Here is a 72,089-nt window from a genome sequence, read left to right as displayed (position 1 = left end):
CTCTAATCATGAATATAGACTTTTTAAGAGTGTTCTTTTTTTCCCTGCCTATTTCTAATAGTCAAGTACTTCCAAACAAAAGTTACTTCTTGACATTGTTGTATATGAAAAAAGGTTTTTGGCCAGAGGAGGTGCTATTTGAAACAGCCAGAAGATTAAGTTGGCACTAACTACAAACAAATGACTATGCCTTAATATTAAACTAAAATTTCCCTGGTTCAGTGGTACAAGGCTAATTTTATCCAGAATGATAAAGTGATAGGTTAAAAAAAAAAAAAAAAAAAGAACAAGAACACGCTTTCATTAAGCACCATACAACTATCTGGCAACACTCCACAACAGTTGATTATTGAATAACTTTAGTAACAGGTATATATATTTTTTTTACCTATTCCTTTAAATTTTTTGCCTGGGCACGCCTGGGTGGCTCAGTCAGTTAAGCATCCGACTTCTGCTCAGGTCGCAGTCCGGTCCGAGGGTTTGAGCCCCCAGTTGGACTCTCTGCTGACAGCTCAGAGTCTAGATCCTGTTTCAGATTCTATGTCTCCCTCTCTCTCTGCCCCTCCCCCACTTGCACTCTGTCTCTGTCTCTCTCTGTCTCTCTCTCTCTCTCTCTCTCAAAAATAAATAAACATTAAAAAAATTGTTTTTAATAATAAGTTGTTTTGTCAGAGGCTGTCATGTGTATTGAGGAGGAGATAATTGGAGGGTGGGTATGGAAAGGGAAGAAGATGAAAAGATACACTGATGAAGAGGACAAGAGAACAGGAAGTTATGCAAGGAACAGACTGTGGAAACGCCACTATCCACAGGGAGAATGGGTCGCACAGGACACTGGAGATCTTTCCAAATTTCTCAGTAATCCTTGCTGACAGTAAGCAAGTTTAGGAAGAGATGCTTAAGCTATTACCTGGCTGTGCCATTAACAAGTCTATGGGCTTCTCTATTAAGGTCACCTAAAACTTGAAAAGCTATTCAGCTGCTGGAGTGTCAAAAATTATCAAACCTTACAACCCTAAGAATATAAAAAAGTCCCAAATCTCCATTTCTCCAGCTATAATTATTCAAACTGTTCTGTCCCTTCTGAGGGAATAGCAGTTGGCTGCAAGATAGACAGGGCCTGGTAGTTGCTTCTTGTTGGTCTCTTGATGAGGTATATGTATCCCTCAAGAAATACCGGCATTATATTGAAAATCTGTAACTAATCACTGATAATGGGTTCTTCTGAAAACTTTACAGACCGAACAAGTATCCTCAAGCTTAATTTCAAAAAACCCTGGAGTTTCTGACAAATTGGTATTACAATTCTGAGATTAATCTTAAGCGTAAGTGTGTAAGTGGACAGCTGGAACTTAATTTTTCCATTCACATGAAGAACTGCTTCAGCAATGTCCTATCCAATGGTTCTCAGCCTGAGAAAGGAGAGGAAAGGTGATTTTGGCCCCCAGGGGACATTTGGCAACATCTGGAAATGTTTTGGTTTGTCACCACTGGGGAGTGCTACTGGCAACCAGTGGGCAGAGGGCAGGGATGCTGCTAAACACCCTGCAATGCACAAGACAGCGCCTCACAGCAAAGAATGATCTGACCCAAAATGTCAGTAAGTGCTGAGGTCAGAAAACTGGTCTACTCCAAATGCTTTATTAAACATTATTAAACCATAATACCATAATGGTGAAATTAAGAAGTCATTATCATTTTCATTAATGATTAATTTGCACTTGGCAGATTGAAAAAATAGACCCTGCCTAAAGTTTTATGCTAGCTATAAAGCTATACAGAGGGGAAAAAAGACACATTTGTGAGAGGAAAGGAAAGGAAAGGAAAGGAAAGGAAAGGAAAGGAAAGGAAAGGAAAGGAGAAGGGTAGAGGGAGGGAGGAAGGAAAGGAAGAAAGAAGGGAGGGAGGGAGGGAAAGGGAAGGAAAGGAACAAAGGGGAAGAGGAGAGAAAGAAGGAAGGGAAAAATTACTTATTTTTCTTCATAAAAGCATTCACGATTTTCAATGAACCAAAAAAATAATCTTTCTCAGACAATACACTGAGAAAAGTGAGGAAAAAAATAATTATAAACTATCCTACTCATAAATACTCATCTATTATCAAGTTATTATTCTTCAAATATATTAATATACCATCTGAAAAGCAACCCTCTTATCAGAAGCTGTGATAACAACTAAAAGATGAATGCATTAGTAAATTGTTTAGTTCTCTTAGTTATAGGGCAATTTAAAAAAAAATTAGAGAAAGCTATTGAAGAGAAATCCTGTGGTTTGGGAGATACTACAGTGTGCTCAGCCATTTAGCTCCAACCCACTTCCTATCTTATCCTTTTCCTGGCAGATTTCCCTTCCAGTTAGTAGGGACCATTTGCTGTGGCAATCATTGGTTTAAACTCCTTAAGAACAACAGTAGCTAACATTTTCTAGGCATCTACTAATAAGATAAGCAAAATCATTTTTATAGTGTCTCTAAAAAGAATCTTTGGTATTAAAATGGTGAAATGAACAAGAATTTCATCAAAATAAGAACCTTACACAGATCAACCCACCATGGTGGAGGTGCTCAAGAAAAAATTGATAGTAAATGTATGAATGAATCCTCCCTCCTTTTTTAAGCACTATGCGAAATACAACAAGCCTTCTTTTAACTTCAGTTTTGGAGTTACATTTTCATAAATACCTATCATTTTACAAATGAATCTATAATCTAAACTGTCCCATTAAGACAATGTTAATTTCTTCTGCTTTTTGGCCTCCTGGCCCTGCTGCCTGAAAAATGAGTCAATTATTTGTGGTAACTATTGCAAATGTCTTACTAATCCCACTGGAAATGTAAATGTGATCAGAGGAAAGAAAGGAAAGAAGCCCTAATGCCAGATTTTCAGCCACTGCTTAAGCTCACTCTAGCACTATGGGAATGACTTTCTTCTTCAGGAACATCTTAAAATCTGGGATTATTTTAAGGAAAACAAAATTTTACAAAATGTTATTTAGCTGTAAACTCAATTCTTTTCCATTTCCTGGTAAATGGTATTATGAATTTTCTTAAGGATTAATGTCTTCTATTCACTTTGATAAACAGTTTCGGACAAGTACTCTAGAAAAGCCCCAACTCTCAGTCATCTGCTTCAGTGAAAAGAGGAAGTAGAGAAGCAAAATGTCTAAGTCATCACTTTGGATTGAACTAAACATGAACAAAATTGGGACAGAAAAGAAAGAAAAGAAGGGGCAAGCTGGACCACCTCTGGGAGAGGAGGGGCACCATGGCAGGCTTGAGACTCAACCACGGTATTACAACACTGCCATTCTTACAGGCTAGTAGCAGTAAACTCAGCATTTAACTTAGAAATACTATGTTTGGGCTCCAAAATATTTTTCCTATTCTGATCCTGCTCTTTGTGTATAATTTTTACTGTTTCAAAAACTTTTTTTTCCCCATCAGAAGTAATTCTTCAAATCCAGTTCACACCTCAGGATTTAATACATGCAGCAAGTTCCAAATGCTGTGTATTTCAGCAAATAGTTGACTGCCTTCCTACTATGCCTTAGGCACAGAGCAAGCCTCAGGCACCCCAAGTCTGAGACACATTATTTTGCTTTTGGCAAATTTTCACTGAGTACCTTCCTCCCCCAAACAAGTACCTAAGTCCACCAGACTTTTAACCCTTTATACCCCTTTAACCTTTAATCCTTCCCTCTGAAAGCTTTTGAGTAGTCAGCAGTCTGGGTCTTCTACTGCAGTGTGGCTTTACCGCAGGGGTTTGTTTACAAGTTTCCTACAAGATAGTTGTGGATGTGACTGCATCTCAGAGATAACTGAAATCTTTCAAGACTTGATTCAGAAGAAAACTAAGCGTTTTAATTTAGAAGGAAAAAGAGATACCTCCTCTCTGCTCTGAGGGAGCAAATCCCTAGGGGTAGTGAGCTCACCAAACCAACTCCATTTCCTCACCTTGCCTCCAACAGGCTCACACATTCTGTGGGCGCCGGGATAGATGCATAGCTGATGCACTTGCTGGATCCTCTAGCACTTGTGGGATTGCCTGGCAATCAGGAGTGTCATAACTGTGTGTTAGAGACCACGTAAGAGTTTGACGGGAATTTAATTCTCAGTAACTCTGTGAAGCAGCAACGACTCCTCCCATTTCACAAGGAGGTAGCTGAGGTCCCGAGCACACATGGTAAATGGTAGAGCAGGGAGAAGACAGATCTTGTGCTTCTATACCGGCGCTCCTAACCACCTAGCTGTCTCCCAGCAGTAAGTGCACCATCCCAGAATAACCTGCCAGCTCTTAAGGATCACAGTTCTAGGCATCAAGCGATGAGACCCGGGAGCCCTCCGGCCCCTCTGTGGCGGGAATACGGGTCCTGGTGCCCGGAGCACGCTTCTCCCGCCTGTGCAGGGCCGGAATGTGCCTGTTGGGATGGCGCCGGGCCGGGGACAGACGGGGACCTGGCCAGAAAGTGGCGGCGGGAGTCGCGGGGCGGGAACCACCTCTCCGGCTGCGTCCGGTTCCCGCCCCTCGGGCCCGGCCGCAGGGCGGGGCTCGGGTCGGGTCCCGGCCGGGAGCGGTAGCCGGCAGCGGGAAGCGGCCGCCGCCCGGGCCGCGCCGGGAGAGGCGAGGCGAGGCGAGGCGAGGCAGGGCGGGGCGGGGCGCGACGGGAAGGGGAGGCCGCGCCGGGCCGGCTGCAGCCGCCGCGCACCGAGCGCCACGATGGGGCTGGAGACGGAGAAAGCAGACGTCCAGCTCTTCATGGACGACGACTCCTACAGCCGCCACAGCGGCGTCGACTACGCTGACCCGGATAAGTTCGCGGACTCGGGCTCCGACCGGGATCCCCACCGTCTCAACTCGAACCTCAAGGTGAAAAACAGGGGCGGGCCGTAACCTGGGCCGCGCCACGGCCTGGGGGCGCTGGTGCTCCCCCTTTACGCTAGCCCGGATCCCACCCTCCACCCTCGCCACTGGGTCAGCCCTGCGGGGTCCGGGACCCAGAATCCACATGCCTCGGGGTCGCTTGTGTAACCAGGAATTCTTAGCCAAATTCCTGTTCGCCCAACTTGACCCTGAGAAGATAGGCAGCCCAGCCCGCTTCTCGCACCCGAGCACCCCTGGTTCCCCGGGGGGAGGAGGGGGGGCGCAGGTTGGTGACAGTTCGGGATCCCTGTGTCTTGCCTCTGCAGGTGGGCTTCGAGGATGTGATTGCAGAGCCGGTGTCTACGCACTCCTTTGACAAAGTGTGGATCTGCAGCCATGCCCTCTTTGAAATCAGCAAATACGTGATATACAAGTTCCTGACACTGTTCCTGGCTATCCCCCTGGCCTTCGCTGCAGGAATTCTCTTTGCCACCCTCAGCTGTCTACACATCTGGTGAGAAAGGGCACACAGGGGTGGACCAACTTTCTGAAAGTAGGAATGTTCTTTGCCACCTGCCCCCTGCACTCCCCTTCTCCCAGGCCAGCTTGCAAGAAGGTTCATCAGTTCACCCACACAGTAGCAAGAACTGGGAGATCTGGTAGGGCGTATGCTTTCTTTAGAATCACAGGTTGGTTGGGTTAGGAGTTTAAACAGAAGTAATGTTCCTCTGTCCTCGGGTGTGATTTTCCTTCCGATGTTAATAAAGGCCCAGCTGACTGGAGGTGGAGACCTGGAGGCCATGCTTCCTGCCACAAGTTGTTCTCTTATAGGGCTGAGTTAGGACTTGTGCCAGTGGTTCTGGGCTAGGCTCTTATTTCTTTCATCACCTTTTATTCAGTCACCACCTGTGCTTGGGGTAAAACAAAAGTGATCTCTGAGCAGAATGCCAGTGACAGTATAACTGAACAGGGATATCAGACCTGGCTAAGCAGTGCTATGGAGGGCTGCTCCAATCCTGCCACTAGCAAATGGCAAGGATGAGACCAGAGGAGGTGCCATGTGTGTGCAATTGTGAGGGGCCCTCAGCACAAATGAATGAAAACTCAAGCTGCATAGGATAATGAAATGAGAAGTCCTCCAAATTACTTTTCTGCCTATGAGACATGGAGAGTGGCATCAACTTCAAGGGAAAGTAAGTATAGAAACCTGCTGGGCATTGGTAAGATGTTTTGAGTAAATTTATTCACACTCAAAATGCATCATAAAACCTTGAAGAATATTTTAAGCGTTAAAATTTTTTTGAAGGAAACTTTTATATTTACCAAGAAGTTGTGTTGTTATTATATTAAAAGGTATTCACTTTATCCTGAGAGAAAGAACACTCTGGTCACCCTGGAGTATTGCCACAGTTGTCAAGCTTGTGCTTTAGGGCAATCCTGGTGACATGTATAATCCTAAAATGCCTTGGTGTCTTTCTTAATCACTTCATATGGTATTGCCACACCCTAACACTTGTTGTGTCCATTGTTAAAAGTTAAGAAATTATTCTCAATTCCCTTTTACCTTGTAAATCAATATCCTTTAGTCACTTAGCTAGCTAGTTAGCTCAACCAAATAAATTTACTAAATGCTTGGTTTGTGCTGGGCACTGGGCCCAGGATGAGTAAGACAGATGTAGTATCTGCCCTCAATTTACTCCTAGCATATCAGGGCAACTGGCTAAGTATAGAAGTAGATGCTGAGGAAAACTCTGGTAAATCTGTTGAGGAAGGGGGAGGCACTAGGAAGTGTATGTAGAGAGAAACGAGTCTAAAAAGAGGGGTTTTTCTTAAGTTTATTTTATTATTCATTTTGAGAGAAAGAGAGAGAGTTTGTGCAAGCAGGGGAGACGCAGAGGGAGAAGGAGAGAGAGAATCCCAAGCAGGTTCCTTGCTGTGAGCAGGGAGCCCAAAGTAGGCTTGGACCCATAAACCATGAGATCATAACCTGAGCCAAAATCAAGAGTCAGACACTCAACCAACTGAGCCACCCAGGTGCATCTAAAAAGTCTTTTAAAGGGTACATAAAAATTCACCAAATAAGTAAAGGACAAAAAACAACTATTTAATTTGATCACTAAAGATTGACAACAACTAAAATATATTGAGAGTGCCACAAGACTGGAAGAGGATGAAAATCTTTGCCTTTATACATAAGCAGATTCACAAAGGCCAGATGTATAGTTAGCTCATATTCTGACATTAGCATATGGATTTTTAAAAAGAGGCCTCAGCCAGCACATAAACTCTGGATTCCTAATGAACTGAAGCCAGTCATCTAACCTCTTTCAAAAATGTGACACACTGAGTAACCACATAGCATATTGTGAAATGTTGGCTATGAAGCTATTTGGAAGTATAGAGTGCCATATTTATAATCAACAGAGCTGGGCTTTCCTAAAGCACTTGCTGAGGAATTGAAAACAAAATGGTTTTCATTTACTAAATAGTGGAAAGCTATAAGTAAAGCTATAATTACCCAACAATGCTTCTCTTCAGCTGGCTCTCCTGAAAATGGAAGGTGTTTTTTGTATGTGGTGCTTCCAATGATGAATCATCAAATCATTTCTTTTTCAGTCACATAAAATGTATTCTTTAACCTCAGCTTGCTTTTCAAATTACATTCATGTGGAACATTAATATTTAGCCATCACCCATTCATCATCAGGCAGCTGTGATTGCAAGTAGAGGAGTAACTTCAAACAAAAATGGTTAAAAAGTTAGTTTATAAAACTAACTTGATAAAATAGATTTATCATTAATAGATTACATTCCCATGACATGATAAGACCAGACCAAGGAGAGGTCTTACAGAACAAATCTATTTGAGTAAGCCTTTCTTCTGTTTCACTTCCTTTTCTTTCTTTTTTCTTTTGGCAGGGAATAGGGGTTGTTTATTATAAAGAGATTGGTGGCCAAAGCGATGAAAGTATGCAGCAATAGATATTCAAACCACATCACTTCCTCACCGTGGATCTGATTTTAGATTCTTTAAACAAACAAATAACAAGAAAAACACCTGGAGCTCAATCTGGTGATATCGGATCCTAGGTCAGAAGTACAGGTCATTAGGGACCAGTGGATTGTATTGATACCATACCACATTCAGATTGAGATAGCCACCTTTAAGCAACAGCAGATTATTGGTCATAAGGGGATCATATCAAAGAAATGTGCCTGGAGCTCCCTTACCCCTTGTTTTTGTTGGGATGCAATTCAGATAGATTGTCCAACTTATAGAAATATAGTGGTAGCACTTTCACTTTTAGAAGAAGTATTTAATATAGCAAATTGCTAATGACAATGCAATCTGCATGATACTATAGTTAATACAAAGCTAAATAAAAGTCTCTGTCCTAAACGCTTTGTTATTCAATGGAGGAATGTATAATCTTATAAATTATAAGATTTCTTTACGAAGTGTTTGGATCATTGTATCTTCTGACCCACAGTGAGAGAACAACAACTTAAAGAAAATTAAAATGAAATTAAAATAAATTTAAATAAAATAGATTTAAATAAAATTAAATTAAAATGAGTTCACCACATCCTATCAACTTAAGTCTCAAATGTGAGCAACTATACTTTGCTGAACTAGAAAGTCCACTTTGTCCGCTTAATTCCCTTTTAGGACATGGAGATCTAAGAAGTTATGGGGAAAGAAAATGTCTTAGCCTAAGGAAGAGTGGAAAGTATATTGTACTCTCAGTGAAGTAGATTTGGTTAGGAAACTTTCTGATTTAAAGTTTAGTCTTAGAGTACATCAATTTGAGATTGTTTTAATTGTTTTCACTATATATTCTGATTTCAGATTGTTCTATTTATACATGATGGCATCATATATACATTATAATAGTAGCATCATAAAGACATTCCAAGGGTATATAATAAATGTTAATCCCTATAGCCAATCATAAGAGCTCCTGTTCATACTTTAATTTGTAGTGATATGCCCAGGGCCACAAATCAAGTGAGAAACATAATGGGATAAGAAGTCAAAAGTTGTCATCATTCTGGTTTCCATTCAACTGTTTAGCTTTGAAACACCCAGTAATTAATTTTCTTTAAAAATTTCTTTAAGTCTTTAGCACTTAGAACAAAACACGAGATAAATATAAGTGTATAGACAGTCAGTATGAATAATTCAGTATTCTAAAAATATCTCAATCACACATTTGCCTGGTCTTCCTTTCACTTTTGACTAAGCACAACAGACCTTTATTTAAGTCACATTTTAATAGCAAATCAAGAAAATCAACCTTACTTCCTTGTGCCCATCCAGATAATAATAAAAATTCCATTGAGGCTCCCAGCAATTCCTGAGTGTTCAAAGATACTTTTGTGCTCAAATAGCACTACTACAACAGAGAGCATTATTCAGAGGATTACATAGAAAATTAATCAGCATGAAGAATATGCACGTTTGCAGTTATCTTAAGAAAAGACATAGAAAAAATAATTTCAGGATAGTCTAGGTTGTTTGTTTTGTTTTGTCTAAGAGTTTTGACAGGGTTCTGTCAAAGTATTTGCAGGGTTCTTTTAACTCTACCACACAGCTCTTTGTAATGACTATGAAAAATTAGTAATATTAAGTGTGACAGAATGCTAAATTCACTTCAGCTCAAACGTTTAATAAAGGTCAAGGATGTCCTCACTTAAGGAGCTCCGATTCTAGTAGGAAAGACAGAAATATAGCCATCTACTTATGATATCCTTTGGTAAATTTGAGGATTAAGAAATTTTATTTTAGTACTTTAGAAGCACAAAAAAGGAGTCTCCAACCCAGCCTGGATGAAGGGGTAGGGAAGTGGAGTGAGGAAACAGGAAAGGCTACCAGGAAATAGAACCTCAGGGAAAAATGAAGAATTAAGCAGGTTAATGTTTAGGGGCAGCGATCAGGTAGATATATTTACCGTTTTATTTATTTTTTGTTTTACTGATTCAGACAGCATGCCACCAATAGAAAGAGTACTGGTATTTGTCATCTACATGCCTGTTTATTTTTTTAAACAACATATGTCTGTGCATTCTATCACTATGTGGGTCACTATTCATTTACCTGTTTTAAATGTTCGACCAAATTTAGGTAAATTAGGCCATTATTGTATCTTTCAAAGCATGTGCAAGAGTCAGTGGCCTTATTTGGTAACATCAATAATCCTTACACAAATCTTTTCCTCCATTCCAGGATTATAATGCCTTTTGTAAAGACCTGCCTAATGGTCCTGCCTTCAGTGCAGACAATATGGAAGAGCATAACAGATGTTGTCATTGCCCCATTGTGCACAAGTGTAGGACGCAGCTTCTCTTCTGTCAGCTTGCAACTAAGCCACGACTGAACACTTGGACCCCAGGTCTAGAGATTTGGATACTGTAATACTTCTGTGTTGTTTTAATGTAAAAGCACTACTGTTCTGTTCATTTCCCAATTGTTCTAATCGAGCAAATTTTTAAGATAAGCAACCACTTTCAGAAATGTTTATTGGCAGATCTTTTCAAATAATCCTTTTCTAATTAATAGCCAAGGATTTCATAACAAACTTTATAGCCCGAATTAAACAGTAGGTTGGCAACACTTAATGTTAAAGGCAGACAGTTTTTGCTTTAGTAAAAAAGTATACATTTCATAATGATGAATTTATAAAGATCAAGGGACACTTCTTAAACACTATAATAGTTTTGTCACAACTGCTCATAAATAATATGCGATTTCTTATTTTTTTACTCTGAGAGTAATACTTTTAAAATTACCTTTGCAGAAAAAATCATGGCAATATTTACGGGAAAAATATGTACAGAAAAAAAAAAGGTCCTAGGAATTATAATAACAAAACCATGCAGTGGTAATAGATATCAAATATAATAAAACAAATAAATGTGAAAATAGATTCATGAACATCTGTTCCTTTAAATAAGATATTGTTAACCTGCAGGTCTATTTAATAAGATGTTGCATTTTACTGTATATTTTGTACTTACTGTAAATGTTGCTCTAATCGGATTGCTTTCAAGTACTTTTATTATATTATCTTATTGAACTAATATATAGAATGATTAAATGTATCTTTCCTGGGGAACTTCATTGGTGAGATTGCACTGTCTTGATTATGTAAGCATAAATATCTTCTTTGGGAATAGAATATAAAAGAGCGATATATAAGATTTTTCTTTTTAAATTTTCTAACCAAAATCCTGAAAGGTTTTCTGACTTAGGTTTTTCTGGCTGTGACCTTAAAAATAATCCAGATCTAAATGGTATTTCATCTAGGAGATGCTTTCTCTCTTATAGTTAGAAATTAAACCTGTATTCTGCATTCCTGTTAATATCTCATTTTACCTTCAAGTAATACTGGTGCTATTTAATAACACTCCACATAAAGACTATTTTTGACACTTAAGTACTATTTCAACTACAGTGATTCATGGAGAAAGACTTATAGGAAAGTTGTCAGTTGTTGGGCCCATGCTATTGAGTTCCATATATATAAGTTAAAGAGTAACAGATACAGACTTTGAAGATGTTATCTGATATGGATTTTGTTAGTATAAAATTATTCTTATCATTTTTGAACTGTAAAGTCCTATTCAATGTTATGTCACTATTCTTTTAAAAATCTCATTATCCAAAATGATAGGCATGTACAACATATGTTTATGATATAAGTGGTTACTATAATTTACATATCATAAAAGTCTATAAATGCTCAAATTTCAGAATTATTATCAGAACCTGAATTAACATTCCTCTGAACATCTTCATAGATGATAAATCTTCATTCAGTGAATATTAATTTTACTTTTCCAAATTACTAGGACTAGTGAATATAAAGGATGACTGAACTGGAATACTATTGGGGCCAAAGTAAACAAATGATTAAATTATAAAATTCCTATCCTTTTGAAGATAGCTACAAAAGAGACTTCAAAATTAGAAAAGATTCTCATGATCATTACCTTAAAACATTACCACTCTTTTGACTATATAGATTTTATTATGTTAGTTAAAAAGGTCAGTCTCATGACTACAGTTATACTATAAACAATACAACTATGTATTTGAAGTGTTGTTTTTTTTTTTTTTAATATTTGGATCTGTTGATTGGCTAAAAGTATTTGATTAATAAAATATGTATTTAAATAAATCATAAGCTTAAATAAATCATATCTTTCCAAATAGCTATTGACAAGTTTTAAAGCCAAAATAAATACAAATAGTCATATAACAAAACCTATTAACTTTTAACAAGTGAGATATATGACTTCCTTATTTCTGAATAGCATTGATTACTGTCAAAATGAATTTTTACTGAGACTTGCCATTAGCTATTTTATTTCATAGACTGAAATTCTGTACCAAGTGATCCAGGTTTCATGTGCAAACATGTTAGTTCTTTTCTTCAGGGGTGGGGCAAGTAGGCGATGAGTCTCTATAATAAACTTTCTAAAAACCCATAATGTGTTCATTGTTTTTATTATATTAAATACAAAATTAATCAATAAAGAACCTTTTTAAACCTTGTTAAAACCCCATAATAGAAAAAAAAAATGAGTTATTGCTTATTCAGGAACATATTTGTGAAAAATTATGGGATTGGTAATTTGTTTTCTCAGCACTTAAACTGGTTCCCTATAAATTTTTCTATCATTTGATGAACAGTATACACAATGAATTGTTCACAAACCTGTCATACTTCATCTTCCTCATGAAATGAAAGTCTCTTGCTAATCCTAAATAAACTGATAGTTCTGTTTTCAATTTTTTAAATAAGAAAGTAAAACAACATAAATCACATGTACTTGGATACTGGTGCCATGAAGCCAGACTAGAGTCCAAAATTATTTTTGGAAAGTGAGTATGTGAAGAGTAGCTGCTGATATTGGCATGGATTTTCCCATCAGTTAATCTGGAAAAATGACCAGCTTCTAATAATAAAGCAGGTGTTTGGCTTTTTAAAATGCTTTTTATAGTTTTGAAAAATTTTCCTCTTTTCAATAGTCATCCACATCCCATTGATTTATTTAGATGCCTTTCTTGGGAAGCTCTTACAGTGCAGTGAAAAGGGCCCTGCCTTCCAGGTTAGGCATCTGGATTCCAGTCTCAGCACTGCCATTACTGAGGTGTGTCGCCTCCTGCAAAAGGTTTCACCTTGGGCTCTCAGTTTTCTTATCTTTAATGAAAGAATTGAACAAAAGGAGGTTTCAGGAACTTCCTATCTCATTGCTTTCTGTGACATCAGTAGGATAAAGCCTTGGCACTGTATGCAAACGAATCTAGCTGTTCAGGAATTTTTTAAAAATTAAAAATTTTCTGTCAGAGGGCTGATGTGCTATAAATACAATAACAAATACATTCACTTTTCACTCTTCAGTTGACTGTGAAGATGAGTGTGTGGCTTTGATTCTCTATGACAAGGATTCCTAGATTTTTAACAATTCTGAGGATTATTGTTACATTTTCTCTGAAAATAATGTGTTACTCTATTTTTTTTAGTTAATTAAAGTGTATTGTATTTGAAGATGTTTCTGCCAAAATCACTGCTATTGCCTTCTTCATCTTTTGCCTGGCTAGTTGCCACAGCTGCCTAGCCTTCAATATTATCTTCTCTAGCCTTCAATATTATCTCCAGCCTTCAATATTATCTTCTCTAATCCATCTTCCCCTTCAAAAAATAGTGATCTTATCAAGACTCCCATGACATTCTCCTGTGTTAAACTATCAATTGTATGTGGTTGCCCTTAGACTAAAATCCAAACTCTTGAGCTATTTAGACAAGGCCTTCACTACCAACCCATTGCTGTCTACTGTAGCCCTTACTGAAGTGCCATACTGCTCTTAAGTGCCCAACTCTCTTCTGTCCCCATGCCCACATCACTCCTCTCCTCATGGCCTGTCCCATTCCCGCTTCTAAAACTCCCCCACATCGAGTGCCTCTTCTGTGTCTTCAGATAAAATCTTATGCAAACCCCTATTGTTACTTCCCACATGGTAAAACTAACCCTGTTAATCCCCTCTAGACTGCTAGATAGGTCGTTGAGAACCAAAAACATGACTTCCTCTTTGTTTCCTGGGATTATGAAATGGTGCCCAGCACATAGTGAGCTCAATCAATATTTTCTGAATGAATGACTATGTGAATAAATAGTTGAAAAAAACTTGGAATGACTGCAGAGCTGGAATGGGGATCACATTTCAACTTCATAATTTTCTTTATAAAGAAAGAACCAAATTTTCTTTATTTGCAAGAGAGGTTTGAAATGCACTGATTCTAACGAGATTTCCTTTCTCACCATTTTCTCATTCATGAATCATCAAGGTGGGAAAACAAAAATGTATGTAAAACAGATATATTTCATCCTTGTCTTGTGATGCTTGTCTTTACTCTTAATTCTCTTATCTAAAATGTATTCTCATTTCTGAAGTGTAGGAAATACTAGCACTTAAAAACTCATTTGGAAACATGCTTCCTGGTATTCTAATATATGCTATTTCCTTTACTAGCCTATTTCCCATTTTGAAATGTATAATGCTAAAAGATAGTTTTATGGAGTTTTACATTTTAGAAAACCCAGTCCCATATGTTGTCTCATTTGAATCCCAGGACAAATTAAACAGCATGGCAGAGAAATCATATACATAATGGCTCAGTTTTTTTAGCTTGCAGCTTTGTCATTTTAGGATGTTTATTTGAGATAACATGAGCTTAAAGGATTTTTACAAGGCTACACATTAAGAAACTAAAAAAAAAAAAAAAAATGTAGGTACTGCTACAGTGAAAAATTACCACCACAATGCAACTTATCATAAACCAGGATTTGGTATATTTCCTTCCTTCAAGGTATATATGTGGGGAGGACAAGGGAAAGAATTATAGGAGAAAAAAATCAGAGGATAAAGATATACTAGATATTCAGGCAATAATTTGTAGGAATCAGAATAATTTGGGCTTCCACAATTTAATCATCACAATCTCCTTTCCTATTCACCCCCAAACAGCAAATGAGCAAAAGAAGGCACTCTTTGTTGTACTTTACAACATTTTTGTACCCACTCCTTAGCCTTTTTCTTTGGACTATATCTGAACTGTCACCAATAGAACATTACACTTTGATGCTTGCTTAAGTAAAAAGTACCCTTGGGTAGGGTAACATTTACATCCATAAACAGTCATCTATTACTTTCATGTGAATAAGAAGGGCATATTGAAAATTACATGAGGGACCTGAGCATGAGGGCCTTGACCTGAGTTCCATATGTGACTACCATATCCATATACTGATTAAAAGACACAGCACCAAAGAGAAAATTGGGACAGGAAAAGGGAAAATAGAAGGCTCCCATGATACAATCATCACCCATCACAGTTTTGCTTTTGGACAGCCCTGCCCCAAACCTCTAGTGAAGGGGGATGATGGAAAATGAGCAGGGATAGAGGGAGTTGAAATCATCTAAAGACTTTCCTTTCCTTCATAAAGAAATGTTATTTATGTCTTATTGAATGAAAAGGGCTAGAAGGGGTTGTGAGGGCTTTGCTACCTCCATGGGCCCTAAAGGCAATGCAGAAAAGCAAAAGCTAAAGTATAAAGAACACTACAAAGTCTGACTATCTGTCTCTCTTCCACCTTGCCTCTCTGTGCTGTTGACTGTTGCCATGTGTCCGTAGCAAAGAAAGAAGACCATGCAGCAGTCAGAGAAATCAGAGGACACCACTTCAACAATTATCCAAAAATAGGACAGAGACACCTATCTGCCTGCACTTGGACGTGTTAGGTCACTCAGCTTGGCTGCACGGCTGGAGAAGTGGTTTTTGCCATTATAGGAAAAGGTAGGGGTGGAAAATGATGAGAGAAAGGAAGAGACATGACTCAGAGTGGGAAACAGCACGTAAGCAGGGGAAATATTTCTCCCAGACATAAATGCATCAGGAAGAGATTGGAGCAAAAGGTCATCTTTGGAGCATTCTTTTCTTTCCCTGCCTCCTAGTAGCTTGTCATCCAGCACCTGCCAGTAACAAAAGGGGAGGGAAGGGCAGTAAGCAGGACCTGCTTCTCTAGCTGAATGGCATACCAGTTCCAGCCAACTGCTGGCTCAGCTAACTGGGACAGTGAAACAAGGAGTCATTTGGAAAGTTGCAGGGATAAACACACAGTTTCCCAGTGAGGCAAGTAGCAAGGATTAACCTGCTTCTTTTACTGAGGGGGAAGCTGGTTGGAATCCTTCATGCCTTATATCAGCAGATGAATTCTGATCTCCGATACAAACAATAACATTTACATTTGGTGGGCATTTATTGCCTACTAGGGTTTTATTTAACCTGCACAACAACCCAATGATATAGGTTTTATCATCATCCCCATTTTTCAGGAGAGTAAACTCATGCTCTGAGGTTGAGGGATTTTCACAATGGGAGTCAGAATTTGAGCCAAGACAATCTGACACCAAAGTCTAGGCTCTTAATCACTACAGAGATGATTTGCTATTTCTAGCATGTGTCATAGCTGTTCTAATGATTTGTTCTCCCTTCCAGCCAAATTCTTCTTTTTCATTCATCATTCAGTCATGTCACCTTCCCTGCCCTGAGAAGCACCTTTTTTTTTTTCCTTTCTCCCATCAATGGAGTCAGTTCCAAGTCCTCAGTGGTAAGAGCTCCCCTCAGGCTGGTAACTGAGTTCCCTGTACCCTCTTCACTCTGCCCCCTTATGATCCCTGAGCCCTCCCCTAGCCTTAGAGCATGCTCTCCTGAGCACACCTTTTCCTTCCCTTTATGACCTGTGCTCTAGGCCCTACACTCTAGCTTAGGTCAGAAAAATATTTTTCAAATATCACTATTCTTACCTTTTTTAAATTTCATAAAATTTCACTATCTTTAACAAAGACATGCTTAATATGTATCAAAAGCACAATGATGATATTTCTTCTCAATACCTGACAGCTTGACACATAAAATATTAATAATTACAGTAATAATTTCTATTTAGACTAAGCATATATTTTTCTCTTTTTTTTGATATTTTTTTATTTATTTTTGAGACAGAGAGAGGCAGAGCATGAGCAGGGGAGGGGAAGAGAAAGAGGGAGACACAGAATCCAAAGCAGGCTCCAGGCTCTGTGCTGTCAGCACAGAGCCCGACACGGGGCTCGAACTCACGGACTGTGAGATCAGGACCCGAGCCGAAGCCAGACGCTTAACCGAGTGAGCCACCCAGGCGCCCCTAAGCATATATTTTTCTAAACAGAGGGCACATTTTGTATCTTTTCTTATTTGGTTGGAAATTTCTTGTCAGTTTGTACATCTTTTAATATGTTATCCAATCTTATTGGCAGTTGTTTAATCTTGGAAATCCCAAAGAAAACCAGATATAAATTTGTTTCCTCTTCTAGCGTAATTTGCTCATGATAAATTTTCAAAAGAAGAAAAACTGGATTAATGTATACAACCATATTAATGGTGTAGTTGTATATTGTCTAACTGCTTTACAATAGGTTTGTACAAATTAAAATTGCAATAGCAGTATGTGCTAGTCAGCATTTGTATATATATATATATATATATATATATATATATATATATGTAAAAAGTTATACATGTATATGTAATTTTTACTAAGGTATTCAGTGTTATTGTAGAACAAAACTGTAGTATTCCATCGTACCCAAATAAAAATTTAGTAAACTTTTTTTTCTATAGTGATAACAAGTATTGTGACCCTGATTCTCATTTATCCCCCTAAGTTTTCACTCATATCTAAAATAGTAATGCTGTCTGTGCTTTGCAATAATGGTTATCCTAGAGCCTACCACAGGGCATGGACTTTATATTTCCCAGTATTGGCAATGGCTAGAACAGATCTGCCCACTCTTCTCTTCCTTTTCTCTTTCTTCTCTTCCCCTTTCCTGTCCAGTCCAATGAATTGAACACTTTAGATGGTTCACAAAGTTTTGCTATGAGACAAAGAAAAACTAAATGGACCATACAATATGATCTTGATGTTTTTAGAACTTTGTCTTAAATTATTTAATTCAACAAAATTTAATATTCTTTCTGATTAAAACTTTGTAAACTACAATGCACCCAAGTAAAGAAATCACCAAATGAACATGTCTGTAATGGCAAATATTTTTTACATTCATATTTTCTCACAAAGTAACAGCCATAAACTAATCTATATTAAAATAGGGAGCAATATTGAAGATGAGAAGTCGTAACACTGGAATATATAAAATGAAGCATAAGATAAACTGAACCTTCCTCTCCAGTTTAGATATGATCTAGCTGAGGCAGTCACAGGAATAGGACACATCATTTGGGGTTAAATAATATAAACAAATAAAAAAAATATGGGGAAATCTCCAAAGAGTATTTAGCATACTCAACCAATTTCATGGGCTCCTTGTGTAGGGGCCATGCAGGGGGTGGAAACGGTATGAAAAGGGCATAATCAAAGCATCAAAAATAAAAGACCAAAAAATAATTTGCTATCATGCAAAAGAAACAAGTGAGCAATCAACGTAATTATTTATGTACTTTTTTTTTAATGTTTATTTACTTTTGAGAGACAGAGCATGAGTGGGAGAGGGGCAAAGAGAGAGAGAGAGAGAGAGAGAGAGAGAGAGAGAATCCAAAGCAGACTCCAGGCTCTGAGCTGTTCAGCCCAGAGCCCAATGTGGGTCCGAACTCATGAACCATGGGATTGTGTTCTGAACCGAAGTCAGTAGCTCAACTGACTGAGCCACCCAGGCGCCCCTTTTCTATTGAAATTTTATTTAAAAAATACTCCTTTAGAAAAACTACCACAAACTCGTAGTTTATAAGCCAGTGATTCTAGGATATATCTGTGATGATTTGCCAGCTTTTACTTCAGAGACTGGAATACTTAGGGTATAAAAGTCAATTGTAATTATTATTACTTTTTAATTTTTTAATGTTTATTTATTTTTGAGAGAAAGAGAGACAGCACAAGCAGGGGAGGGGGAGTGAGAGAGGGAGACACAGAATCTGAAGCAGATTCCAGGCTCTGAGCTGTCAGCACAGACAGAGCCCAACCTGGAGCTCAAACCCACAAACTGTGAGATCATGACTTGAGCCGAAGTTGGATGCTTAACCGACTGAGCCACCCAGGCACCCTACATTTTATTTAGATGAGAGGAAGATCCTATCATAATTAAAAATTTGAAATAGACCACTGAAAAAGAGCCAGTTATTGGTACTATTTACTGTAAAAGTGATTAAAGGGCCACATGAAACATGAAAGATAACGATTCTATTAAAATTATTTTTTTTTCTGAGAGAGAGAAAGCCTAAGTGGAATTCTCTTAATGAAAATTCTATTACAGTAGATATATACACACAATAAGATTGTGATCATAAATATATTCAAACAAAGGGAAATGGTAAAAAGAATATTGTAAAATATTTTTCCTGCAAGAACTTTGGGGATGATGAGCATTAATCTATCTGGGACAGATTAAATGTAGGCAGGTTCAATGCTGCATATTCATTTAACTAGGGATTAAATAAATGAGCCAGGAATTCTGAGGTTTGCCCAGCATGAAACACTTCATGGTTCAAGACGAGGTTGGGCTACTTTAAAGCAGTCCCTAAGAAACTGCTCTGTCTTCTTATAAAGTTAACAGGCTAGTTCTGCCTCAACTCTTATTACTGGCCAATACTTTTTGGGTGTGGCTAACAGGATAGTTTAATATAGCTCAAGACCTTCATAGCAAAAAAAAAAAAAAAAAAAAAAAAAATCATGTTGGCTGCTACCCAGTTTTTAATTCTTGATTTCACAATCCAAGAAGACTTCAGTTTATAGAAATGAAAAGAACTGCCAGTTCTCTGCAAGCAACTTGGCCAACTAAGCCTGTAGGGTTCCCCCTTAAATGATGCTTCCTTCAACATGTTTACAAATATTTCTTTAACAGTATGTTTGTTACTTCCTCTTCTGGAGTTGGGATTCCCTGTTAAGTCATCTAGGCTTCAGTTCTACTGTTCTTCCCATCACATAAAGGTTATTTTTGCATGTAATTGTGGTGGTGGTGGTGGTGGGGGTCTTCAATTATAGTTCTTATATTGGAAAGTAGTATTTGCTGTCATAACTCTTGCTTTTAAAATGCCCTCAGAGGAGTGTGCATTTTCAAGTTTCCCCTAGATCACAGCTTCTCATAGTTTAAAGTGCATACAAATAACCTGGAGACCTTGTGAAAGTCAAGATTTGGATTCAATAAATCAGGAACTGGGCCTGAGATTCTGAATTCTAACAAGTTTTCAGGCCATGCTGATGCCAATGCTGTGGCTCCCTGGACCGCACTTTGAGTAATATAGTCCTAGTAAAGCTTGAGTAAGACATGGAGAGAGAAGACCATGAAGCAGCTGCAGACAGAAAAGAAGAAACTGACAGAGATATTTGTTGGGCCCTATCAAAGGATTCTACAATCTGTCCATAACTATAATCCCCCACACCTGCTTTTAAAACACATTCACATTTCCTCTGAAGTAAGCTGAATTGATTGAAGGCAAAGCCAGCAGTGCAGAATTAATCCCTTCCTCCAGTATGTGATTTGCAATCACAAATTGTCTCTGAAATTAGTAAAAAAACCTAATGGTCAAATTAACTTGTGTGTGTGTGTGTGTGCATACACACACACACACACACACACACACACACACACACACACACACACACATTTTTTTAAGAGTGAAATGTTTTATGATTAAGCATCATTGCTTCAAAGGGAGTGGCTGTAGAGATAAATTTCCCCAGGTAAAAGCAACTCCTGGTAAATACTTTATTTACTAGGGAAAGGGCCAAAAGGAAAGAGAGTTTCCTTTGTTATATAATGGAGCTCTGACTTAAAGCCAGATGATTACAAAACAAAGGGCTTTTGTGGAGGCATCCTCCCAAATATTTACATTAACTTAAGAAAAATACAGCATCTGTATCTCCTTATAATTTTTAGTAGTATTCAGGGGATAATGTTATTTTATTCTTTATCATTTCATTATAGTTAAAATGGAATTTTTAAATTATTTGTAAAAATAAAATATGTGATATTCTAATATGCTGTTTAAACACTCTAGCAGTATATTATAAAATGGTAAATATTGCACATATATGTTATATTACTTTATATCATATTATATTTCATTATCCTACTAGGTTTTTCTATGAGTTAGTCGTAAGTTGGATAAGACTTATAGAGTTTCCATATTTCTAAAGGGTGCTCATAATTTTGTTTTGCTTGAATAGAAGGAAATGTAGTCATTGTCCACATCTCTAAATATTCTACCTCTCTCAGTTAGATGTAATGTAGTAATCTTGTTCACCACTTGACCCCAATTTTTCTGAAAATTGCTATATCCAAGCATTACATTAAATATTTTCAGTCTTGGATTAGATAAGACTGGAATTACTACTTTTATTATTGATATAAATCTATCTAGATGAAAAAATGAGCCAAATATTTATTTACCTCTTATTTCATGCTTTCAAATGCATTATGCCTAGGTTATATTACCATTTCGCTCTAAGTTTGGACTAAGATTTTCCCTATTTAAAGAATACTAGACCAGTTATTTTCTTAGGGCTATTATAATCTGGTTATTAAAATAGTCAAGGTAGGTAGATAGCTCAATTTCACAGCAGTTATTTTGATTTCTTATGTCATCATAATGAGATCCTAAATTGAACCTGGAATTTTGCATGGATCTAAGCACAAATTAAAAAGAACTCAATGTGATTTGTGTTTGCTTATAATTTATCATTTTCTCAATATTTAAATTTACTTTGAAGATGAAAAACCAGATTGTTCTATGATTTTGTTTTTAATATAATTTGTTAAAAACAATGTCTCAAAGAAAAAATTTTACAGGTAAAAGAAAATTTAAGGCTGTAGGTTTTGAACACCTACTTTTAGAGATATTTTGCTGCATTTTCAAAGAAAACCACAAGTTTCATCAGAACAATAATAATAAAAATAATCCAGAACAATTAATCCAGAATAATAATTATGGCAATGGCAATGATAACAAGAGATAGCCTAATGTTTTGAAACTGTCAACTATCTGGAAAATCATATTCTGCTTTAAGGCAAGGGAATGCATCCTGTGACTGGTCTAGGCTCCTCTCTGAGGCCTTCTGTCAAGCATCACATGTGAGAATCTTCGTATAGAAGTTTGCATTTGAGACTAAGAGATATTTTTTTGTTACCAACTGCTTAATGGGAAGATTTTTAATATATAAAGCTTTATGAAAATTAAATAAAAGATAGCAAAAGGTTATAGCTCAGAAACTAGATTAAAACATGGAAAATTGAAAACCAAAAACCAGTCCCTAATGACTAATACATTTAACGTAGATTTGTGCTCTTCACACCTTCCTGTATTCACATCCTTGCTATGACCTCATCATTGATGAAAGTCGCTTGACTTTAGGGGAGGTCATGTGACTTGCCTTGGTCCACAGAATGGGGCAGAAGACACAATGTGTTATTTCCAGCTCTAGGCTTCTAGGAACCTGTTCATATTTTTCCTTCTCCCTTTTTGTAGCTGTGTTAAAAATAAGCCCATTGACACAATCAAAGGAGGGACACGGAGACTGGGAGCACAATGAAGGGAGGCTCTCATCAACGTTCTTGCAAGAGCAGGTATCTGAAGGACAGGCATACTCTGGGCAGTTAGGGCTGAAAATTTATCTCCTAGTGTGCAAGTCCCTCCCCTGGTTCCTCATTGGCTGAGTACTACAGAGGTTACAGCCTTACCAGGAAGTTGCCTATGCCAATCTAAGGCAAGAAGTAGTCTGATTGGAATAAATGTACATTCTCTAAGGTGACACAGAGATTTTCAGTCCCTCCTCCCTCTGTTCTTTGGCGCATGCTCATCGCAATGAATATAAGCCCTGAAAATGGAGAAGGTAAGAAGAACCAGAAAGTGAAGTGTCCAAGGGTTTGGAACTCCATTTGAGGTCGGGGCAGTTTGTACATATTTACAATAGGTTGCAAACCTATTGCTAATTAGACCAGACAGCTTTTATTTGGTATTTCTGACAATGAATCATCTCCCTTACTTCTCATAGCTGCTACTTCTTGATCATGAGAAGAATCTTATCCAATAGCTTGCTGGTCCAAGGAGGACAGAGACATGGAACAGAGACAGCACAGACTTGGAATGAAAAGCAGAGTTGCCCCAGAGCCACCTTACTACTTCAACTGAGCCCCAGACCACCCAACCCGTAGAATTACATAAATAAATGGTTGTTCTTGAGCTACTCAGTTTTATAGTTTATTTATGTCCAATTATTGTAGCAATAGTTGATTGAAACACCCTAAAATTCAGTTTTAAAATATGCATTGGATATATGATGACAAAAAAAGTGTTGGTTGAGGGGCACATGGGTGGCTGTCAGTTAAGTGTCCGACCACAGTTTGTCAGTTATGATCTCACATTCTTGAGTTCAAGCCCTGTATCCTCTGTCTCTGCCTCTCCGTCCCCCCAAAATAAATCAAATTAAAAAATAAACAAAATCTTAAAAATTCTTAATTTTTAAAAAAGTTTTAAAAAGTATTCGTTCTCATCATCTTTCATTTTTAATCAGCTATTGTGATATCACTCAGACATAGCCATAAAGCTTCACCTGCACTGATTTAGTGGTACAATACAACTATACCTTTACCAATTTTAGTTAGGACACAAAAAAGAATTGTATTTTTCTACACAGGATTTGCTACCCAAAAGTTTTCCCAAGAATTAATCTTCTTTCAATCATATTACATAACCAGCCAGATTGATTTGGTCTTGAATAACAAAATACTTGATACAAAAATTATAAAGTAAACAGACATGATAGCTAAAGGCCAGATATATAATTCTACCATCAATATTTTTAGTTAGTTAGAAGGATAAAAGCCTTAATGCAACGCTATCAATAAAATATAAATATTGGCAGAAGTTCTACTATATTTAAATTTTGAGTTTTAGGGTTTGTTATAATTCAGAAATACCAGATAGAACTTAAGAGTAATGTTACTGGCAAAATCTTGGCAGGATTTGGTTGAAGGGAAAAAAGAAAACTGAATGATGACACTTTTGAAATTTTAACTTAGGTTCTTTTCTGGATGCCCCTGGAGCCCTCCCCTGTCCCCACCCACCCCATGCCTAGGGAAGGATCTTACAGCAGAAAAGCAGAGATAAAGCTTTTCATGATTCCAAAAGCCTTGGTGAATGCCCTGGGGGAATTCAGGGCATGTAAAAAAAAAAAAAAGAAAAGAAAAAAAAGTTGGGTGTTGATGTAAGAAACAAAGACAGAAGGAAATGGCAGATAAAATTAAATTTCCTTATAACCTGCAGCCTACTGACAAATACTTGGGGCAGGTGGAGTATAATATTTCTCCAGGAACTCCCTACTGTCTTAATGTTAATGCTTTGCTAGAGGGTGAAACAACCTTTAGCTTGACAATAGGTAGGCCTCCAGGATCCTGCGAGTCTTCTTTAGCATATGAAAATCCTTTTGGAAGCTTCCTCTTGACTTTACCTCCCCCAACTCCCAAGTATATAACCAGTTTCTCCTCAAGGTCCCAGAGTAGGTCTTCCTGCCCCTGGGTCCTGTCCCTTTCCTTTAATAAAATCACCTTTTTTGCATCAAAGACATCTCAAGAATTCTTTCTTGGCCATCAGCTCTGAACCCCTGTCACTCCAAAATCCCATCAGGTGATATGTGAGTATGCCTTCCTGTGCAAGGGAGAGGAAAAATAAGCAAAATGATTTTTGACACATGTGTGTCTTTAGCCCAGGCGCTCAGAGCCTGTGAGACAGCAACCCACTAGTTTCTCTGCACCAAGGCAGGGCATTTCTTCTCTACACCACACTCACCAGGGGAGGCTCCATGCTGCTACATAGCCTGCCCACCCAAATTCATTAGATATAAGTAGAGCCCAAGAAAAAAACAAAAGTAGCAAAAAGTGTCTTTAGTCCTAACAGGTGTATTGAATGACCATGAAGGACAGGGTAGCAGTACCCTGAGTGGACCAATGATTGGGGACAGATAGGATGATGTACCTATCAGCAGATCTAAGATGCACAGCTAAGGAAGAGACTCCTCCATAGATTCACTCTGAGATGCGTTGGCAATTCATATACCCCTGGAATTTAGGCGCAATCCTAACAAAATGACAGAAACCAGAAATGGACTGAGCTGAAGTTTCTGCCATCTGAAGGAATGGGGGTTTGTGAAAGAAATTAAATTCAGTTATGTTGTAGGTTTTTTTTTTTTCTTTACCACAATACCCACGATTCATTATCTCACCACTTCAAAGAATGAGAGGTGGACACAAAATGAGCAGTAGGCAAAAGTTTATTAGAGTATAAGATTAGAAAGGAAGAATAGTAGGAAAGTTCTCTTTACCTTCGAAAGTGAAAGCCTCCCGACAATAGGCAAGGGTCCTTGTTTTATAAGGTTCTGGTCGCCCTTCCCCTGTCCTTCCCCTTTGTTTCTTCTCAGGTTTTATCCTTCTTGGCTGCATAACTCTAGGTGCTGGGTTGTCCATTCCTGATTGGCTCATTTCCATTGTATGAGGGGTGGTCTATGGCCATACCAGTTCTTTGTGGGTCATAGGTTTTACTTACTTTTAGTCAGGTCTTTTGTCAAATTCCTGAAGGAAACCTGAGGGGGAGTCACCTGAAGGGTTTTGTTGTGGGCAGACACTCCCAGCATTGTTCCAAAATATGTCTTTCTCCACCCAGGGACCTCAGGTCCTAATCATTTCCCTCTCTGCCTATTTTATCCTATTTTTTTTACTATCATAGTTACAAAAAACAGAGAAAGTTACATCCCACAAAGGAATTCAGTAGTATCCATATTTTCCATTTTAAAACAATCTGAAGCAAATAAAGCAAAATGATATTATTTGATCAAACTTGATAGTGGGTGTTCATTACACTATTTGCTGTATCTTGGGTGGATAAACTATTTTACAATAAAAATACTTTAAAGTAAAATACATTTATTTTAATTCTGAATCTGTAGGCTGATATGTGTCCTTATCCCTAGCATCTGGAATGATTCAGGCATTATCCTCAGCACTTTATTTTTTTTTTATTTTTTTTATTTTTTAAACGTTTATTTACTTTTGAGACAGAGAGAGACAAGAGCATGGACGGAGGAGGGTCAGAGAGAGGGAGACACAGATTCTGAAACAGGCTCCAGGCTCTGAGCTGTCAGCACTGGGCCCGACGCGGGGCTCGAACTCACAAACCGCGAGATCATGACCTGAGCTGAAGTCGGCCGCTTAACCGACTGAGCCACCCAGGTGCCCCTATCCTCAGCACTTTAAATGCATCTACCTCATTAAATGTTCATAGCACTGCTATTGGATAGATATCAATATGTTTTCCATTTTACAAATAGGCAGAATGAAGTTAATTTAAATAAATAGTATGAAAAGAATATTTTCTCATCCATTGTGATCAGAAAGGTCTTTAAATGTAAAAATAGTTGTTTATTTTTTAAGAAAATAAATTAAAAAAAATCATTTAAAATACTCAAAATGGAAAGGCCCAAGACAACCCGCCAATGTCAAGAGGTGCCCGAAATATCTCTGAGAGAAGATAGGCAAGAAACACACAAAGTGAGTGTGTGTCTTCTCCAAATTAGTCCTTCCCTTCCCCCTTTTTCCTCTCTTGTGCATGAAAGTTGTCCCTTAGTGGGAAGAAATGGGTAGAAAGCAGAGTAAACTGATTCCCCTAGAGTGTATGTTGAGGAATTTCAAAAGGGATATTCAGGAGGTTGTGGTATGAAATTAACTCCTGAAAAGCTCCAGACATTTTGTGAAATTGATTGGCCATCATTCAGGGTGGGCTGGCCCTCCAAAGATTCACTTGATAAGGGCCAACACTAGTTGGCCCTAGTGTTCAGGGTCATTGTGGGGGGTCCAGGCCACCCCAACCAATTTCCTTACATTGACTGTTGGCAAGACCTGGTCCTATCCAGGCTGCCTTGGCTAAAAGTCTGTTTTGAAGAGAACTGTAAAGTTATGACGGCTCGTGTCATGGCTTCTTCCAAATGGTAGCCCAAAACTGAAAAACCCATACCACTGGGAGAGCCTGCGGAAACCTCACTGCCATATGCCCCACTGTACCCCTCACTGCCACCTGCGCCTCCAGCCACCTCTGCTGCTGAAAACCCACCAGAGCCTGCCTCTAGTCCGAAGGCCTTGCCATCTCTAGCACCACTGGCCTCTCCCGATGTGACTGGCTCTCCCGGACCACCAGTCCTAACCTCATCTACCACTCCCAGAAGGCAATTAGAAGATCAGTCCAATGGAGACAGTCCCTCCTTGCAGCAACACCAGGGAGCCCTACAGATGCCACTGAGGGAAACTAAGGGACCCATCTATTATGATTAGGAAGGCCATATCCGAGGAGGCCAGAGTGTTTTTGTGGACCCTTTACCACTTTGCCCTTTACCTTTATGGACCTTTACCACTTTACTACTTTGGACCTCCTAAATTGGAAGCACCATACTCCCTCCTATATGGAGAAGCTGCAGGCCATGATTGAACCAATGCAGTCCATATTTCAAACCCATAAACGTACCTGGACGGACTGCCACCAACTCTTCCTGACCCCCTTTGACATGGAGGAGCATTGCTGAATTACCCAAGTGGCCCTAAAATGGTTAGAGGAGAGTGCCCTGGCTGGTATGCTAGACACCCAGGCTTATGCTAGGGCTCACTTCCCTGGGGAGGACCCCAAGTGGGACCCAAATGACTCAAGTGTAGATGGAGGGCTTGCAAAGGCTGAATGGTATCAAGGAACCCTTCTAAGTGGCATGAAGGAAGTGGGAAAAAGGCCATAAATATGAGTAAAACATCAGAAGTGCTCCAGGGACCCAAGGAGAGCCAGAGTCAGTTCTGAGAGACTATGTGAGGCATTTCATCTCTACACCCCTTTTGATCCAGAGGCACCATTAACCAGCTGATGGTCAATGTGGCTTTCATAGGTCAGCCCCAAGGGACATCTGGTACAAGCTGCAAAAGCTAGAAGGTTTCGCCAGCATGAATGCTGTTCAGTTGCTGGAAGTAGCAACTAAAGTGTTTGTCAACCGTGACCAGGGGGCGCGGACGGAAGAACACCCAAAGACAAGGGCCAGTTGATTTGGACAAGACTGCCTCAGGGGTTCAAAAATTCCCCAACTATTTTTGGCACTGCATTAGCCTCAGACCTAAGAGCCTTCCCAGCAGATCAACATGGCTGTGTCTTGCTTCAATATGTAGATGACTTACTGCTGGCTGGAAGGGCTCGGAGAGTTGCATGGAAGGAACTCCTTACTCTCCTATGGGAAATTGGCTATAAGGTCTCAAGGAAAAAGGCCCAAATCTGTCAAAAGAAAATCAAGTACTTTGGCTTTTGCCTCTCCCAGGGCAGTGCCAACTCGGCCCACCCGGAGAGAAAACAAGCTGTTTGTTCCATCCCCATCCCGTTGACTTGTCAGGTTTGGACATTTCTCAGGTCCACAGGTATCTGTAGAATTTGGATACCTAACTTCCCATTCTTGGCAAAACCCCTTTATGAGGCCACAAAAGGGGGAGAGTGGGAACCTCTGTTATGGGAGCAAGTACAGTAAAGGGCCTTTGAAGAGATCAGATGGGCCCTTGCCAACACTCCTGGTCTGGGACTCCCAGACATGTCCAAGCCCTTCTTCTTGTACATTCATGAATGTATTGGAATTGCCGTGGGAGTCCTAACCCAGATGTTGGGGTCATGGCATCACCCGGTGGCATATCTCTCCAAGCAGCTTGACTCTGTTGCCCAAGGCTGGTCACCCTACCTATGGGCACTTGCAGCCATGGCCCCCTTAGTGTCTGAGGATGACAAGTTAACTCTAGGACAAGAATTAATTGTCTGAGTGCCACATTCAGTATTGACATTAATGGAACACAAGGGACAATACTGGCTAACCAACACCAGGATGGTCAGATATCAGGGAATGCTATGTGAGAACCCATAGTGTGGACTCTAAATCCTGCAACTCTAGTGCCTGTTGGGCCAGGTCAACCAGATCATGACTGCATTGAAGTCATGGATGAGGTGCTCTCCAACCGATCAGAATTGAGGGACCAGCTCCTCAAGAAGCCCAATACTGAGTATTTCACTGATGGTAGTTTTGTGAAAGAGGGAGCAAGCCTTGCAGGGTACTTCATGGTGACCCTGAATTCTATCAGTGAGGTCAAACCCCTGCCAAATGGGACTTTGGCACAGAAGGCAGAGCTGGTTGCGCTAACCCAAGCCTTCCAACTGGTGTCAGGGATACATATTAACATACACACAGACTCTAAGTATGCCTTCATCACCCTCCACGTACATGGGACTTTATATAAAGAGAAGGTTCTAATAAACTCAGGAGGAAAAGACATAAAAGTATGGTAAGGAATTCCTTGAACTCTTAGACATTGTGTGAGCCCCTAAAAGAGTGGCAGTCATGCATTTCCAGGGACATCAAAGGGGTCTCCACGGCTGAATGGGGAAACCGTAAGGCAGAACAAGAGGCAAAGCTTGTGGCCTCCAAAGGAACAGCAAATCAGTGGCTTTAAACACTGCACTGTCCCCTAGTCCACTGGGCAGAATGGGACCCTAATTACTCACATGAGAATACCTAGTTTAAGACTGAAAATGGAAGCTACCTCCCAGGTGGATGGTAGAAATTTGAAGACAGCCGAGTAGCAATTCCTGAGGCTCTAGCTCCAGCTTTTGTCAAGAAGTTCAATCAGGAAACCCATATTGGCCAGACAGCTCTCAAGACTATGTTGAACCAATATTTCTACATCCCTCGACTCTCCAGCATAGCCCAAGAACTATGTCAGTGATGTGAAACGTGTGCCTGGAATAACCCACATCAGGGACCCAAGGCTGCCCCAGGGGTGCAGAGTGTTGGTGGAGCCCCATTTGAAAATATGATGGTGGACTTCACTGAGGTTCCCTGGGTCCAAGATTATAAATATCTGTTGGTCTTGTGTTCACTTTCTCAGGCTGGGTGGAAGCCTTCCCTACTCACACAGAGAAGGCATGTGAAGTGGCCTGACTTCTTCTAAAAGAAATCATTCCTCAATTTGGGATCCCTATCACTATGGGATCAGATAATGGGCCAGAATTTGTAGCTGAGGTGGTGCGGCTGGTGGCAAAGGGGTTAAAGATCACGTGGAAGTTACACACGGCATAGGGACCCCAGAGTTCCTGGAAGGTGGAATGAATGAACGGAACCCTGAAGCAGCAATTAAGCAAACTATGTCAGGAAACCCACCTACACTGCTGGTTGGCAACAATGTGTTGCCAATCACCTTGTTAAGGATCAGGTGTAGCCCCATGAAGCAGATGGGGTTCTCCCCTTATAACATCCTTTATGGGCACCCTGCCCCCATTATCAAGGGCATAAGGGGGGATCTAAATGAGATAGGCAATCTACCCCTAAGGCAACAGATGCTGGCTCTTGGCTCTACCCTAACCACCTTACATCACTGGATTAGGGAGTTGTTACCTTTGACTCTGACCACAGACGCTCACCCCTTTAAACCAGGAGATGCTGTATGGTTGAAGGAGTGGAATGTCCAGCCCCTAAAACTCTTCTGGAGGGGCCGGTTCACTGTCATTTTGTCCACCCCTAGTGCAGTAAAGGTAGCCGAGGTGGGTCCCTGAATTCACCACAACAGAGTGAAGCCAGCATCTCGAAACTGGGAGTGCGTTCCTGATCCAATAACGCGTTGTAAGCTGACCATATGGAAGAAGCAATTCGCAACTCCAGAGGCTCTGGGAGACTGCAGCCCTGCTTTCGTCACTCCGGAAGCTGACTAATCTACACAGAAGCTTGAGGAATCGACGGCCCAGTGGAACAAATAAACTGTCATTATTTTCTATATCTGTTTCCTTACTGTGATGACTGTTGCCCCTTGTTTCTCACTGTTATTGTAATTCTTGCTCTACTTTTCACCACAGGATTGGCAGAGGCTGCCCTGACTGGCTGGAAGTGTGGTGACAGGTTTCTGTTAGCATTTACCTTCCCTTTGTGGATAGGATGCTTCATTGGTATTGGTTTCTTCTAATCTGGATCCCTTCTGTAGACCTAGATTCCTCATCCTGTGACCCATGCATTCGCATAACCAGATCAGGCCAGGGAGTCACTATACCATACCCACTTCTCAGGCCAAGAAAAAGTCATAGAGGAGATACAGATAGAATGAGAAATGTTGCTCATGTCCCAGTCCAGAGCTGGAAAGTTTGGGACCCCAGGGAGTTATTTGGAGGACGGTTTTCAACTCTCAGGGGATTCGAAACCCTCAAAGGTATTATCCTCTTGATTTTGGGAGCTTACTTAATCCTACCGTGCCTAGTTCCCCTGGTTATACAGTCTGTCTCCAGCCTCATTGAGGTAATGGTTGAAAGGAAAACTGCCATGCATGTGATGATGTTATGGAAATATAAACCTCTAAACCAAGATGATGCTCTTTGACCCAAAATAGGGGGTCCAAGCATCAAAGAGGGGAAAGTGGCAGAGCCCCTCCCTAAGGAATGTGGTGAATACCTTAAGACAAGGGAAGGCAGCCTGGCTATGTGTGTGTGCACGCAACATCACAACTCTAACATAGACCAACCATTCAGACTGTATGTTACCATATATGGGAGACAAAGGAGCAAAAATTGTGCAAAAGGCAGCCCCTAGCTGTGCTCAGGCCTCAGCCTTTTGGGTCTTAGCCCACTGAGCCCATAATGGTACGAAAAAAGCTGCCTCCTAGAAAGAAAAGCCTCGGTGTCCTGGCTGTGTGTGAGTCACTGCTACATGATAACCACTGTTATGATGCAAACAGTAATCCCTTTTCTGAACTCACTGACAAAGTCACATTTGGGCAGTCTTGGGCTTCTGAGTGTTGATAAATGTTGGAAAGATGCTTCTTCTTAAAACCATGGATTGTATTGTAAGTAGTCAAACCTTAGACTCCTAATCCTAGAGTGGAAATTGATGAAGCCAGTTTAGCATAACAGGACCTCAAGGTGACTGGAAAGGGAAGCTGGAGAGGTAGGGTGGGGGGGGGCAGGAAGGTGGTAGGAGGAGGAGGCTAGAGAAGATAAGAGAACACAAAGGGCAATTAACTTCACAATTATTTTTTAATGTGTATTTATTTTTGAGAGAGAGAGAGAGAGAGAGAGAGAGAGCACGTGTGCCTCTGTGTGCCTGCACTCAGGAATGGGGGGTGCACAGAGAGAGGAGAGAAAGAATCCCAAGCAGGCTCCATGCTGTCAGATGGAAGCACAGAGCCCAATGTGGAGCTGGATTTCAGGGACCTTGAGATCCTGACCTGAACCAAAACCAAGAGTCTGACGCTTAACTGACTGAGCCACCCAGGTGCCCCAATTAACTTCACAGTTTTACCATGAGTAGGTCCTCACCAGGCTGCTTAAAAATCCTATGTCCCAGAAACTGTTAATGATAAGGGACCATAAGGCAAGCTGAGAGCCAAGCACAAGCTAGCACACCACCACCCCACACCCACCCCAAGGTGGGATACATGTGATATTCCTCAGGCACTCCTGGTTGTCCAGAAACAAAGGAAAGGACAAAAAACAATTGGTTAAACTGATAAGAGTCTTCACAGGTTTACAAATAACCTAGTACAATTACAAAAAAAAAAAAAAAAAAAAAAAAGGCAATCTTTTTAATAACCAAAAGTCCAGGAATGCCCTACCGTCTTAGTGTTAATGCTTTGCTAGAAGGGAAAACAACCTTAGCTTGACAATAGCTAGGCCTCCAGTTATCTATGAGTCTTCTTTAGCATATGGAAATCCCTTTAAGAAATTTCCCCTTGATTTTTTCTCCCCCAAATCCACAGTATATATGGATCGCTCTTCACAACCCCAGTGCATATCTCTTTCTGCCCATGGGTCCTGTCCCCGTGCTTTAATAAAGATCACCTTTTTGCACCAAAGACATCTTCAAGAATTCTCTCTTGGCCATCAGCATCAAACCCCCATCACAAACCCCATCAGTTAACAGGTGCTCTCGTTATTTATCAACTTTAAAATGTTTCATTACCCCACAAAACTCCTTAAGAACAAATCATTTTCATGTATTTAGACTTGAATTTCCTCATCTGTAAAACAGATGGATTTGGATGAATGGTGTCCCTTTTAGCTCTATGTTTTCAGTAACATATAATGCATAAGCTGACCTTAAGGCTGTTTCTTTTGGGGTGCCTGGGTGGCTCAGTGGGTTAAGCGGCTGACTTCGGCTCAGGTCATGATCTCGCGGTCCATGAGTTCAAGCACCGCGTCGGGCTCTGTGCTGACAGCTCAGAGCCTGGAGCCTGTTTCAGATTCTGTGTCTCCCTCTCTCTCTCTGACCCTCCCCCGTTCATGCTCTGTCTCTCTCTCTGTCTCAAAAGTAAATAAGAGTGAAAAAAATTTTTTTAAATAAAAAAATATATATAGGCCAAATGAGTTGCCATACACTCATTTTTTAGTAAATGATTTGGAGAAAGTTATTGACTTACCTCCAAACCTAAAGTTATCTGCAGGGGTATCAAAAAAAATATTTTGTTTTCTGTATCATCTATTCATTTCAAATATTATACCTATGCTAACAATGTTCTCCTATCTTTATTTCTCATGAAGTTGGAGCCAATTCCCCAATTTAGCTATTACAAACCATATAATCTGTTTCTTTTTGGTTCTAGCTTCTTGTTGAGGCAGGTTAATGAAGAGTTTGTGGTTTTTCCTCTCATTAGGAATTCATTCTGGCATTGACAACGCTTCAGTGATCATTATGATTCCGTGTGCTGCTGTTGATTTGACTTCGCCTTGGATTTCCCTCCGGTGAGTGCTAGTTAAGCATTCACTCACAGGCCTCCCCGGAAAGTCCATTCCTTGCTGGAATGCAGGACACACTCTCTCCCAGTTCCTGTTGGCTTTTTTTCACAGTCAAGATTACTCATCACAGCTGAGGACTGAATAACAATAGATGGGAAAGGGTTTCCACATTTTTCCATAGAACATAACCACAACTGCTTTGCAACCAACACTTACGAAGGAAGAGTTAGATGAACAGCAGTTTTTCAGCAATCATTAGAGGTAGACTGGGCACCACACAACACATTGACGCTGACACCACTCTTTCCTAGCATATCATGTTTGTTAACACACAATTTGTTCAAAGAATTTAGAAATGGAATTTGGCAGAAATATAACGTTTAAAATCCCAGTTTTTTAGGAGATCATCAGTATTCTAATAATTACTAGCCAGCAAAATCAAAGTCATGCCAACATTTGTGATATTTGTCCTGACATGTAATTAAATAATTTTTTTTAATTATATTGGTTTTTTTTTTGCTATCAACAATAGCCTGTCCTTTATACTTTCTTTTATATTTTTGTATCTTCTCTCCATCTAGATAATTAACTCTAAGGGTTCCATCTTCTATTCCTCTTCCCCCCCCCTCCTTTTGTGCCCCCACCTGTATGTACAGACTGCCTTTATTTTTAATGTAACCTGTGCCCCTTCAGGTTATTCTCAGCTTTTTTATTTCAAGCCATAATTTTACTTTTGATTGTATATGGAACCTTAGTTAAAATGTCCTTTCTGAATAGCGAATATCTTGACTCATGATAGCTCAAATGTAAAATGACTGCTTACTGTTTAATTCTTATGTTGCTTTATAATAAAGAAAGCAGCCCCAGATTCAGGAAGAGATAGAGCATTTTAATTGCTAACAATTTTTTAAACTTCTACTCAAACAGTAGAAAAACCAAGTCTCCTGTAACTCACAGCCAAGTACATTAGAAAAAACTCCTCTATGATAAACTTGCAGCCCAGTTAAATATTTCTACAATTGTAAATATTTTATGTTATTTTGTAAATACGGCATAACGTGTTGGCATAAATTTCCTTTGTTCCAAAAAGAATAGTAAACTTCAACATTTTCATTTATTTCAAAGCATTTGGGAGAATTTCAGAAGTGGTTTGGGAAATATTAAATTCTACATGCCTGCTTCTCCAAGTTTCCATCCACACCGACTAGATGTAAAGGATTGTCACCAAAAGCACACCACACACACGCGCCCACACAAATTCCTTCCTTGTGTTTAGACGAAAGGCACCTAAAGGTCCCGGGCCATTTTTCATCTCTTCCTCTGTGGAACAGGGAGATAGCTGTGTCTTGATCAGAGATGGAACGTGGGCGATGGGAAGAACCGGCTCAGAACAGAGCAGAATTCTTTCTGAAGCTCTGGTGCCCATACTGGGCATCTCTGCTTGTGCGCCGTGTCCCTGCACTCCCCACCCCTTCAGGGATGATGCACTGCAAAAACATTCGCTCTCCGCAGGACGCCTCTCAGTGGTTCATAACTGGGAAAATCTTGCCCCAGGTTTAAAATATCTGCCCAAGCAACTCAGAGCGGGTGAAACGCTTTTTCATTGCTCTTTCCTCCCTGCGGGCGCTCCCCACCCTCCGCTGCCAGAACCTCGGGGATGTGCCTAGACCCGGCGCAGCGCAAGTCCCGGCCAACCGCGAGCAGAACAAACCCTTGGCCGGCGGCCAGGAGGCTCCCTCCCAGCCACCGCCCCCCGCCAGCGCCTTTTTTTCCCCCATACAATACAAGATCTTCCTTCCTCAGTTCCCTTAAATAACAGCCCAGGGAAATCTCAGAGCCTTCATCCAGCCACGGGCCAGCATGTCTGGGGGCAAATACGTAGACTCCGAGGTAGGCTTGGGTGGGTGCGCGCCGGGCCCTGGAGAGCACAAGAAGTGTCTCCTTCTGCTATCTCCCACTCCAAATATTCCGACTGCTTTTCTTGCCCCAGCCCTCTCTTGACTTTAGAACACTCCTCTCGCGCTGGCACCTCTGAGGAATGGGCCTGGGCGGGGAGCTGAAGAGAAGGCAGGAATGTTTTAGATTTTCCTATCGAGAAAGGGGACCTGGGCCTCCCAAACTAGAGAGAGGAGGAAAAGAGGGCGGGGGTCCTGAAATTAGGTCTGCTTGCCGGACCGAGGACGTATTTCTAGGTGGGTCCGGGGTGCTGCTTTATTTCGGGACTCCCACCGTCCAATCCCTGACTGCTGGGAGGCGGCGAGCTGGAACGCAGGGTGGGAAGTCATTCACCCGCAATCCTGGGGACGGTCCCCGCGACTCCCCGCCAGGCACCTGGACCGGTTGGCCGGAACGGCAGAGTCATGTTTGCACTTTCCAAAGCTCTTGGGCCACCTCAAGAACTCTTCCTGCATCTTGGCGCCTGGAGGGGGTGTTTGGAGAAGGATGGAGCTCTACTCTCCCCAACTACCACCACCAGGTCCAACTACCCTCCTGCGCTCGGGCTCCGCCCGAGTGTGGAGACCTCGTTTTCCCAAACAGGGCCGCCGCTCAGCCACCGGCCGGCAGCCTAGGAGTGACCTGAGGGTGGGTCGAGGGCGCAGTGCAGGTGAGATACCATTGTTCTAGGGAGTTTAGGGGGGTTGACACATGGCTTGGCCCAGAGATGGGGGCTTTCGGGCGGGGAGAGCAGTGTAGGGACAAAGAGCGCAGAGGGAGATTGGGGGGTGGGGCGCGAACAGGTGCGAGGGATATGCGACCTGGAAGCAACAAAAATGGGGGCAGCCCATTTTTGGGTCGAGGGTGTTCAACCTGGATCTGAAAGATAAACTGGAAGAGCTTACTGAGAGGAGGAATGGGGGAGGGGAAAATGGAGCAGGTGAAGCACTCGGGGCGAGCGTGGCTTGGCGGAAAGAGTGGCTGGACAGACATCAGAGATCGGATCCCCTCGCCTGCTGGGGTCTCCGCGGGGTACCGCGGGGTACCTCCGGCAGGGCGCGCGCTGGGCGGGGGCCTGGGCTGACTGCGCCGCGGGGTTTGCCCTGACCCCTGGCGGCGGGCGGGGGAGACAGGAGCTCCCTGCCTGGTACGGAGGGGTGTGGTGTCCTCTGCTCGATCCTCTTAAAAAGCTAGCGGCGCCAAGGAGTTTACTGTGCGCTGAGCCACCGCTGCCGAAGCGGTTAGTTCGATTTTGAGCCTCGAGGTTTGCTCCGCCGCCAGCCTGACTTCTGATCACTTGTTTTCCTTTTTGAAATTTTCTTCCCATTGCCCGGACCACCCTCCCCCCTCCTGGCCGTCTGCCCTCCGCAGGGACATCTCTACACTGTTCCCATCCGGGAACAGGGCAATATCTACAAGCCCAACAACAAGGCCATGGCAGAAGAGATTAACGAGAAGCAAGTGTACGACGCGCACACGAAGGAGATCGACTTGGTCAACCGCGATCCCAAGCATCTCAATGACGACGTTGTCAAGGTAAGGTGAGGCGGCCACCGTATAAAGGACGCCCCCCCCACCCCACCCCCGCCCCTGAGACGCTGTCAGGGTTGGGACAGCTCTCTTCTGGCAAGCAGGCTGTGCATCCTTCTGTACCTTTGCCACACATATCGTTTTCTGGGCTTGATGTGTGGGAGCTCCAGCAGTTTTCAGAAATGTCACATATCCCCTCCCCCCTCCTGCTGGTTAGTTCAGCCGGAATGTAGCTAATGGAGTTTCATATAACTGCACTTTTCCTACAACTGCACTTTTCTCCTGGCAAATGAAACTCTGGATCTCTGCAACAGATTGACCCACCCTCCTTGGGAGGGTGGGACAGTTGCCCTGCAGGTCACCCTCTGTCTATTCCCAGGCTTAACGTCTAGTGAAGGGTGGTGCCCTATTGCACATAGAATTAAAGCAGTAAGGTCACTGCATAAGGTCTTGTGCCAAGATGAGAACCGGAATGCAGAGTGGGCAGATTATCGTAGCTCCAATCAAGATATTTTCTTGAAAATAATACAGTGGGTAAAAATGCTTCAGACTAAGTACAAGTAATACATATAGTACATATTATATATAATAGGATATAATGTTATACATATGAAAGGTATTTTAACTGGAAAGGTATTGTACTCATGCACAATCAAGCTAATTTACACAACAGAAAATAATGTGTACTTCTTGATTTCTCCCATAGACACCTCTAGTTAGGTATATAAAATTGTTTCTTCAGTGACTACCTGAGTCAGCCTTCCCTCAGCTAATGGGACACTCAGGTTGGAGTTCCTTTTTATACTTTCAGAATGTTTTTAGTGATTAAAAAAAAAAAAAGTTAATTGAATGAGTTATTGGCCAAATTTAGATTTCAATCAGTGGTCAGTTTTTGATTATCATTATATTATTCAACTTCGACCCTTTTAGCAAATCAAGTCAGAGAAATTTATTGTCTGAACCCATCTGGATTGGGAAATCATGGGTCTAAGCCATTCTTGGCAGAGAGTTTTCTTTGAGGGGTGGGGAAGGCCAAGGAAAATCCTGGCCTGAAAGATTACAGTGTGAAGACCCAATTCTGCATAACCCAGAACAGCCAATGGGGCAGATGAGTGATTTCCACGTACCCAGCCTTCTATCTGTGGATGGGAGGAGCTAGAGTTCAGAAACTGTTCACATTTATGAATAATATATTTCAAAAAGGGAAACAATTTAACCTGTAACTGGAAGGAAAATGTAACTGTCAGAACTGACTCTCTTGGCTTGCTGATGGAGGAAAAAGGAAAACTGGAGCATTAGCGGGTTTTTCTACTAGCCAGATTATGGAATATTTAAAAGCAGCAGCAATAACAAGAGTAGTTTATAAACTGGAAATTAAAGTTGATAAAAACTACTTACTAGAAGCATTACTTCAAAGGGGCAAGGGGGGCGGGGCAGGGCATTTTTTTTTTTTTTTTGCCAGTCTCATGTAGCTTTGGATGAGAAGAGATGCCAGGAAAAGAGGCAGATTTCAGAAAGGGCCAGCTTCATTGGAGCCTCCCTGTTGTTCCACCATAGTGTGAGTGGGGTTCCTGGAGCAAGCAAGCCTCCCAGGATGAGTCAGAGAGGCCAGCAGTGTGGATGTGGGTCTCTACACATAGCATGACTAAGCTGAGAAAGAAAGGCCCCACTGGGAAAAGAGACTTCAACACAGATGGAAAAAAGGCATAACAGGCTTAGAGGAAATAGCAGTTTACAGAATAGCATTTCAAAGAGCAAGTGTGGGGATCCTCATATTAAAAAAAAAAAAAATTAAAAGGAAGAGTTACAGCAAGCTCCTGCTGGCCTAGAGAAATCAAACTCCTCCCATTTGCTCCTATGAGCAAAACAAGACAGTTAGACAGAAAAATCCACCTTGGGAAGATTTTGGAGACCAGCTGCTTGGTCAAGAGAGGACTTCAGAGAATGCTCTACAAAGAGAGACCCAAGTTACAAGTACAAATTTTGCCCAAAGAGTGCTGTCTGCCAGTAGAGACGGGAAGGGTGGCCTATATTCTATGGAGACTCCTATTTTATAACTGTTTTTCTTTGAGTCCAAGCACAGACATGATGACAGAAAGAGGGATGATTCTCTCCAATGTACATGGCAGTAAATAATAAATTTCCCTAAATTTTCCTTTTGATGACACAGACTTCTTAAAATAACAAAATCATCCCGAGTTCTGTGAATGCACAGTAGCTTAAAACTTCATGTGATAATAGAAGAAACAGTGGTCAGGATACCAAATCAGGTAAGGAAAGGCCTGTTTGAAAGGCAAGCAGCTCCATAAAAGCTGCCTCTGCTGAGTCTGTCTTCTCTAGCCTCTTGTGGCTCTTTCATTTCAATTTCAAATAATTAACATTAAATAAAATTTAAAATTCAGTTCCTCAGTCACACTAGCCACAATCTGAGTTCTCAGTATATGAGGTTACTGGCTCCTGTATTAGCACAGGTACAGAACATTTCCATCATCATGGAAATTGCTTTTGGACAGCGCCAGACTAGTTCCCTGCACTTTTAAAAGTCTCTTATACCAAGTTTAGAAAAATAACTCTAGAAGGAGAAGAAATGAAACACTGATGTACAGTGTGAGGAACAGTATGGTTCATCTGCACAGTGTCCTTTCAGTCTCATAAAACAGCTACTTACGGAGGAAAAGAAAACTCAGAAGCTGGGTATGCCATGAATTTATATTTCAAGAGGGTAGAGTATTATCACCTATTCCACTAGTGATAATGACATAAATTGGTCTATACAATTCATTCCAATAAAATTAGTTTATCTCACTAAAGGTTTGCTATACTATGAGATATCTGTATAGACATTTGTCCAAAAATAGTAGGCTATGAATGCTTTTTAAAATTTCTTCTGATTAAAGTGATCACAACTTCGGACCCTCATTCTCTCTCTGAGATTACTGTCTTCTTTTTATGTTCACATTTTCATTTGTATGTTTACTATGCACTTATTTGTAACTTCTATATAAATAACATGGGTTCAGATATCATATTAGCCATCAATCAATTCCTTTGTTAAATTCATCATATGCTAGACTACACACTGTGTTACATACTACAAAGGATAATTCCCAAAATAAGTCCTAACAATCACAAGGATTACAGTTAGTGAGACAAGATGTAAATAGATAAAATGTTTAAAAAAATACACACACCATATCACAATAGTAAGTCACTGCCAAATGGTAACTAATGGGTCCTTTTTGCTTTGACTGCCAGGAAACATATAGCTAGATTTTAAGTTTCATTAACCCATGTTACTTACTCTTTCCCACATATGGTTTTGTATTTTCACTTTCTTTTTTAAGACAGGATATTTTATGTGGTGTCTACTATAAAACTTCTCATCATCATTTTGGAAATAGATCAAATATAATGTAATAAGTCAAAAGTAAGTATTATTGAATATTGAATAATAAAAAGGTTTTTAAAAAGTGAATGGTATTATCTTGATCTTGCTAATCAAACAATGTAGATGTATATCAGATTATCACATTGTACACGTTGAATACATTCAATTATACTTGTCAATTAATTCTTCAATAAAGTTTTTAAAAAAGGGAACGATAGGGGCGCCTGGGTGGCGCAGTCGGTTAAGCGTTCGACTTCAGCCAGGTCACGATCTCACGGTCCGTGAGTTCGAGCCCCGCGTCGGGCTCTGGGCTGATGGCTCAGAGCCTGGAGCCTGCTTCCCATTCTGTGTCTCCCTCTCTCTCTGCCCCTCCCCCGTTCATGCTCTGTCTGTCTCTGTCCCAAAAATAAATAAACGTTGAAAAGAAAAAAATTAAAAAAAAAAAAAAGTGAACGATATTGATGTTAAGTGTTAGGGAGACCTTCCTGTGGATAGCACAACAGGGTGAGGGAAGGGAGACGGATTATAGTTTAATAGAGAAGAGCACAAAAGAGTGCAATCTGAGTTGGATCACAAAGGACAAATAGAATGCAAATAGCAGGGAAAAGCACAGGAGGGCGTTCTAAATAAACCAGGCAGAGATGGGAATGTCTCATATAGGGCATGATGGAAGGTTTAGTAGCCCGTTTTGATCGGAATTAGAGAGTTCATGTGGCAGAATGGTACGTCATAAAGATGAGCCAGATGATCATGGCCAGACGGCAGAGTCCTTTATTCAGCACTCATGATAACTTTGGACTTTATCATCTCAGCAGTGAGCAGTGAGAAGGCAAGAAGACTTCAAGTTTGAGTATGACATGGTGAGGGTGGGCTTTCTGGAAGATGACTAGTTAAACTATACTATGTAAGGAAAGGTAGACAGTCTGGATGAGCAGAGAACTGTTAAGATGTAATTTTTTATTATGGTCTAGACATGAAATGAGAAAGACAGTATGCAGTGGCACTGGAGATAAAAAGCACAAAATGACAGAATTTTATAATTGGAAGAGAACATAATGGTTACCAGCCTAACTTCCAATTATTTAAGGGAAATTTAAATAAGGAAGTTTAAAATTTTATCCATGTTTTCAAATGATTACTGTCCAAAACAGATATTTTGAAATATAAGGAAGGATAGACAAGATTATGTGATTCTTATAGACTATTGCTTTGAGGGAAGGAATGAATTGAGACAATTCTGAGATTAGTTCTGAGAAAAATCAGAACATATGAGAGAAGAACTTGGTTGGAAAATAAAAATATGCATTTGTAACTTTCTATCCTAAAACTTGAATGTAATAATTCTTAAATATTTTCAGACACAAAATTTTCTTTGGAAGTCAAAAAAAAGTCATACACATGGTAATCAGACCGGTTTTGATTTCAAAATGACGTCCTAATGCCTCCCTGATCCCTTTCAGCTAGAAAGCACTCTAGAGCCATTGACAATTAATCTCAATATAAAGGTCATTTTTAATTCTCTGTTTATTTGATATACATATAATCAAAGCATAAAACTTAAAAGATCAGATGGTCTCAAAGCACTCAGTACCCTATTAATATTTTCTTCTGTTGGAGTCGGTTTTGTTGGTTTATTTGTGTAGGAGATAGCTTCACAAGAAGGTGATACACATGCCACATAGGATGAGATCATGCATGGAATTCAGAATCTCCAGCTTGTAAAGGAGCATTATGGTCATTTTTGGTGGGAAATTATTCTCACATCACTGAATAAAGAATAATACTAAGTTGGGGGTTATTATTCATTCATAAGCATCTGAAAACACAACTTTAGCCAACAATGATATACGTTTTAAATGTTTATTAAAAGAAAGTCTTTTTTTCTTCTCCATCTCCTGTCATCAAAAGACACTGAAAGATTAACTCAAATTTGGTTTGGTTATGAAATTTCATAAAACTTATTAAAATTTAGACAAGATACACCAAATGTCTTTGAATTATGAAAAAGTTCATGGTGTGGCTTATTCTTCCAATTAACAACAGCACTGGCTACATTTTAAAAGGGCTTAAAGTAAGAACAGCTGCAATAGTAAACAGCATCTGGAAAGTCCAGTAATTTGAAAAACCACCTGCTTATGCATCCTGCCCACTCAAGTCCATAAAATAACAGACATTTTCATATTCTGAGTGAAACTGCTTTAATTTGCCCTACTTTTCAACATAAGTTCTCTATGATGAAACAGAGAATTGGCCCCTGCAAGAACAGGGCTGCGCGCACTGATCTGTGGGGTTCTGGACCCTTTCATGATACTCCTGGCTTGGTTTGTGTGAGGAAAGGGCAAGGGTGCTGTTTTCATACAAAGGTGATTTATGCCAAGAAACACTCTTTTTTCTTCCACACTCTGGATCTTATATATATTATCTGCTTTACAGTACCCTAAAGCCATAGAGAAAGAGATTTGCTTACTATACTTCTTTTAAAAGAAGTTTCTTAAAAAAAGAAGCCCCCAGCCCCAAGATAAATGCCTGGTGTATAGGTACTCAGAGGCACCTTGATAGAGTGGAAAGAGTATTGTGCCAAGATAAGAAAAAATATTTTTGCAACTTTTGTAACTTTCTTCTCTAAAACTTGAATGTAATCATTCTTAAATATGCACAGACACAAAATTCTTTTCCTTTAACAGTCAAGGGAAAGCATACACATAGTAATCAGATCAGTTTTGGTTTCACCATAATGGCCTAAAACTTTCATGATCTCTTTCAGTTAGAAAGTATCTAGTCCCATTAGTGGAAGACTGGACACCAAGGAAGAAGTAAAGAATGGTGGGGCCAACAGTAGTCCCTGAGAATTGGGCTTATAAATAGGAATCTAACTTGTTTGGCTAATAAAAGCTAATAAACACCAGCCCTAAAAATATTTTGGGCAAGCTATTTTGTTTCTATGCTTCAATTTCTCTAAGTATAAAGAAAAGAATGAGAATCATTCTCATATAATAGCATTCCCTCAAAAAGTCATCTACCTTTAAGTAAATAATTATTACGTACTATGCCAGTGGCTACCATATGGAGCAAGATAGATAGGAGCACTACTCACAGAGTATAAAGCTATTTCCTTGCCTCTATATAGTTTACTTTGCAAACTTTTGCTGGAATTTCTTTAACAAATTCTACTGTCGTTAAAACTTTATAACCTTCAGGGCTTAGTTCAAAAAATGACTCATTTGGGGCACCTAGGTGGCGCAGTCGGTTAAGCGTCCGACTTCAGCCAGGTCACGATCTCGCGGTCCGTGAGTTCGAGCCCCGCGTCGGGCTCTGGGCTGATAGCTCAGAGCCTGGAGCCTGTTTCCGATTCTGTGTCTCCCTCTCTCTCTGCCCCTCCCCCGTTCATGCTCTGTCTGTCTCTGTCCCAAAAATAAATAAACGTTGAAAAAAAAATTAAAAAAAAAATGACTCATTTATAATGCCTCAAATTGTTCCTGAGCCAGTAAACAAGGCATGGGCAAAATAAGGAACATATATATTTTTAAACAATTTGCCTCTGTTTCTGTCCTATTTAAAATGTAATTAAATTATGGAAAATATTTCTGTTCTTTCATATTCTCTCTTCCAGCATTGGCTCTCAACTTCTAATACTCCTATTGAATCCTTAAAATTTGCAGCTCTTTAAGAACCTTATAGCCTCTTTACAAACCCAAGAGGGTTATAAAAATGTGGCTAGGCATCAGAATCACCAAAGGAATTTTTTTAAAATATAGGTGCCCGGGGAGGCTGGGTGGCTGTCGGCTGAGCGTCCGACTTCAGCTCAGGTCATGATCTCATGGTTTGTGAGTTCGAACCCTGCATGGGGCTCTGTGCTGACAGCTCAGAGCCTGGAGCCTGTTTCGGATTCTGTGTTTCCCTTTCTCTCTGTCCCTCCCCCACTTGTGCTCGCGCTCTCTGTCTCTCTCTCTCTCTCAAAAAATAAATATTTAAAAAATTTTTTAAAAATACAGGTGTCTGACCTTACTATAGATCGATTAAGTTAGAATATCTAGAGTTGGAGCCTAAGGATCTATATTTTTCAAAATTCCCTATATGATTTTCACAATGTAACTACATTTTGTATAGGTTTAGAAAGTTTGGCTTAAAGACATACACCATGGATGGCTCTATCCTAAGAAAATAGAGGACTATATAGTAACACTGTATAATTCTAGATATTCTCCCTTCCAGAAGAATATTTGAGGATTAGGCTAGCTTAAACCTACCAGAGAGTTTTGAAACACCATGAAAGGCTCCCAAATCTACTTTGCTCAATGATTCTCCATCCCTTGAGGCCACTTGGGTTTATAGCCAACCATAAACTTAGCACTGCAGGGTGACCTAGGAGTGGGTAGCCACAGGCTCTAGTTTGTCCCATTCAGACCAGTTGGTAGTGATCAGCCCCAAGTAACTATTGGCCTCTTAATATGGCCCTTAATAGTGCCATAATAGGCCTTAATAGATATGGCCTCTTAATAGTGCCCCTTCCACATTCAGAAGTGTCATAGCTTAAGAGATAAATTATATGGTCACAGATGGATTGGCAATGGCCTATAGCTGATTCCTATAACTTGGATTACACTGGATATCCCTACACACACTAATTTTTAGCAGGATGGGCAAAATTTCCACACGCCAGGCATGACATGCCTTTCTTTCCAGCTGACCCCTTCCTGCCCTTCATCGCAACCATCAAGCTGCACTGTAACTTGAAGGAGGAGCTCTTAAGTGCCAATCTACTCTACTGTCAGCCTTTAGTTTCTCTCCCTGCAACAGGGAGAGAAAACAGGGTTAATGAAACTGACATCCTTCCATCACATATTTTGTCAATTCCTCTGTCAAGGATTAAAATGTTTAAAATAGTTTTAACTATTTTTCAGTTAGTCCAGGAAACATAAAATGGCATGCTTTTCACATGAACCATTGTTTAGGGTTGGGGGAAGTGTTTTTAATTTTGTCTTAAAGGAAATCTGCATGATCCATGTACTGTGCAACTACCAGGGGAATTCTTTGATAGAACGGATTTACACCTGCACAGAATACATACTTCCTGCCTCTCATGGGAACTATGTTGATGTTTCAGATATAAAATACATCTTGTTTTCTTTTATTGAACCTTGAAAAGATGTCTTCTTGTTGGTCATTATTTCATGGCAGGGGAAATACATATTCCTAAAGGCACAACCAAGCTTCCTCTTCAGCTACTGTCAGCTGTTTAGGTAATTAAGAGCCAGGCATTTTTAATTTGGAGGAGGCTTAAATAAATTTGATGTTGTGTATATGTGCTTAATATTCTATCTTACAGCAATTTAAAAGTAAAACTTTTAAAGCTGTATTCAATATATAAACCTTTCCTGAGCCCAGCAAGGACATTACAGTAAAAATGGACATTGATAGAGTCTATGTAAAAAGATAAATTGTGTCTAGAGCTTGCATTGGATCATCTATTTGTTGCAGGTATCAAACACAATTACATCTTCTCACTTACAATGAGTAACTGGAAAAGATGCTGATATAGGGACCCAAGTAGTTGAGAAAGTGTAAGACTGGGAAAAAAAGAAGCAAAGAGAGAGAAAAAAAGAAGGCCCCTTCTCCCTATCTTGCCATCCACTCTGTGCTAGAATGAGCTTTGCACATGCCAACTCCAGTAGCCCCATGTCCATTTCTTTCTTTGCACAATGCTGCCATGTCTGATGACACAGTCAGTGGGGCGAAAGCAAGGGACACAACCAATACCCAGATCAGCAGGGTCTTCTGTGCCCAGCCAAGGCATTTGTCCCTTTATAAGCCACAGCAATCCACCAAGGCATTATTAGGCCAGGAAGCGAACTGATGAGATATGACCTTTACTAATAAAAAGGGCTAAATTCAAGCAGTGGGGCCATCCAAAGGGTGCCAGATGTGCAGGCAAGAGTCAAACAGGAGATGGGATGCTTCTGCCAACATTCCTACACACTAGCTCAGTGGCACAGATTACTTACTCCTCCAATGACCCTTTGAGGTAGGGACTATTATTATTATCACCATTATATTCCCTTTGCAGATAAGGAAGCTCAGGCTTATTCATTTACTCAGAATTACATAGGTAAGAAGTGGTTGAGTCAGAGTTTGAACCTAGACAGTGAGATTCTAGAGCTCAGGTTCTTAACCATTGTACTCCATTCAGTGCCTCTCTCTCTCTCTCCAGCAATAGATCATAGTCCAAGCAGACAGTCATGTCACCACAGTGCAGAAAGAGATGACTGTGTTCTCAGAGTAGGTGGACAGCATTTGGCAAGGGGGATTCCAGAAGTCCTCTGAGTTGGGAGTGACAGGCCTGTAGTCCTAAGGTCAGACTCTAGATGCTGGCAGGTGGGTTGGGGAAGGAGGGAAAAGGACCAATGTGAAGACTAATGTAAGACCCCAGACCTCAAGAAATCTAGATGCTGGGTGAGTTCCCAATAAGACAGGGAGGGTCAAGTCCCAAAGACCAGAATTGGGGTACAAAGTGGGGATGTGGTCTCAGTGACTAAAGAGTAATACATGCCCAGAACCAGACAAGATGCAGTGCTGGCTTGTGCTCAATCACCTGGGTCTTTAAAGCATCCTGATTGCCCAGGTTGGCCAAAGTGCCTGGGGTGTGGCTGGTCCTACCTGGATGTGTGGGGAGGAGGAGCAGATGTGAGAGAATGAGGCACGTCCTGACAGGCACTTTCAATTTAACAGCTTTATTTAAGGTTCTCAATTTGCCTATTCGATTTTCTAGACGTTTGTGCTGTTACAGTAAAACGTTGTGAAAACAGAAAACAGTTGAGAAAAACCTTAGTTTTATGCTAGTAGGAGAAATGCCTCTTTAATCCTGAAAGTAGTTTCTCTGAGACTTCCTCCCTAGTAATTATGTATTTGTTCTCAAAAACAAATGCCAGAAGTAAGGAACAGACTTAATAAGGCATTTTACAAGGGACCATTAATCTCTCAGAAGAACAATGGGAATGTTTTATCAATCATGGCTCACTGTTGGCCTTTTCTATATGATTAGCAGTAATAAAATATAGCTGGAAATGGGTATACCAAAATATGTCAAGGAAATGGAATTGCATTCATTGTAGATCACCAATTATTTTGGTTAGGTCAACAGATCTCTTCCTTACTTGATCCTGAGCACCATGCTTTTTAATAGGGAGAGAAATTGCCCAAAATAGTTAATAATCACCATTTCACCGAACTATTTTAAGTAAACACCTCCATTACTGTAGTTATAGAGGTGAGAATGAGAGTCATTCTCAGATAATGTACTCCGTTAGAAAGGCCATTTAACAAATATTTAAGAAGCATGCACTCCAAACCAGGCACAAAGCATGTCCTGAGTCCTTCCACACCAGAGTCTTCCTGACAGAACCACAGCCTTCTGCCAGGGCTCATCTGAGACATGGGCGCCTCTGTTAGCTTTTGCTGACCAATCTCATAGGAATTGGTTATCTCTTTTCTTCGCTTCCACCACATTTTGTTTTTATCTCTATTTTGGTATACATCAAAGCCTTCTAAGTATTCTGCTTCTCTATCCCCATGTCCTCCCCACCTTCCCTTTCCACTGCATGCCTGAGTCCTTCAGAGCTGGACAGTGACCCCCTGGTGGCCCCAGAATTGTGGCTGCCCAGTGCCCACCCCAGGGCCCCACACTGAGTCTGCCATCAGAAAATGGATGTCAAGTTGTCTGCTGAAATTCTTCTTTAAGTAACTGAATGTCTCCTGCAAGTGAAAGGACAACAGGATTACATTATTGAGTGTCTTCCTTTGCCCCTTTCTCTATGGCAGCCACATTTTAAACCTTCTAAAAAAAAACATATCCAGATAATAAAGAAATCCAAAAATATCAACTCTATTTACTAAAGTAAAGAGAAAACATGTTCTGTGTATATGTTTATTATTAAAAATTTTATTTTTGTCTCCAGTTTGAGGAGGACACAAATGCATCTCTCCTGAGCCTTCAGTGAGCAGGCTATGGCACCTGGATGGTCTCCCAGGGCCTGGGGGATAAGGATAATCTCCTAAGTTTCTGGCACGTAGGGCAGGCAAATTCCCAGAATGCCAAGAGATGCCATTATTGATGTTTGACATTGCCCACTGGGGCCAGAAGACTGACAGTTGGATACTGGGACACATGAGAAATCCCTTACAAAGAAGGGGGTAAGAACTCCCTGTCAGACCACCCATATGCCTCTGGACAATGGCAAACATCAGAGGAATGACTAAGTCAGGAGACAGCTTTGAAGAAAAATTCAAACCTTCCACACCTGAAGGAGCCAAAAGCTTTGAGAAACCCAAGCTTCTTTTTCCTTCTCTTTGGCTTTATTACTTCTAGATCTTAAGTACATAGAGCTCTGAGATTTTACTAACTGGTAGGTGGTAACCATTAATCCACTATTCCAACAGCATAGAAGTTTCTTTGTACCTCAGAGGTCCTCTCTCATAGGTCTCAGGTTTAAGAAGGAGAAGGAGGAGAAAGAGGAGAAAGAGAAGGAGGAGAAGAAAAATGGACCAATACATATAGATGTCTCTAGAAAGGATCAGACATCATTCATTTCATTGTTGATGTCTGTCCCAAATGAAAAGAAGTTAGCTCCTTTTCCATCCTTTCTCTCATCTCCTGTGAGAAGAAGTGGATTTACTGCAATATGTATAAAAGTAAGACTTTTTGGTTTGACTCCAGTTTCCCTATCAACAAGCTAAGTATAGGAGATCAGGATCTTATTTAGTTAAGAATAGATAGGACTAGAAAGTAGCCATCAAAAAAAGGGTGATGATGTGTAATGAGAATTTTAGGTGTGACTGGTATCTAACATACAGCCAAGACCACAGCCCTACCTAGCACATTTAATATTTTATCAATGACTGGAATGAACAAGAGGACTCACAACTTACAAATGACACCAATTACAATGACCTTGTTAATATCTGTGATTAATATCAAAGTGGTTGTGACAAATTATAAGTAGCCCATAAATATAGGGCCTATATTTATGGCCCTATTAAGATAAAGGCCTATACAAAGTGAGATAATGATAAATGACTAGAAATAAAATGTATAGATATTAAGTAGGAAACAATTTATAAAAATTTTATAAAAATTTATAAAAAATAAGGTAAATTTATGAAAAATAAGAAAATACCAGGAAAAGGTTGTCATTTCTGTGGAAATTTGATGTGGAAAACCGAGATGCTTGGTGAGCATAATGGATATGGAAACCCTTTGTTGTAATTCCACAGTCTATAAGGGACCAAGATCTCCAGGGTGATAATCACTATTGTAAATGTGCCCTTAAATGAATCCACAATGCTCCATTCCCCTTGGGCAATAGGGGATGCAAGCTAGTCTACCAGTTGTTCATAAACACTAAACATCTCAGTAATATAATGATACTTTAAAGGAAGTATAATAGATGGAATCAAATGGACAATGCAATCAGAAGAAATGTCACCTACAAGATTCTTTACTTCATTTGCTATTTGTCAGACTTATTAAAAATGTGTTCTGTTTTGATCTTATGAGGGAGGTAGAGATGCTAGAAAGATCCCACAGAAGAGCAAAAGGAAGGAGATAAGGGATGAAGAGAAACCTCCAGGTATGGCTCAGAAGGGACTTCTTTGTCTGGACAATTTTTTAGAAGAGTTGGAAGGGAACATGGAATGACAGCTGACTTTAGGTATTGCCAGGTTATTATGAGACCAATCACCATTCAGGACAAGGAAAAGGGAGGAAGGGATGTACACTTTAAAAAAAAAGTGTTAGGTTTCCTGGGAGAAGAAATTTCAAGTAATAAGAGGGGTTAATCCCAGGAATGTGTCACAGAGGTTGTTTTATAATAGTTGTGTGTTAAATTCCTTACTTGTCTATGTAACTTGTCTATGTAACTGCTATGTAACTGCTCAAATTCCTCTACCTCTGCAATTACAAATAGATGTATAACAGCATTGACACACAGTCTCATAATTAAGCACTGGCATACATATGAGCACTTTTCCTCTATTCCAGCAGGATACCTGGTTTGTTTGAGGGCAAAGAGGAGTTGGTATGGCATTGTTTTAAACAGTGGTTGGGAATGCATGGGTAAACATCTGAAAGTAGAACACTGAAAAATGCATGCATTGTATGTACCAAAAGGTCAGTATGAAATATTATCTCTATGGCAAGCCTGCCCATCCACTCCCACCTACACATTGCATATTCAAACAATTTCACAGTTTGTATAAACCCCTATTGTGATTTAAACTCACTAGACAGTATGGCTTCTGCAAAGGGGTGGCTGTTTTGTGACTTTAGACCACATGATTTAGGCATAAATCATCGGGGGAACATCTCAAAATACTGTTGTATCCCATCCCCAGAAATTCTAACTGAACTAATTTACGATGGGGCTCAGGCCTATGTATTGTTATTTGTTTTTTTTTTTTTTTCTTATTGTTGTTTTTTGTTTTTTGTTTTTCTGAAAGCTTTCCAGGTTAGGCTAATGTACAGCCAGATTTGAGTCTGGTTTAGAGTCTGAATTTCTTAATAATAAAATTATGTGCCATTATAAAACTTTCAGGACCATAAGGGCCATCATGGGGAAATTATTCCTTCTCAGGGTCTTCATTTTGGGGAATCCTTAGCATTTTTATTGGAGTATGATATTGTCTCTCAAATTCCTATTACAAAAAATACTTTCTGGAACTGTAGTATAGCAACTGTATAAGACAGACTTTGTATGTGGGATAAATCTCGTGTCACTCATGTGATCCAGTCCTGTTGTTTCCCTTTTCTTTTGCTCATTCTTTCTATTCTCCCCAAGAGGAATATGATCTGGTTACAGTGTCATCCCCATTCCCCTTTTTCTACATGGTTCACAGCTCAGGCATACTAAGAATGGAGCTAACAACATGCACTGATTTTTCTTCTACTGGTACAGAGGCCACAGGAAGCTTCACTGGACCTAGCAACAGGCAGGTCTCTGTCGTTTCTCTAGTGCCTGGCACAGAGAAGAGAGAAGTGCTTTACTGATGCCAATTCCTCCTCAGAGCAGATGGGGAAACTGAGCCTCAGAAAAAGTCTGAATTCTACCCTTTCTTGGACACTGACCTCAAGTGTTGCCTTGAGGCTTAGAAAGGTCACTTGGACCCTCTGGACAGCAGTTTCTTCACCTATAGCAATCAATAAGAGACTAGATGGTCCCTAAGTTGCTTTCATTTCTAAAATTCTATGATCTGGTTGACCAGTATTCATAAGAGTGGAAGCCTGTAAAGGTATATGAAGTCCATTCAGAGAGAATGGTGGAAGACTCCTCATCAATACTACTTTTATTACTTTCTTCCTAGATTTTACCAATCGTCATTCTCATTCTTAATATTCAGGCTGTGGGATTCAGTTAAATCATCTTTGAAGTACTGAGCTAACGACAGATGACATGCTGAATAAACTACCAATAAATATTTGGTACTCAAGAGATGAGGAGCTGGAGTTCATTTTCCCTTCTCATCTGTGCTCAGAACTGTGGTCTTCCCTGTTATTGTCCTTGCCTCAAAACTGTCTGCTTGTGTCCCAAGATAGACCAGAAAATCAGTTCCAAAGTAGATTACAAACTTTCAGTAATCTTTTTTTGTAACCAGTTTATTCCTCTTCATTCACTTAACAGATTACACCCTTACTTACAACTTTAGAGCAATGGTCTTAAAAAAGTCTGACTAAATAAAAAATGCTCAGACTTTCTGAGTGCTGACAGTTGTCAAATTCACCTAGCCCATGTGGCCACATTTCTGAAGTTCTTTTAACAGCCCATCTGAGAGCAATAGAATCAGATGACTAAGAGCTATGCAGCAGAAGCACTATTACTTTGAGTCCGATTTTCCCGTTAGCCAGCTATAATTTATTTCTCTCTGACCCATATAAAGTTTCAAATTTAGGGCCCTGTATGATTTTAATCCTATCACTTAGCACCCAACCTGTACGATGCCAAAGCTAAACATGAATTCAGACCACCTGAACCTTCTTCAGGAACTAATCAACTCCCTAAGCAAAGCTATGTCTAAATCCATAGGTTTGAACCCAAATTTCATGAGAAGCAAAAATTGAATTAATCTGAGTTTGCTGTTATTAATCACCTTTGATCACTCTTTCACCAAAATTACTAAGACTGTGTTAGAATAACTTAATGCGATCAATAAATGCAATTACTAACCCTTGGATGGGATAATAACATATTCAGAACTTCTTTCCTAAAGGACATTTTATCAGGTTGGTGCTCTTGTAAATAGAAGAGAGAGAAATATAGCTAAGCAAATGGCAGCATTAACTAATTCATTCATTTATTCAGCAAATATTAATTTAGTACCTAATATATTCCAGGGAGGTGAGAGCCTGAGTGGCTTAGTCAAGTGTCTGACTCTTGATTTCAGCTCAGGTCATGATCTCACAGTCCTGAGACAGAGCCCTGAGTCAGGCTCTATTCTGGGCATGAAATCTGCTTAAGATTCTCTCTCTCTCTCTCTCTCTCTCTCTCTGCCCTGCTTGTGCTCTCTCTCTCTCTCTCTCTCTCTCTCTCTCCTTCCCTCCCACACACGTGCATGCGTGCATGCACACGCGCACACACACACACCAAACTATATTTCAGGGAGGTTATAGTCTAGTAGCAGAAATAATCTCTCTCTAGCTCTTACCCTCTCTCCCTCTCTCTTTCTCAAACACACACTCACTCAATCAAACCATTAAATAAGTGTCAGAAAGGCTGGATGATAAAACATCCAGGTGAGAAAAGGGGTGGGGACCAGAAAGAAGTCTTTGAAGAAAGAACATTTAGGTTAATACATGAAAACTCCAAGCTAGCCAGGTGAAGAGTGATGGAAGGAGAGTTCCAAGCAAAACTAACAGGAGGTAGGAAGGCCCTAAAACAGGGAAGGACTCGGGTCATTGTCCTGAAAGAAATTACTCAAAATTCCAGTCTAAATTCAAATTATTACTGATTTGGGGAGGAGCAAGAAAGAAAATTCCTCTGTCACCTTAATAATAAGGTGGTGCACCACAGAAGGACATCACCCCTCTCTGGTAATGATTCCTGAATAAGCTTGAGCAGCCAGAGGTCATCTCTATTTTATTTGCACTGCCCCCTTCTCAATGACTCATAACCAGCTATGTTTCTTTGTTTTACTTATTCCATCCTCAAAAGTAGGTGTTTCATAAATACTGAACAAATGAATGAATGAATGAATGAATCAATTAATCAATCAACTCATAAGGCCATAGTACTATAAACCAAAAGTGCCTGCAATAAACATACAAGCATTCTAGGCTATAAATATTTCTAAAGTTCAGGTCCTAGCTCATCGTATCAAATTATGATTTTCTAGAGCAGTAGTTTTCAACCAGGGATAATTTTGCTCTCCCTCCTAAGGGATATTTGGCAGTGTCTGGAGTTATTTTCAATTGTAACAGTTTAGGGGGTACTACTGGCATCTATTGGGTGGAGGATAGGGATACTGATAATTATTCTACAGTGCACAGGACAGTACCCCTACTTTCACCCCACAACAAAGAATTATCCAGCCCAAAATGCCAACAGTGCTCAGATGGAGAAACCTTGTGGTAGAAGTTAGGGTCTGTGTCTTGAGAACCACATAATGGCTGTGATTATCCTTGCTTAGACCTGACAAGAACTCTAGTTTAGATCCTTTTCCTTACTTGCCTAGCAATGTTCAAACCTGCAGAGATTTATTTCATTAATTTTCTATTTGTTTAATAAACAGACTCTAAGCACTGGAGGGGAAAATATTCCAGCAGTGAGGTAAGATGAATGCTATTAGTAACCCTAGTTGACTTAACTGAATGGTAGGAAATAACTCCCACCATCAGGAAGTGAATTGTAGAAACTGAAAAGAAGTTAAGAGGGTTGGAAATGCTCTGGTTCAAACAAATGTCTATGCAGACCAATCGGTAGTTTGAAAATGGTGAAGACATTTCCGTTTCTTGTGTCTTTGTTAGAATGGAAAGAGCTTTTATTTTCTTTAGTGTGGTAATCATTCATATTTGTCCCATGACACACCCAGAAGTTTAAAGAATAACAAACTCCCAAGTGTAAACATAGAATTTCGTGAGCAAGTGAGGCCTCTAGATGAATCCTTATAAATGCTGTTTGGAGGTAGAATAAGATTTCCATGCATTAAGCAATGCAGGACTTTTCTATTAAGAGAACTTCCAATACTTCCAAGGGCTGAAGTTATTTCTCCTCAAGGATGACAAACAAGAATCCCCGAAGGCACCACTCCTTCCTGTTCAAGTTCACTGCTTCAGTCAATTCTCCTATCACTAGCCCTTACATGGCCTATTTTTACTCTGTTCACTTGTTCCATATCACTTGTTTGGTGACACTCAACATCAGCAAGTGCCACCAAATCGATACCAGAAGACTGAAGATTTAAATAAGGAATCAAAAGATATGCAGTCTGCTTTGTACCGAACCATCTGCAACTAAGCACTTTTTGTGATCATAAATATGTGAGGCCATGTTGACAGAAGAGATGGTTCAGGTTCCTAAAGAAGGTTCAGAGCCAGCTCGTCACAGGTACACTAAATATAGTTTTACATTTCTATCTGGGATCCCCAGAAAAAGAGGGTGGGCAACCTACTCCAGGAAGCATGAAAATGCTTTGGAACCTGGAAATCATCATGGAGGATAGTTTTCAGGAATTTGAAAGGAATGTATATTCAATTCTTAGGTTTATCTTAACAACAATCCCACACAGAGTGGCTTAAAACAATAGAAGTTTATAGTCTCATGGTTCTGGAGGCTAGATGTCCAAAATCAAGATGTCACCAGGGCCATGTTCCTCCTGAAACCTGTATGGGAATCCTTTGTCTCTTCCTAGTTTCTGGTGATTTGCTGGCAATGTTTGGCATTCCTTGGCTTGCAGCTGCATAACTCCAATCACATGGCCTTCTCCCTGTTTGTCTTCTCATTACCATCTTCTTATAAGGATGCCAGCCATATTGAATGAAGGGCCCACCCTACTCCAGTATGACCTCATCCTAATTACATCTGCAAGACCTTGTCTCCAAATATGGTCACATTCTGAGGTACTAAGGATTAGGATTTCAACATGTCTTTTTGAGGAGGACACAATTCAATGCATAACAAGATGCAAACTAGGAATGTATATTTTTGTTATCAGAACAGAGAAATTTAACTTAAAATTTTAAAGTGTAATACAAACCCTAGGGTAATTCTTACTTCCTCCTAAGAAGAGCAAAAGATGGAGAAACCTGTTGGTTACCTTCAAATGACTGAAAAAGAAGAAGGCAAAAAAGAATTAATCCAAAGCAAAGGGAGTCCCATTACTTGGTGTTGGTGCCACCTTCTGACAAATCCAGGAGCTCAGTCAGCTGGGGCATCATCTTCTCCAGGATATATTTGGTTGCTGTGTGCCTCATGTTTATAATAAACTCCAGAAGGTTGATGCACTTGATAGAGATGAGTGATGCACTTTGATAGAGATGACTTACTCCTTCTTGTTTGCATAATGGCAGGATGCAAAATAAGCACTCACCTGCCTGAAACGATTTCAGGAATGCCAAGAGTTCTCCTTTTCCAAAATATCTCCTCCATTCTCCCAACACTGTTACTGAAATCCCTGACATTTCCCCACTTCTCCTGGTTGGGATTCTTGGACCAGAAGCTCCTGATGTAGCACTGACCATTGCCCCCAGGCACCGTCCCAAACATTTTGCATAAGTTAAGTCATTTAGTACACAGAACAATCCTATGAAGTAAGTACTATTTGACCTCCAATTTACAGATGAGAAACTAAGAGAGGCTTAGAACTTATGTAAGATAACATAGCAGAGTTGAGATTCAAACCTAGCTTTCATGCTATGAACCAGGGGAGGGGACAATATTGCCTCTCAAAAGTAGGGAGCAACACAGTAACTAATCCCTTATCATGCCCACTCAGAACTGTCAGATTTCTCAGACACTCAGGTAGGGAATGAAGTAGGGAATGAAGCCTAAGGCAGCTTTTGTTTCTCAAAGTATCTTCCCCAGACCCTTTGCATTAAAATAGGGGAGGGAGTACAGATACCTGGACCCTACCCTCAAACCCACCAATCTAGGATCTCAGGGCCCAGGCATCTGCATTTTAACAAACATCACCCAGAAACTTCTTGAGTGTACTAATGTTGGACAACAACTGGCCCTACAGGAATGGAATAAGATACCATCTTATGGTAAACATGGAAAAGCCAGAGAGAGATGACAAGACAATGGGGACCCTGGTGACCAGTGGTTAGTCAAATGACCCAAGGGTCCTGGGTATAAAGGAGCTTGGTTGCTGGGGAGTGAGGGTAACCTCACTTAGCATGGAGGTTTGACAGCAGAAGGACAGCCACATCCTCTGGCTTGGATCAGATGCCCTGTCCTGGTGAAAATGGCGATTTGCTGAGTCAGAGAAGCATTCTGTATCAGTTTGGATGGGAAGCATGGGTATAGGGAAAGGAGAATAACCAGACATGTGGACTCAGAAATTCCTATGTGACTCCACTTGAATGAGCGGTATTGCATAAACAAAATGAGAATTTTGATGTGGGGCTGAGGAGAATGGTATGATGAATTGAATGAGGATCCTGAGAGACAAGTCTTGTATTTGATCCAGTCAATGATTACAACCTCCCTGAGGCTCAGTCTCATAGTCTGTAAAATAGGGAAAATAACTCCTGCCTTGCAGCTAGCTCCTCACATACAGGATGTGATATGAACCCAGAGGCATATAGTGCTATATAATGTAAGTTATTGCTATTCCAAGGCCTCTGTAAAAGTCTGCTGCCTCAGAATATACAGTTGACCCTTGAACAACATGGGGGCTAACAGTGCCCACACCCTGTGCAGTCAAAAATCCACATACAACTTTTTTTAAAGTTTACTTATTTTGAAAGACAGAGAGAGAGAGAGAGAGAGAGAGAGAGAGAGAGAGAATGTGCTAGAGCAAGTGAGGAGCAGAGAGTGAGGGAGAAAGAATCCCAAGCAGGCTCCATGCTGTCAATGCAGAGCTTGACGCAGGCATTGAGATCATGACCTGAGTCAAAACCAAGAGTCAGATGCTTAACTGACTGAGCCACCCAGGTGCCCCTGAAATTCCATATATAACTTTTGACTCCCCCAGAACTTAACTACTAATAGCCTAATGTTGACCGGAAGCTTTACTGATAACAGGAATAATTAACACATGTTGATTGTAATATGTATTATGTACCATATTCTTAAAATAAAGTAAGCTAGAGAAATAGAAAATGTTATCAAGAAAATCATACAGAAAACACATTTATAGTGTGGTACTGTGTTTACCCAAAAAAATCTGTGTAAGTGGACCCAATAGTTCAAACCTAGGTTATTCAAGGGTCAACTGATTCTGCCACCCTAATACTCTGCCTTTCTCTGTATATTTTCCTACATTCCTGCTAAGAAAGTAAACAGAGTCCCTTAAATGCATTCTGAAGTACAAATTAGTTGTAGGCCTCCTTTCCTGAACTGGGGACACACAAACACACATATATGCAACAGGAATTCATTGGGAAAAGAACAAATTCACTCCCTCACTATCCATTCCCCACTGGGGTGCTCTGCTGGTCCCCTGCAGGGCTGGGCCTAGCTGCTATTCCTGTTTCCACCTTTGCTTTCTCTTGGTGACTCCTCCTCACCATACTTCAGTGCATACCCCCTGCGTTTGGGCCATGTTTACAGAATTGTAGTTATTCAGATCATTGGGACAAAACCCAACCAAGCAAAGATATGTTTTAATCAACATTTTCTAAATCATTTTTCCTTAAAGATGAAGACTTCAGAGCTTGGATTGCCCCTTTCCATGGTGCCCAAGTCACCTAAATGATAACCACTTCATTTTGATCAAAATGGTCATGGCAATATAGGGTTGTGGTAAATAAGAACATCATTTTGAACAAAATGAGATACCAAAACAATAGATAAATAAAAGCGCACTTGTGATATCAGGTAAAGAATTCATAGGAGATAATATGATGGTTAGTGAAACGTTATATATGCCTACATCCTTTCGATGAACATTTATAACTCCTTTAAAATAGTATACTTACTGAAGATGTTTAAATGTTTAAAATAGTATACTTACTGAAGAAATGGGTGCATAGTACTACTAGGTATCATGGAAGATATCAAGCTGAATGCAACAGACACAGACCTCCCTTAAGTCCTGGTTTGGTCCAGTCACTTATTAGTTAAATGACCTCTTCTTAGTGGGAATATAAAAGATTTTTTTTCCATTCTTATTATAAAGATAACCTAGAATTTCACAACTTTTTGAATGGAAGCAGATGAGTGAAATAGGGCACTCATGTGAAATGTCATTATTCTGAGGCCTCTCCAGTGTCTGGAAAGCAACAAGGGGGAGGTCAGTCCAAAGGGAGAGACCCAAAGGTCCCAACTGGCGGCCCAGGTCAGGGACTGCAGATCTCCTCCAAATTCCTCCCCTTGCACCCACACCATCTCCTCTTATTCACAGAAGTAGGTAAATACCCCCCTTACCATCTTCCAGCTTGAAACCACGATTAATAATGCAACCCTCTTCTTCCCTCTCCAGGAGGCAATCCTTTGTTTTCTGTAAGGTCAAGTTGCCTAGTACCTACCACCCCAAGGCAGCTCAAAATATATCAGTGTTCCACCCCAGATTTACATTTTTCTTAGGGCTGTGTGTGGACTCTCTGGGAATCCAAATAATCGCAGGCATTAACAGAACCCAGGCTGCCTATTTTCAGTTGAGGCTGCAAGAACACTGTAGCCTTTTCCCTCAGTGGTGCCAGTTTGGCCCAGTGAACACATGGGTATTTGCTGTTGCCCCTGAGAAAACACATGGGCATTAGGGCAAAGTTCCTACATTCTGGTAACATTTAATTGTGCTAGTCCTCAACCCTCTCTACACCCACACATTCATGCACATGTATTCCATCAACTTCAAAGGCTGCTCAACATGTTGGAAATATACATGAGAACAGTGAAGTGAGCTTGCAATCAGTCTAAACCTACTTTCTGTGTGACTGGGTTTGGTACATACGTTCGGATTTTAGAAGTACATATTTGATTTTTTAAATGTACTTTTGTTTATACTGGGTTCAGCATCATGAAAATAAATCAGGATTTCTATTGCCAGTTAGAGTGTTTTTCATAATAAATAAGTCATTCATCCTTGTCCAATAATACATATTTATAGGATTAAATTAGGAAAAGCTTTCAAAGAGCATTTCCATTCATTATCCACTGACTTCCATGTGCCATCCAGCAGGAGCTCCCAAAGAGAAGCAGAAAGCAAACTAGGACTTCACGGCATGGAGGGGAAAGAGTAGCATGAACAAAAAGGAGATATCACTAAATCCAAAGGGGCAGGGCATAACTCTGGTTTAGTCTTTTGCATGAGAAAAGAAGAGAAAGCTTGTTAAAAATCAGACTCCGCAGGCCCCACAGGAGAGAATCTGATTTGAGAATGAAATGGGACCTGAGCGCCTTTTAAAGAAGCACTCTCCCCCAGTTGATTGATTCCTTTGCTACATGGCCCTTGCTAAGAACTCCTTGGAATTGGGGATCCCTGAGTAGTTCACTCACAAGTATTAAATATAAGAGTCCATGGGCACCTAGGTCAGTTAAGCATCTGACTCTTGATCTCAGCTCAGGTCTTTATCTCATGGTTGTCAGTTCAATCTCAATGTTGGGCTCCATACAGGGCATGAAGCCTACTTAAAATATAGATAGATAGATAGATAGATAGATAGATAGATAGATATAGAGATATCTCCAGATTTGGTGATGGACTTTCTAGATGGAGTAGATGAAGCTGGTTCTTAGTCTTTGGTGCCTATTTGGTTATAAATCCAACCCACTTTAGGTAAATGAATGATGGAACCATAAATAGCCTAAAACTTTTCTAACATGCTGTTTGACATACATTGAAGAAAGTTGAAAATGCTCTTTCCTTTTCATATATTCCTGAATTTTTCCCCAAGACTGAATTCTAGTATGTTTATATACATACGTTGTATGTAATTTTATTTTTTTAATGCTTATTTATTTTTGAGAGAGAGAGAGGGACAGAGCATGAATGGGGGAGGGGCAGAGAAAAGGAGACACAATCTGAAGCAGGGTCCAGGCTCTGTGCTGTCAGCACAGACTCCGACGTGGGGCTCAAACCCACAAACTGCAAGATTATGACCTGAGCCAAAGTTGTACGCTTAACTAACTGAACCACTCAGGCACCCCTATAATTTTCTGTAAGTATGGAGAATTGAATTAATAGAAAAGAAAAATAAAATATAAAATAAGGAATGATAATCAAAATAAAGGTGGTTTGTTTTGGAATTGTTTTAGTTATCCAGGGTGGCATAACATTACCCCAAAATTCAGTGGCCTAAAACAACAAACATTTATTATCTTGCAGTGCATCAGGAGTCCCAAGTGTGACTTAGTTTAGTGGTTCCGGCTCAGGGTCTCTAACAAGCTGCAATCCAGGTTATCAGGGCTGAAGTTACCTCAGGGTTCAGCTGGGAGAGGACCCACTTCCAAGCTCACTCACATGGCTGATAGCAGGATTCAATTTCTCCCAGGCTGTTGGACTACAGGCCTCAGTCCCTCAATAATTGTTGGCTATCATCCTCCTTCATTTCCTTCCACATAGGCCTCTCCATAGGGCAACTCACACCTGGCATCTGGCTTCTAGCAGAGTAGGCAAGCAAGAGAGTAAGAAAGGAAGCAAGACAGATGCCACACTCTTTTTTAAACTAATCTTGGAAGTGCACCCTATTACTCTTGCCATGTTTTTATTATTTAGAACGAAATCACGAATTCCAGCCCATACTCAAGTGGAGGGTATTATATGAGGCATGAACAACAGGAAGTAGGGGAGAAGAAATCATTGGGATCCATCTTAGATGCTATTTATCACACAATATGTTCATTTGTCTCTTTCATAATTTATCATCCTATTTGTGCTTTACTGAAACTAAATGTTAATGTAAAGCCAGTATTTTCTGATATAGGTTAGTAACATATTCTGGGAGTAGTCTAGTAGTGTTAGAAAGATACATTGAGGTTAGAAATTGAACTCAGGTCTCTAAATGTGGAGATATACAACTACTATGTCAACCAACAGAAGAGACTATTAGTTACTGTATCACTTAGGGATGTTTTCTGCTATAGGAAACTGAAAACCTGAATAGCTGTGGCTTAAAATAAGTGTATATATGTGTCACATAAGAAATCTAGAGATGGACAGCTATTGGCATTGTTTTTATAGGCTGATAATGACAAAAGCAACATCTTCTATACTCTTGGCCTTTAAAATACACACGTCACTTCATCACAAGATGCCTTCCCTACGTTAAGGCAACACGTCATATTCTAAGCAGGATAAAAGGGGAAAGGGCCACATCATGCACCTCTCTCTTTTCAAAAGGAAGATAAAACTTTCCTGGAAGTCCCACACAGCAGACTTCCACTTATCCAGAACTGGGCCACATGTTTTCCTTAAACCAATCTCTCAGCAAGGAGACTACCACTACCATGGCAAGTCTAAACCAACCATGTCTTATCTCTGAGATCAAAGAATTATTGCTAGTACCTGAATAAATCAGGATTCTGTGGATGTTAGGCAGACAACACACAAGTCTTTCGTATACATCTTGTATATTGTTATTTATGTGTTCTTTATAATCACAATTTCCACTAATAGTCTAAAAAGATATTTTCCCATAGAAACAATATGTAAGCTTCATTGCTTATGAAATCCTAAATGTACTTAAAGTTTCTTTCTTAAAAAAATCCTTATTCAGAAATAAAATGTCAGATTTTTGAGACAAAAAATGACTCTGTATTTTATTAATACTGTGTACATATAAATTTTTTTAAAAAAAATATTGCCATGACATACTTTTAACAAGATGAAATCTTTTTAGATTTATTATATTAGTCAAGTATGATCAAAACACAAGATAGATTGTTTTCCTTAACACCTGCTGCTAGATTTTTGTTGACTTATGTTTCTGAAATTATAGCATCATAAGTCAATGTTGCACAAAGGAATTTAATGTCATTTATAAAAATCTAGTAGTATAAACTGTTGATTCCTTATAAAACATCTATTAAGACACAGAAATATCACTGAAACACATTTATGCCTTTGATCCTGAAGTCTGCATAATGATTCTTTCCAGAAGGACAACTTGTTCCATAGATTATATAACAGAAAATCAGTTCTTGGAGGTGCAGGTCAAGCTCATCTGAGGCATCTCATTTTAAGAAAATAAATGGCACCTGCACCTCTTGGTTTTTGTTTTAAAGCAAATCTCTAATTCCTCTTCTGCTCCAAACCTAAGTGAGCAAATAAAGTCCCACTCTAGGCAAGCCCTACTCTCATGTAAGAGGAGTAAGTCCCTGAGGAAATGAGACTTCAGAGTGATAGTTTTAATGAGGGATAAATTAACCAATGATGGATGTAAACAGTGAACACATTGGAGATTGTCAGAGAGAGGTGCTATCATTCATTCAACAATAGATCTGCAGGACCTATTGAAAGCAAGATGATGTTTAAGTTTAGATGCAAGTCTAGCTGTCTTGCTGTCTTGCTGGCTACAGAATGTAGCAGCTAGATTGACTAGTGATGTGTAGTGATAGCAGACAGTAGCAGAGGAGCCTGGAGAATTCCTAAGCCTGAATTCTAATCCTGTGTCTGCCATTAAGTGGGAAGGTATCCTTGATCCAGTCATCTGACAGTTTTGGCTGTCAATTTCTCAAGTGGGACTCCATTTCTTTTAGGATTCCTTCAGCTCTAAACATCTATGAAAATGCTGAAGCAATTATGCTTTGAGTGATGGGGATTGTAAACGGACTTTATATGGAATTACTGATTATCTAGCAGAACTTTATTGGGGCTCAATGCATTGTGAATACATGTCAAAATGAAGATATTTTAAAAATTACCCCTTCCTGCTTATGTCAGGATATATGTACAAAAGCATTCATCTTCACGTTGCTAAAGGACATTTCTCGTAACCTTACATGGAGATAGCTTTCAAGTCAATGCCTTGGAATGTAATGAGAGACTTACAGGAGACCTAGAGATATGGACGGGGTAGATGGAGAAGGGATATGGTGAGACAGATGTAATTCCTAGGGATATAGTGTGGAGCACAGGACTAGACGCAGGCCTGGGAATCGGGAAGTTAAAGTTCTAATTGCAGCTTTTCCACTAATTCACTTGGAACTTTAAGAATGTCTGGCCCATTTTAATCATTCTGTGCCTCAGTTTCCTTATCTGCCAATTAGAGTAAGAGTTCTTGGCTGGATGCCCAGGATTGTGAGAACATACTGTGCAAGGCCAAGAAAATGCAATCAGTACCAAAAATGCAAAACATGCTAGTTACTAGATGTCCTAACTTAAAATGGAAACACTATCAACGATAATTCCTTTAATAATCAAAATGTGAATATTTTGAGAAGCATATCTATCTGGGTCAAAATTAAGCAAATAAGACTAGTATAGGGACTTGTAATCCCAGGTACACATAAGCAGAAAGAGCTTACACTGGAAGTTGAACAAGTTCCAGCTTTGCCACTTAACATTTGTGTGAACTTGAGTAATTTCTTAACCTCCCACACTACCCTCATCTGTAAAATGGGAAAAATGGCATGCATCTCAGAGGGTTGTGGTGAAGATCATTATAAATGGAAATTACTTCTTTTGAATCACTTGTGCTTTGTGGTTGATAGCTTCAATAATAGTAATAACTGTCAATTAAAAAGCTTAGCCAACCACAGCAAGGAATTTTTTTAATGCTACTATTTATTGGGCATTTGCTATATTATAATGCTCTATCCCTGTACTAAGACTTTACGTACATTATCTCATGTACTCCTCACAAAAACCTATTATTATTACTGTTGTAGAAATGGAAGTAGGGAGAACTAAGCTTTATTTCTGGCTCCAGTGTGTTTCCTTTACCTGCCTTGCTTTCTTTTTCTCAGCTGAATCTAAATGGCTATACTTTTAGTAATCTTTAGCCATTTAAAAATTTCAGGACTAAAGCAGCAACTAATTGAATATACTTATATAACATGTTATTTTTGTCATGTTGCTGTCTACCCCTGCAGACCAGCTCTAAATTCACATGCAGATAAATCATGCTCACTGGCAGTTAAGAATTTTCAATATGTTTGTTGAAAAAAATGAATTTATAGTTAGGTTTAGAAAATAAATTTATTTTCAAGAAATCTTATCCACATTCATATGTCCATAGATCTTCACTAAGGACCAACTGTATATATGATGTATATAACATCATTGTTAATATCATCCTCAGAGACCATACTGTGGGAATTCTTACAGTTACCAGAACTGTAAAATTCAGCAATTTTATATTTTTTGTTAATGTGCTTTTTAATTATGAAATACCACAATTGCCTTGGAGAAGATTCAAAAAATATTTTTTCTAAAGTGATATGTTGAAGAAAGTGTATCTTTCAGACCAGATTCAAACCTCAAATTTACCTCTTATCTATCTGGACAAATTATTAACATTTCTGAAGCTTGCATTTTTCCTGTAAAATGGGAATAATACATTAGGAGTTGATGTGAGTTAAATTGAGAATGGTGTCTGACATAATAGCCAGTCAACAAATGTTAGTAACTCTCCCTTCCCTAGGAAAAGAATCTCAAGGCAGCCATGTAAAGTCTGCTCTGTAAAGAGGTAGGAATACCCTACTCCAGTAAAGTGCTTCCTGCCCTCCTTTGATAGTAAACTGTTTTTATTTTTTAATAAAAGTGAGGTACCCTCTCCCGTTGTACACTCAAAATGTATGTTCCCATTTCTGGGCACTCATGGATCACCACCGCCCATCTTTTAACCCCATATTAAGAATGTCTGCTCTTGTGTATTAATTTTGACTTCACAAAATCCTTTTACAAAAGGTCACCTTTTAAAAACAAAACTATTGGGTATCTTGCAGTTAGATGAAGAAAAACCACAGACTTTTATTTCTTTTTAATTTTTTAATGTTTATTTATTTTTGAGAGAGAGACAGAGTGCGAGTGAGGGAGGGGCAGAGAGAGGAAGATACAGATTCCAAAGCAGGCTCCAGGCTCTGAGCTGTCAATACAAAGCCTGACGCAGGGCTTGAACCCATGAACCATGAGATCATGAGATCATGACCTGAGCCGAAGTCAGATGCTTAACCAATTGAGCCACCCAGGAGCCCCCACAGGCTTTTATTCTTAATAGCTTTAGGAAAATACAGTGTCAAAACAAAACTTGACAGTAGACAATTAAGTAAATTGCACAGATTGATCTGACTTGCTACCTATTTCATATGACCTTTTAAAATTTTAACACAAGTAAATGTTTACTACTGAGTCTAGATCTAAATCAAAGAAAAAATTAGAACAATAAATCTGTTTAACTTCATTTACATAATTGCGGACATACCATTTTTACATATATTATTAGGACATTGGACAATAGATCAAGAAACAGAATGTTCTAGAAAATAAACTTTATTGGTAAGCATCATGTACTTTTTCCAAAAGAAGTTTTATTGTGTTGAATCAATTGTGGCTTCTTGGCACTGAGAAGCTCCAGAGAGTCACCAAGTCCTCATTCCCTAATCCTGAGCTTGCCTGGGTTGTTGCTGGCAATCGTCAACTTGTCTGGATTTCAAACTACATTAGATCCCTTCATATACCTGCCTTTGCCAAGCAGTTTAATTGGCTCTGTCCTACTGTTCTATTGTTAAATTTTTTTAATCCTATACTTCAGTTAAGTTTATATAAATCCTTGCAGAAAGAGAAAAGCTCCTGGGAATTCATTGGTAACATGTACTGTAGGAGAGAATGCTGTTAGGAAAGGTGTTGAGTTTGCATTCTGGTCCCACCATTGCTGTGTGAATCACATTAGCAAGTCCCCCTCTCTGTCTCTGAACTTCTTTTTTTTTTTTTCTTTTTTATGTTTATTTATATTTGAGAAAGAGTGAGAGAGAAAGAGTGAGAGAGAGAGAGCACAAGCAGGGGAGAGACAGAGAGAGGCAAAGACAGAATCTGATGCAGGCTCCAGGCTCTGAGCTGTCAGCACAGAGACCAACGTGGGGCTCAAACTCAGGAGCCGTGAGATCATGACCTGAGCCGAAGTCAGATGCTTAACCAACTGAGCCACCCAGGCGCCCCTCCGTGTCTCTGAACTTCCGGATCTTCTTTTGTAAAGCGATACCAACCTACCTTCTCAGATTGGTTTGAAACCCCAGGTCATATGGAGACGATGCATGTAGAAGCGCTTGGTTACTATTAAGTGCTATATGACTGCAAACTCATTTGATTACTTCCTAGTGGCCACCAATAGGGACTACCACAGCATTCACTGCTGTGGACCACTGATATTTGCATCTGTCTTTACTCAAAACTTTACATATTTTTGAATAAATATGTATTTCCCTTACCATGTTTTTAACTGTCTTCCTTTCTAACTTTCTTCTTGCTGTTAATGTCATGTTGGTTTCCCCTAGCAGGCAAATCAGAATCTCAAAGCTCAGGGCTCATTTTAGGCTTTTCTCTCTCCCTAACCTTGAAGTAACCAAATCTTGTGGGGTCTTCCTTTAACATCCTTGAAATTCATTCTTTTCTTTCTTCTTTTTCCTGGCTATTCATTTTGGGCCCTACCATCTCAAACTTGGGATATAGCAGTCTCTCTGCCTTGAGTCCCTTTTCTCCAGCCTGCACACTGCTGTTAAATTCATCTTGATAAATGGCTGCTTTCCCTGCTCCAGTATCTTCAATGGACCCTCCACTACAGGTAAAATAAAATCAAGATTGGCCTCGACCTGTCTTTCTAGCTGTGTGTACAGGTCTGTCTGCCTATATACTCACTGTATCACCCTTCCTTATTCCTGGGGTCTTGCTCACACCATTTCCAAGGTCCCTTCTTCCTCTCCAAATCATACCCTATTCTCCAAGCCCTGCCCAAGCCCCACCATCCCTTGAGTAATCATAGCTCAAAGTGAACTAATTTGAAGAAATTCTATCAACTGAGTTTTCAAAGAGCCAGTATTTGACTATACAATACCTCCTTAACACTGTGTGTGTGGTTGTGTTGGTCATGTCATTTACAGTTTACTGTGTACCTTGTATACTTATCCATGTTGCCAGGTTTTACTTGAAGGCAGGGATTTTAAAGAAATATCTACAGAACATGTTAAAAGTTCTCCTGGATTCCACCCCCAGAGATGCAATAAGGTCTAGGTGGGGCCCAAATATCTGTGTTTTCTCCAACAGGTTCCAAGTGATGCTAATGCTTCTGGGTGCCTTTGAGCATCTCATACAGAACCTATTAATAAAAACTAATATCTATTTATGGATACTCAATAGTGGTTGCTTTTCTTTTCCTGTATTATACCTCACATTCTGTCACTTCTTCCTTTTAGATTGATTTTGAAGACGTGATTGCAGAACCAGAAGGAACACACAGTTTTGATGGCATCTGGAAGGCCAGCTTCACCACCTTCACTGTGACAAAATACTGGTTTTACCGCTTGCTGTCTGCCCTCTTTGGCATCCCAATGGCGCTTATCTGGGGCATTTACTTTGCCATTCTTTCTTTCCTGCACATCTGGGCAGTTGTACCGTGCATTAAGAGTTTCCTGATTGAGATTCAGTGCATCAGCCGTGTCTATTCCATCTACGTCCACACCTTCTGTGACCCGTTCTTTGAGGCTGTTGGCAAAATATTCAGCAATATTCGCATCAATATGCAGAAAGAAATATAAATGACACTTCAGGGATAAAAGTATACCTGATTCTTTTTTTTTCCTTTTAATTTTCTTGGTGCCAATTTCAAGTTTCAAGTTGCTAGTATAGCAACAGTATATGAATGAGTTTTCTCGGTTCAGAACAAAGAAATCACTCAGTTTTTGTAACTATTATTTGTCTCTTCTGAGCTATTTCATCTATTTTTTTGGTGGTCTCAATTTTTTAAACCCATTTAAAGTTTTTGCCTTACATTCTTATTTGCATGTGGATCATTGTTTTATTGGCTGAGACATGGACCTATTGTTGAAAGGTAATTTGAGAGAAATATGAAGAACTGAGGAGAAAAAAAAAAGAACAACCTCAAGTGCCTATTCTAAAATGTTGATCATTTTATGGTAAGGGAAGAATTACAGGCTATAGCCATTGAGTGTACAGGTATGTGGGCAGGTTTTAAGCAAACTCTTCCCCCACAATCTGAAGTGTTAATAGATTGCTGCCATTCACTTTAAGGATCCAATCGGATCAAGTGATCTTTATCAAGTTAGAAAACATAATCTACATTCACATGTTGCGACTAATGCCTTACACTTCTTGAAATTTTAACCTGTGATACTTTCTGTGCCTGAATATTTGTCATATAGATAGTGAGACCTAAGTGCCTTCCTGTTCTTCACAATTTCCTTTTCAAATAGGGTCCAACTAATCAACTTTCATTAGGTCAGCAGCCTCCCTGAAGACCAAAATTAGAAAATCCATTGCCTAGTTCTCCATGCTTGTTTCTGACTTTCAGAAACAGAGTTGGATGAAGTTCCTGTCTGCATCTGATTACGCAGCATCTTTATCCATATCGAGCATGGTCTATATCAACCCCATGAAACGAATTAAGGTGGACAAGTGGGACTGAGCCCTCTCTGGGCTGGCAGGAGTGGAAGCCAACTTTCCCTGCCTCTCATCAGCTGAATGAGGTCAGCATGTCTATTCAGCTTCGTTTATTTTCAAGAATAATCACGCTTTCCTGACTCCAAACTAATCCATCACTGGGGTGGTTTAGTGGCTGAACATTGTGTTCCCTTTTCAGCTGATCAGCAGGCCTCCAGGGAAGGGCTCATAAAATGGAGGCCATTGTGTGAGACTGTCAGACTTGTTGCAAATGTGACCCCTTCAAAGTAAAGCACTTGTAACCGTCTGTTATGCTGTGACACACAGCCCCTCCCCCTGCCAGGAGCTTTGGACCTAATCCAAGCATCACTTTGCTCAGAAAGAAGATGGGGAGGAGGCAGTAATAAACGATTGAAGTAATTTTGCTGGAATAAATTCAAATTCTTCTGAACTCAAACTGAGGAATTTCACCTGTAAACCTGAGTCATAAAGAAAGCTTCCTGGTACATCTAAAAGCTTTTTATTCCTCCTGCTCATATTAAGATTCTGTTCTTGGGGACATTATTTTCAACCTTCAGTTATATGCTTATATTTTTATTCTCATGCACCCATTGGAACTCTGCTTGATTTTATTTTTCATCTTTTCTGTTTTCCTGACACTTTAATTATCAACCTGTTACCTATGTTTAAGTTTTGCATTTAAAACAGACACTGGCATGGACATAGTTTTACTTTTAAACTGTGTACATAACTGAAAATGTAGTATACTGCATACTTTTTAAGTGTAAAGATATTTTTATCTTTATATGAGGAAAATCACTTGGGGAATTGCTTTGTGATTCAATCTGTAAACTGTGTATCCCAAGACATGTCTGTTCTAGTCCCTTTTGCAAATCAATTGCTGGTCCAAAAGATTGCTGAAATTTTATATGCTTACTGATATATTTTACACTTTTTTATCTTGCATGTCCTATAAAGGTTACAAGCCTCCACAATAAAAATGTTTAACAGTTGAACAGTCAGCATTATTATTTTTTCCCCAAAACAGGCATGTATGTGTCAGTGTCTATGTCTGTGTCTGTGTGTGGTGATCATGTACATAGTGTGTGTATATATTTATAGTATGTTTGTGGGAGGTAATGGGCTTCTGCTTATCAATTATTGCAAAGTAATTTAGGTGGAATATTTGTTCTAAGGCCATCACCATGCATGAGTTACTTCAGATAAAACTTATAATTAATAAGAATTATTTACTTAGCAGTTTACCCAATGCTTTATTTTTTTTAAGTTTTTATTTAAATTCCAGTTAGTTAATACTCAATGTAATATTAGTTTCAGGTGTATGATACAGTGATTCAACATTTTCACATAATACCCAGTGCTCATCTCAACAAGTACACTCCTTGATCTCCATCATCTGTTTAACCCATCTCCCCACCCACCTTATATGCCAATTAATTTGAGACCCCAACAACTTTGTGATGAATATTAATATTCTCATTTGGTAAATGACACATCCAGGAGCTAATGCTTTGAAATTTGCTGTGTCTTAACTGGGATTTTGTTAAAAGGGCTATTTCAGTCACAGTTTGTTTTTGGCCTTGGTTAAGTTTACTTTCAGAGCTGCTGTATTAGGATTCTCCGGAGAAGCAGAATCAATAAGAAATACAGTGGTTGTTTATATTCACAAATATATTAGTATATATACAGAATAATATAAATAGATACATAAAGACATAGAGATAGATAAAGAGATTTATTTTAAGGAATGGGTTTACATGATTTATGGAGTCTAAAAAGTCTCAATATAATGCAGGGTGAGTTAACAAGCTGGTGACCTAAGAGAACCAATGGTATAATTTCTGTCTGAAAGCTGGAAAGTTCAAGACCTAGGAAAAGCTTATATTTTAGTTAAAGTCCAAAGGCAGTAAAAAAACCAATGTCAGTTTGAAGGCAGTCATACAGGAGGAATTCTCTTATGCAGAGAAGCATCAGCCTTTTATTTTATTCAGTCCCTTCAACTGACTGGATAAGGCCCACCGACATTGGGGAGTGCAGTCTGTTTTACTTGGTTCTACCAATTTAAGTGCTATTCATCAAAAACACCCTCACAAAAAACACCCAGAATAACATTTGACCAAATATCTGGGTGCTTTGTGGCCCAGTCAAACTGACACACAAAATTAACTATCACAGCTTCCAAAAAATTTTTGCAAAGGGGATCTTCTAATCTCTCTCAATCTGAAATTCCTTTCATGAAGTTTATAGAGTCTCTCTCTTTGTTGGACACTCAAGCAGGCACTGAGGCCACTTATTTAAAAACCCAATCTAGCATTTATATTTATTCAATAAATCTATTTCTAGTACATGAAGTAGAAACATGCCTTTAACCACTGCAGCATGTGAAATCCTGGCCAAAGTTATGTACCCAATTCAAGAAAAATTCATGAAGTGACTTTAAAGAATGATTATCTTTCTTTTGGTTTTATTATTTGAGTTTCTGAATGAATGCATATTAACAAAATCAACGCTTTACTTAAGTATTTTTTGGTTCAGCCACACACATGAAACAGTTCCATTTCTGGACATATAAATAACTACATGGCTTCAGACAACTTGGATTCCATATTGGGAATAAGCAGCTCCACACATTCAGTAAGTGTTAATTAAATAATAATACACATCAACCACACCAACCTAGTGGAGTAGAGGTCTATCTGAATAGCTGACTCATACCTTCTCTGATGTAGGCACTGCTATTTAAATGTTCTGGTTATAAATTAAAATTCATATTTATAA

At 39.8% G+C, this 72,089-nt stretch overlaps 2 protein-coding genes across 4 annotated transcripts; both read left to right on the top strand.

Moving 5' to 3' along the window:
• The first annotated feature begins 4,254 nt into the window (after window positions 1-4,254).
• On the top strand, window positions 4,255-12,350 carry CAV2 (caveolin 2). Of its 2 annotated transcripts, XM_040472177.1 has the most exons (3): window positions 4,255-4,865; window positions 5,186-5,373; window positions 10,087-12,350. In XM_040472177.1, exons 1-3 carry the CDS (start codon window positions 4,425-4,427, stop codon window positions 10,235-10,237), a joined length of 780 nt encoding a protein of 259 aa, XP_040328111.1. In that variant the 5' UTR covers window positions 4,255-4,424; the 3' UTR covers window positions 10,238-12,350. The 2 variants fall into 2 exon arrangements, with proteins under 2 accessions (XP_040328111.1, XP_040328112.1); XM_040472178.1 differs by lacking the exon at window positions 5,186-5,373 and having other exon boundaries at window positions 4,601-4,865.
• A 22,979-nt stretch (window positions 12,351-35,329) lies between these two features.
• CAV1 (caveolin 1) lies at window positions 35,330-70,306 on the top strand. 2 transcript variants are annotated; one of them, XM_040472175.1, is made up of 3 exons: window positions 35,330-35,629; window positions 37,046-37,210; window positions 68,087-70,306. In XM_040472175.1, the coding sequence occupies exons 1-3, from the start codon at window positions 35,600-35,602 to the stop codon at window positions 68,426-68,428; spliced, it is 537 nt and encodes a 178-aa protein (XP_040328109.1). In that variant the 5' UTR covers window positions 35,330-35,599; the 3' UTR covers window positions 68,429-70,306. The 2 variants fall into 2 exon arrangements, with proteins under 2 accessions (XP_040328109.1, XP_040328110.1); XM_040472176.1 differs by lacking the exon at window positions 35,330-35,629 and adding an exon at window positions 36,235-36,344.
• The last annotated feature ends 1,783 nt before the right edge of the window (window positions 70,307-72,089 follow it).

Source organism: Herpailurus yagouaroundi, unplaced genomic scaffold (genome assembly GCF_014898765.1).
Source record: "Herpailurus yagouaroundi ecotype Mexico unplaced genomic scaffold, PumYag 100, whole genome shotgun sequence".
NCBI classification, from domain to species: domain Eukaryota; kingdom Metazoa; phylum Chordata; class Mammalia; order Carnivora; family Felidae; genus Herpailurus; species Herpailurus yagouaroundi.
This window is presented reverse-complemented; position numbering and strand designations above follow the sequence as displayed.

Excerpts from the sequence above, each read along its gene's own strand:
- CAV2 (XM_040472177.1), top strand. The coding sequence starts at position 4,425 with ATGGCGCCGGGCCGGGGACAGACGGGGACCTGGCCAGAAAGTGGCGGC. Across the intron at positions 4,866-5,185 it reads GTCTCAACTCGAACCTCAAG|GTGGGCTTCGAGGATGTGAT; the intron begins GTGAAAAACAGG and ends TTGCCTCTGCAG. Across the intron at positions 5,374-10,086 it reads CTCAGCTGTCTACACATCTG|GATTATAATGCCTTTTGTAA; the intron begins GTGAGAAAGGGC and ends CCTCCATTCCAG.
- CAV1 (XM_040472175.1), top strand. The coding sequence starts at position 35,600 with ATGTCTGGGGGCAAATACGTAGACTCCGAG. Across the intron at positions 35,630-37,045 it reads GCAAATACGTAGACTCCGAG|GGACATCTCTACACTGTTCC; the intron begins GTAGGCTTGGGT and ends TGCCCTCCGCAG. Across the intron at positions 37,211-68,086 it reads TCAATGACGACGTTGTCAAG|ATTGATTTTGAAGACGTGAT; the intron begins GTAAGGTGAGGC and ends TCTTCCTTTTAG.